The sequence below is a fragment of the Coptis chinensis genome, chromosome 2, assembly GCF_015680905.1.
Source record: "Coptis chinensis isolate HL-2020 chromosome 2, ASM1568090v1, whole genome shotgun sequence".
NCBI classification, from domain to species: domain Eukaryota; kingdom Viridiplantae; phylum Streptophyta; class Magnoliopsida; order Ranunculales; family Ranunculaceae; genus Coptis; species Coptis chinensis.
Window position 1 is genome coordinate 88,959,517 of NC_141457.1, and position 72,089 is coordinate 89,031,605.

The following is a 72,089-nucleotide window of genomic DNA, read 5'->3' on the forward strand; positions in this document are numbered from 1 at the left end:
CTCTAGCCCTTCTCCACCGCGGCGCAATAACAACAATGGTCGCAACCAAAGACGCGAGCTTCCAAAAAATTTGCAAGATACTACAGGTAATGTTGACATAAACCGTTTATTGCGAATTTTAGAAAAAACTTAGATGGGTGATATACAGTTAGATGTGCCAGAATTTGATGGACAATTGAATCCCGATGCTTTGGTGGATTGGTTGAACAAAATTGAGAATTTTTTTGATTACAAGAATATGAAAGATCCTAAGTGTGTTAAATTGGTAGCCACCAAACTCAAGGTTTATGCACTCGTTTGGTGGGATGAATTGCAACAAACCCGTGCATAATCACACTACCGCCAGATTACAACATGGGATAAAATGCGCCGAGAGTTAAAAAAAGACTTTATTCCTCATGACTATGAAAGGGATTTATTCATGCGCCTCCAAAACTTGAAACAACGGCTTCAAAGTGTGACTGGGTATACTGAGGAGTTCCTTTTGTTGTGCACACGGGCTGATTTGTCTGAATCCGTCGATCAAAAAGTTGGGCATTATTTGAATGGGTTGCGCAAACCACTTCGAGAGGCATTAGCTTTCAAAGATGTTTATGATATGTCTGATGCCATTAAATATGCTCTCAAAGCTGAAGATTTGCTTCGCTCATCCCCTTTAGCTTCTGCAAGTGCCACTTCTACCCATGTTCCTTCGTCATCCAAACCTCCTACTATAGTGGGTCCAATCACATGCTATGAGTGTAAAGAAATTGGACATGTTCGTAGTGACTGTCCTAAGCAAAAACGCATGGGTTTAACACAGGATGAAGACAATCTCACCCATCTGGAAGAAGACAGCACTGAGATTGATGGCTTTTTTACTTATGTCGATTCCGGTTGTCCCCAATTGATTGTTTGCCATTCTTTAGTTACTCCAGTTGTTAAGCATGATCCTACATCATGGCTTCGTCATAATATCTTCCGTACTCGCTGCACTTCGAATGGCATGTTGTGTAATGTTATCATTGACAGCGGTTCCAGTGATAATATTGCTTCTAAAGATATAGTGGACACGCTGAAACTCAAGGATGAGCCACATCTTGAACCTTACACTATTTCTTGGTTACAGGATGGTGCCACAGTCAAGGTTACTCGCCGTTGTCTAGTTTCTTTCTCCATTGGTCCTAAATACAAGGATGTTGTTTGGTGTTCTGTTGCACCCATAGATGCATGCCACTTGTTACTTGGTCGTCCTTGGCAGTATGATCTCATTGTTACTCATAATGGGCATGAGAACACTTATACCTACACTTTTAGTGGCGAGAAAATTGTTTTGGCACCACTGACTCCATTCCACCCACCTTCTCACTCACGTGCACCAGTGAAACCAGGTTTTCTAGCAGACGGACGTAATTGCGGTATGTTTCTTGCTCTTACTGCGTCATTTCTTGCAAGCCCTACTACTATACCACCTGTGTTACAACCAATGCTAGATTCATATTCTGATGTTTGTACTAAGCCTGTTAATGGAGGATTGCCCCCTTTACGAGATATCCAACATGCTATTGATCTTATTCTTGGAGCTCCCCTCCCTAACTTACCACATTATCGCATGGCTCCTTCTGAACATGCCGAATTACAGAGGCAAGTTACTGAGTTATTAGCTAAGGGATTTGTCAGAGAGAGTATGTCCCCTTGTGCTGTGCCAGCTTTACTTACTCCTAAGAAAGATGGGAGTTGGAGGATGTGTGTTAATAGCAGGGCTATTAACAAAATCACTGTGAAATATTGTTTTCCCATTCCACGCCTTGAGGATATGCTTGATTCATTGCATGGTGCTAAGGTGTTTTCCAAGCTTGATTTGCAATCTGGATTTCATCACATTTGTATCCACCTTGGAGATGAATGGAAAACTGCCTTTAAAACAAAGGACGGTTTATATGAGTGGTTGGTCATGCCTTTTGGTCTTTCTAATGCTCCTTCTACCTTCATGCGTCTTATGACTCAGGTTTTGAAGCCTTATTTGAATAAATTTTGTGTTGTCTACTTTGATGATATTTTGATTTACAGTTCTTCTGAGTCTGAACATATCAAGCATATTGAGATTCTTTTGGGTGTTTTGCGTACTGAAAAACTTTATTTACAACTTAAGAAATGTTCTTTTCTAGTTGACTATGTGGTATTTTTGGGTTTTGTGGTTTCTGCTGATGGTATTCGTGTTGATGATTCCAAAGTCTAGGCTATTATTGAGTGGCCTCTTCCTTCTACAGTGACTCAGGTTCGTAGTTTTCATGGATTAGCTTCTTTCTATAGACGATTCATTAATCATTTCAGCAGTATTATGGCTCCTTTAACTGCTTTGACGAGTGAGAAAACTTTCAAATGGACTCCTAATGCTAATGAGGCATTTGACTTGATTAAGAAGAAGATGACTTCTGCTCCTATTTTAGTTTTGCTAGATTTCACTCAACTCTTTGAGGTGACATGTGATGCTTGTAAGTACGGCATTGGTGCTGTTTTGAGCCAAAATGGCAAGACGGTTGCTTTCTATAGTGAGAAACTTTCTGGTGCTAAATTGAATTATTCTACAAATGACTTGGAGTACTATGCAGTTGTCTAAGCTGTACGACATTGGCATCATTATCTTATTCATCGTGAATTCCTCATAAAGTCTGACCATGAAGCTCTTCGTTATCTTAATACTCAGAAGGATGTCAGTACTCAACATATTAAGTGAACCTCTTTCTTGCAGAAATATACTTTCCACTTACAGTTTCAGGCTGGAAAGGATAATCGGGTTGCTGATGCTTTGAGTCGTCGTTCGCATCTCTTGGTTACTCTCCGTACATCTTTGTTTGGTTTTGATGAGTTACGTGACTTATATACTCAAGATGCCTATTTTGGTCCTATTCATGTCAACTGTTTAGTACATCATGATGTATCTGGTGAATTTTTCCTCCATGATGGTTTCATATTTCGGGGTTCACAGCTTTGTATTCCCGTTTCTTCCCTCCGTGATCAGATTATGATTGAAATGCATGTTGGGGGGTTGAGTGGTCACTTTGGGATCATAAAGACCATTGCCTCTATCAGGGAGAAGTACTTTTGGCCTACTATGCATAGAGATATTAACCGGTTTATTGAGCGATGTTATGTGTGCCAGACAGCGAAAGGTAAGCACACTAATGCTGGTTTGTATACTCCACTTCCGATTCCCAACAAACCTTGGGTTGATGTCTCCATGGATTTTGTGTTGGGTTTACCACGTTCTACACACGGAAAGGATTCTATTTTTGTGGTTGTGGATCGTTTCTCCAAGATGGCTCATTTCATTCCATGCATTCGTACTACAGATGCTGCACAGGTTGCTCATTTATACTTCCGTGAGATAGTTCGTTTGCATGGTTTACCTCGCACTATCACTTCTGACCGAGATGTCAAGTTTACTAGCTATTTTTGGAAAACATTAGGGAAGCTTTTTAAGAGTAAGCTCCAATTTTCTACAACTTTCCACCCACAGACTGATGGGCAAACTGAGGTTGTAAATCGTAGTTTGGGAGACCTATTAAGGTGTTTGATTGATGATAATCCCAAATCTTGGGAGTTTGTTCTAGCATAAGCAGAGTTTGCTTATAATAACTCTGTCAACCGTTCTACAGGTCTTCTTCCTTTCATGATTGTAACTGGAATGATTGCTCTTACTATTCTTGATCTTGCTCTTATTCCATCGACTGTTCCCGTTTGTGCTTCTGCAGAGGAATTTGCTTCCCGGATTCACCTTATTCATGAGGATGTCAAGAAGCGTTTGGAGAAATCTTATGCCAAGTACAAGACTAATGCAGACAAACACAAGCGGTTGGTGACTTTCGAGGTTGGTGATTTGGTGATGGTTTATTTGAGAAAAGAATGTCGGCCTTCATCTCACAAGTTAATGATGTGACGATTTGGCTCATTTTCCATTGTCGCCCGTCATGGAGAAAATGCTTATGAATTGGACCTCCCTCCCGAGATGCGTATTTCTTGCACTCATAATGTAGCGGATCTCACTCCTTTTGTTGGCGATAGTATTCCACCTATTCCCCTACCTATAGATCATAGTGTTGTTCTTGCTATTGTTACAGATCAGATTGAAACTGTCATTGATGTTTCTACTACTATGACTCACCAGGGTACTTATGATCGTTATTTGGTGAAGTGGTGTGACCGTCCATTCTAAGAAAATTCATGAATTTCTGATGCTGCATTTCAACTCATGGATCCTACTTTCTACCAGAAGTACAAGGACTTAATCTCGAGAACGAGCTCTTCTTAAGTGGGGGATTGATCTTGAGGATCTAATAGATTATCATGTGCACAACACATGCATAATGCTACAGCTAGAGTTTATCTTTTATTCTATTTCTATTTTGAATCCTTAGTTAATTAGAATTAGACTAGCTTCTATTTTAGTTTCCCAAGTTCTATTATGATTATGATTTGTTAACTAGTTCTCTATATAAGCAGATGTAAACCTTAAGATTTTCAGACTTGATTATTATTATTGAATTAAGAGAATTCGTTTTTCTATTCAAACCCTAGTTTTTGGGTATTTCCATAAACTTTCATTGGTGTTTATCATCGAAGATTGCTTCAGCCTTCGAGTATACATCAGTTTCACTCTTGGGTTGCACTTAAGTGTTTAAGTTTGAGTTTCAATGCCTAAACATTGTGGTTTGGTTTTTGAATCACGGCTATGTTTTAAATAAAATTACGACTATATTTGGTACTTAAGTGTTCACATTCAAATTATAGGTATGTGTGGTACTTGAGTGTTCACATTCAAATTACGGCTACATTTTTGCGTTCAAATTATCATCGACATATTTCATTATGATGTACGCTTTGTACTTATCTAAAAGACTCTTATTCCAATATAGCTCTACCACTTTGCCATCGCTTGCAATACTTATTAAATCCAATATAGTGATTTAATAGGAGTATGCTATAGATAATGGTTTAATAGGAGTATGCTACATCTAGTGGCTTAATTGGAGTATGCTACATCTACTGTTTTAATATAAGTTGGTCAATGCATTTGTTCCCTCCGTATGCTCCAACAGTCTAACCCGTCCCTCCTTCTTTTACCTTTCTTTTATAAACAACATCAACATATAGGGTTAGGGTTTAGGGTTTTTACCTTTTTTTTAAAATAAAATTCTCAGTTATTGCTACTGTATAAGATCCAATCAAGCATAAGAAGCACGAAGCAAGCATAAGAGCACGTTAATTTTGCAAAAATGAAGGTAATTAATTTCCCTTTAAATTCATGAGTTAAATTAAGTTTAAGTTTTAGGGATAAATAAGAGAAAATTTTGAGTTATTGAGTATCATTCTTCACTTCGAATTTTATCAAGTATAAAGAGCACGAAGAATTTGATATTTGAAATGTTAACAGAGATAAATTTTAGTTTATCAAGTATAAAGAGCATGAAAAAATTTGTTGGTTGTGTGAAGGTTTTCCTTCCTTCATGGATTACTAATTCTTGAATAATTGAACTTGGTTGAGCTATTAATCTGAACTATCCTATTAAGAAGTTTAATTTCTGCATTAGTTGTTGAGACATTTGTTCATTGTCGCTATCTTCATGAGTTTAAAATTGAGAAGTACATGTTTCGTTCACCACAGGTTGAATGTCAGGTCTGTGATCAACTTGGACACTCAATTATTGAGTGCCAATTTATGTACTCTCGCTGTAAAGAAGCTACATGTGATGGGATCCGATTGTTGGGCATATCGCAAACAACAAGCAATCCAGGAAGGAAGTACTTGAAGTGCCAACATACAAAACAAAGTTGCACTCACTAGATGCAATCTCAGGCAGTATGCCGATTTTTTAGGAAAAAATAGTCTGAGATACAAAGGTTTTTATCATATGATTAAACACAGACTTTTATCATATGATTAAACTTCTTTTAAGTGATTACTTTATTAATCTCAACACCAGTTTTGTAGCACTTAAATGTATATGAAACTCAGAGTATCATATTATTGAATATGTTATTTATAGTATCATACTATTGAAGTATATGTAACTTCGAGTATCATATTATTGAATATGTGACTAAGCGTATCATATTATTGAAGTATTATGCGATTGATAGTATCATATTCCTGAAATATATGAAACTACAAGTATCATATTATTGAATATGTGATTAATAGTATCATACTATTGAAGTATATGTAACTTAGAGTATCATATTATTGAATTTGTGACTAAGAGTATCATATTATTGAAGTATTATGTGATTTATAGTATCATATTCCTGAAATATATGAAACTAATAGTATCATATTATTGAATATGCGATTTATAGTATCATACTATTGAAATATATGTAACTCTGAGTATCATATTATTGACTATGTGAGTAAGAGTATCATATTACTGAAGTACGTAATCTTGGGTTGTATAGGACATGGTTTGAGTGCGACAAGCAAGTAACGGGGTTTTCTAATACTTTGCACAAAAAATTTGCTTCTATAGAGGAAGGACAATGAGTTATAGAAGGACAAGGAGCATGGACTCTCTACAATAATCAACACAGTGCTTCACCGCACCCTAATTTTCAAAAGGCCACATGCAACTATGTCTCGAGCGAATAGGTCACAGGTGCTTCATGAAGTTCCTATAATTGTCCCACTGAATTTTCCATCAACACTATCTCCTCTTTCAGCTGTGCCTAATCTCGTTCACTAGAGTCAATATGTCATTTATTGTTTTATACTAACGTATATGCTATATCTAGTAGTTTAACAAAAGTATGCTACAACTAGTGCTTTAATGGGTAGCTTAGTGACCCAATGAAAACTTCTTCACCCGGTTATTCCAGTTTTTCCCTTCAAAATGTATGGTTTAAATTCCTGCGCATACGAAATTTGGGTGCACCCTGCGCACCCTAGAAGCCCTCATTAAAATCAAAATATCAGAGTATTCAACTTGAGAGATGCAGAAACGAGTTGAGCATTGACAAAATGAGGATCATAAAATTATACTGCCGCTATTCTTTCAAGACGAGCGGACGCTGAAATTGCGCTCGAGAGTTTTCGAAGGTAGTCTGGAGAGTATGTTGAACGTGATGACTTGGGGAGTTTCCACCAAGACACTCCATTTCGAGGTTCTTTCATCTTTGAATTCTTCATCCTCCTTTTCACTGGCAATCGTCCCATACGTTCAACAAAATCTTTGTTTTCTAGATGGGATTTTTCCTCGTCACCCTCTTTTTCTCCTCGGCAAGTTTTTTTCTTCATCCTCTTTTTGTACAAGGTATAAAGAATGGGGTGAGTTTAAATAGATTGAATGATTGATTGCTCAACTAATTTTATTAAATACTGTGAGTTCCAATTCAGTATTCTCCATAAAGAATATTTTGGAAACATGCACAGGCACCTATATATCATAATTAATGTTACTATCAACAAGCTCCAGGTTTCAGCCCAATTCAGTAGTATATGATTAGAATGGCAGCAGGTGCTCCTAATGTCACTCACCTTATTTATGCTGATGACATACTCCTCTTTGGAAAGATGGGCCTAACACAAGTGAATCTCATCAATGAGGGGTAGGCAGCATAGGCCACCGCCTAGGGCCCCCATTTGATTGCTAATATTTAGGGCCTCCAGCTGCTACACAAGTGCACACCCACTGACCCACGTCCATATTCATTTTTTTTTTTTTAGTTTGGCTGTTTGGCCCGGCCCATTTGGTCAAAACTCAAAAGCCTAACTGCACTAAACAAAAGAAACGAAACGAAACTTACAGACTTACAGTAGCAAAACAAGAGATATGAGGATGCCAGATTTCAGACTATTTTAGCGAATTAGCAGATGCTGGATTTCTTCTCTTTTTGACTTTTTCCTACAAAAGTCAAAAGTTTTTCTAACAAATGTATGAGGTCTCAAACTCTTAATGCTAAAATTATTTGAATTGCTTATTCTATTATTTCAATTTAAAATTTCTTTTGTTTATGAATTATGAGTTTGAATATATAATATGTTAGACAAAGTTTTAAACTAAATTAGGACTTTTAGGAGTAGAAATTATTAGAATTGGATATTTGCCATTGGTTTAGGCATGCATTTAAGTGTTACATCACAATGAATTCGAAATTCGTCGGTTATTTTGTTGTGATGACTGATGAAGTCAATGAATTGTAATTGTTGACTAGTTGTTTCATTAAGTTGTTTTACTAAGTGAGTAATAACTTCTAATCTTTCCTATGCAGAACACTCTTATTTGATTGGTTATTGTCATGAAGAATGCTAGAAAGCATCCCTCTGGTAGTGAAAAGAGAAGAAAGAAGCAAAGACTAGAACAACTCACTCAATCTCAGGTTGGAAGCATTCGAAAGTTTTTCCTTGGCAATAGACAAGCATAAAGTTCTAATGAAAATTTGGTCGGTGAAGATATTGTGCCTGAAGAACCTAATGATATAATAAATATTGAACCCGAAGAGAGATTAGATGTTGAAACCGAAATAGGGGTGAATGTTGAACATGAAGAGAAGATTGATGCTGAAAATAACGATGGAGTTGATGCTGAAATTGAAGAGGAAGCTATGAATGAGAATGAAGAATGTGGACCATTTAACTTATTTGATCTAGGAAATTGGAATAATATTGATCAGAAATGCAGAGATTTTTTAGTTGAGAAAGGTCCAATAAGAGATAATGCTATTGCTATTGATTTTCCTAGAAATGGTGAAGGTAGGCGTTTTTCTGTTGTGCATTACATTCGACATATGGATAGTGGTTTGAAGTAGGATAGAGAGTGGCTTGTCTATTCACATTCACTAGATAGGGTGTTTTGTTTTTGTTGTAAGTTGTTCAAGCAAAATGGAAAGACTTCTAAACTAAATAGTGAAGGATGCTCTACATGGCACAACATTGGTTAGAAGCTTCAAGATCATGAGAAAAGTGATGACACAAAAGAATCTTGAATAACTGCTGTGAATTGAAATAAAGATTGGAAAGGAATGAAACAATTGATAAGAATGTCGGGGCAAAACGTTAACCCGACACTCCCGATGTGATGGTGCTTCCGAAGGCTCGAAAGAGATGGGGGATTGGGATTTTTGAGGAAGAAAGACTGCACCAATGTTCTGGTTGCCTACGTACCCAGTGAGGAATCCGGGATCAAGTCTCTTTTTTTTTACGTAGTTCTGGAGGATGCAGAAGCCTCCGTATATATAGCAATCCCCTGCCTTGGCGGCCAAGAAAGGGATTCTCGGAGATTGCCGTTCTTGATGAATCCTAGTATGATCCTATCTAAAATAGGATCATTCCTCAAGATTTCATTCTATCCTTGCGCAAGATCTTATCGGATTGCACTAGGATTTTTAGCTTCCGCGGATCGGATTATTGGATCAGAATCATCCGAACGGATTGGATCCATGGATCTGGGCCACTCGGATGGGCCCTGGACCTATTCTGAACTTTGATGGATTCGAAGACCGAACGATCCGGAAGTGTTTATTTAGATAGCCACTGGACTGGTCCGCTGCTGGGCCCATATCCGGTCCATGGTTCGAGTACACTTTAGACTGGAAATATGACGTAGGGTACACACATTGCCCCCTCTTCAACAGATGAGCAAACGAAGATGAAGATGATTTGTTGAATAATTAAAGTACCGAAAAAACCAAAATGAAGGAAGAAGGAACGTGTAATGGAGATAAGCTAGAAAGTTTGAAAAGCTTAAACACTTTAGTGGGTAAAATGAGTGGCCAATTTAATGATATGACCATAGAAGAGGCTAACCTGGTCGAAAAAAGACCAAAATAGGTTGGAAAACCTATTAACCTGGCAAGCACACCGCTGACCCAGCAAGAAAAAATGATGACCCGGCCTGAAAGTGTAGGAAATTCATCAGACCCAGATCGAAGTAGGCCTGAACCGGTCGGGCATCTGTTGGAACCGGCATGTAAACCGACTGAATCAGTGGGGAAGCACTGGACCCAGCAGGAAACCCGCCTGGACAAGCTGGAAAACGCCTGAACCGGCTGGAAAAAGAGTGAACCGGCTGAAACAATGTCGAACCGGTGGGAAAAATGCTTGAACTAGTGCCGGTTGCCGGTGCCAGTTGCCGGTGCCGGTGCCGGTTGCAGGCGCAGGTAGCCGGTGGTATAAACCAGCAAAAGACCAACGCATGGGCGCATGATGCACCTGGGCGTAAGACCAACACATGGGCTTAGCATGCACATGGGCTGTCCCATTTTGGTTTTGTTTTATTGTTTTTTATATGTTTTGGTGGACTCAAAAAGAAAAAGAACGGCCCTGAAGTGGTGGGCTGGAAGTAGGGGTGACTTCGGATCGGATCGGATCGGATTAACCTCCTTCGGAATTTTTCCAAATTTTTTTCGGAACCTAATATGCTAGCCAAATCCGATCCAATTTTTTTTCGGATTCAAAATATATTTCCAATTTTGGAACTTTCGGAATAACTCGAAAATTTCGGAATACTTGGTAAATTTTCAAAGATCTCTTTACTTTCAATTATTTTTGGAATATCATACTCCAATGTTCATTGTAGGGAGAGAAAACCATGTCCACAACACCAATGCACCAACAACAATATGCACTTGTTTACTGAGAAAACTCATTTTCATTCAAACAAGTGATCCAAAAAAAAAATGAGAAAAAGAACCTGCAGCCACCAATAGCAAGCATTGCATTATGTTGAGGTCTGGGTATTTGTAATGTTTCAATCTTTTTTCGTGTGTGGAAATTAAAGCGTGAAGTGTCTGCATAAATAATGGATTATGGTCTTGGACTCTAAGTAGCTTTACATAATATTCTATCTATTGGAATTTGGCTTTTGGATTGGTCTGGAAGTCATTGTATGACTCAATGACATATTTTTTCATATCATTGTTGTTATGGCAGACGGTGTAATGACAGAAGAGTGGTCCAATTCAAGTGGGTAAGTAGCGGCTAGGTTATGTTTTTGGAAGTAAAAAACTAGAAAATGAATGAACGGTCGAGATCTAATCAAGTGGATAGTGAGAGAAGTATATATTTTCGGAATAAATTGGCAATAATATCGGAAATTTTGGAATTTTCGGATCGGATCGGATTTTAGAATTATATCCAAATCCGATCCAATTTTTTTTCGGAATTTTCGGAAATCGGAAAATCGGCCCATGAAAACTACACCCAGAGCCAGACCAATTTCGGGTCGGATTTCGGAAAAATCAGAAATTTGGCAAAAAGAGACACCCCTAGCTGGAAGGAACATGCTTTTGGCCTTTTCTAATGTGGAAAAAGGCATTCATCGCATGTGCGGCAAGGGTTAGCGCTGGAGGAGTTTATTCAGGTACCCTCCCAAAACAGAGAACACGTACCCATCCCAAGAATGAGAACACATACAGGCCCATCAACACGTTCCATTTGTGATGTAAGTGAGGACCTACAGTGTTGGTGCCGGTGGTAGGGGGCCAGCATAGTTAGTAAGAGTTGTTAGTCCTGTTGGATGGACCTCGTATTTGACTGGGGACACCAGGAATCGAACCCTCTTAACATCGCAGTGGTGCCAAGGACACTGCGAGAATCAGCTGAAAGCTAGCAAGAATCTCTTCATAGAGTCTAAAAAATAAATAAAAAAAAAAAAAAAAAAAAAAACGGACAGGATATGTGTAATATCAAACCATCCTCATAAAATATTAGACGGTAGTCTACTGTTGCCGCGACGATATCAATGCAACTAAGTCACTTGACGAACAAGCGTAGTTACACTACAAAGATTCTCCAATAGACGATCCTTGTGGAGACCAACATACAACCCAGAAGTGCCTCAGTAGTTGGGTTTAAATCAGAGTGTAGCTTAGACTCCGCCACCAAGGGTATACGCTTGATGTACTCTAAACAATCGCACCCAGACCAAAAGCGATACATTATCATTCTTGGGTTTTCATTGTCGAACCATGATGCCAGGTGTAGGCACATTGCACCACGCAAACCGAAACGGAAGTGCAGGATTGCCTTCGCCACCCGGGTTTAATAAACTTAAAACTAAATGACCAATTTGAAATTAAAACACGACATAAATGGAAATGAATTTTATTGATGAAAAATGGAAGGAAAGTACAATGTATGTGAAATTTATTGGTGGAACTAATGATAAGTAATTTACTTGTGAAATAAACGCAAATGATACGCGTTCCAGGGTTTGGTGAGGACATCGCCAACCAAGTTCTTGAGAAAATAAGAACCTTTGGATGCGAGCCTGTCAATGATAAAAGGCCCCTCCCAGTTCTCACCGAGTTTCCCACTGTTGGGTTCTTCGTTGCTCCTTTGCCTTGTACGTAAGACCCAATCGCCTGGTTTGAATGCTCGTGCATGTAACTTCTTGTCATAACTGCGCTTCATAGAATCCTGGTAAGTCATGAGATTTTGCAGGGCTTCATCTCTAAGCTCCTCCACCATGGCTTTGTTACGAGCCAAGATTTCAGTATTAATCTCTGTGGAGATGGCTTGTGTGCGCACTGTTGGAGCGATTATTTCAGTTGGCAATACTGCTTCAGTTCCATATGCCAATGAAATGGGTGACATTCCTGTTGAACGACGGGGTTGTCCCCAGAAGCCAAAGCACCCCGAACCGCTTTTGGCCCGATTACCTTTAGCTGATTCAAGCCTTTTCTTCAACGTGTCCAGAATAACACGGTTCGTTGCTTCTGCCTGTCCATTTCCCTGTGGATAGTAGGGCACAGAGAAGTTATGCCGTATCTTCAGGGATTTGCAGAAGATGTGGATCTTAGTAGAATCAAACTGTCGGCCGTTGTCCAATACCATTCCAGCTGGGACGCCGAATCGGCACACAATATTGCGCCAGATGAAATGTTTGACATCTGAAGACTGAATCTGACTCAAGGATACAGCTTCAACCCACTTCGTGAAGTAATCAGTTGCGACCAAGAGAAACCTTACATTACCTGGGGCCTTAGGTAAAGGACCCACAATGTCGAGTCCCCACTTAGCAAATGGCCAAGGGCTAAGTATGGGATGAAGCTCATTTGCAGGAAGCTTAATGATCGGAGCATGTTTCTGGCATGGTACACATATCTGGACAAACCGTTTGGCATCTTTTTGCATATATAGCCACCAGTATCCTTAGGTGAGAGCTTTGTGAGCGAGACTCCTACCACCCGAATGATTTCCACAGATACCTTCATGAATTTCTTTTAAAATCTTTTGTCCCTGTTCAGGAGTAAGGCATCGGAGAAGTGGGCCTGAACCCATGGGTTTTCTGTAAAGGCGGGACCCCCCCTCCGAGGTAGGTAACAACACAAACTGCCATGCATCCTGTTTAACTTTGTCAGATAAAGCCCTGTCTATGGGGAGTTCGCCAGTTCGTAAGAATTTAACCAGAATCCGACGCCAATCAGGAAGTAGAAGTTCCATTGACTCAATGTCGGAAAACTTATCATCTGGTATTTCAGGAGCATTGTCAGCAAGATCCGTTTCGGAATCAGCTGCAGAGTCTTCCTCCTGTACAACCTCATTTTCCGCCACTGCAGAGGCAGTATCCACCGTGAGGGAGATGCTAGCATCCTCCTCAGGGCTGCGAGGAGAATCCTGAGTGGGATGCTCTTGGTGCTTGTCCCGCTTTGCTGCGCATAGTGACTGCATAAATCTGCATGAATGCCTTGCATTCGACAGCGTAGATGTCAGCCATATCAGGCAATAGGAGGTCAATGCTAGGCAGTAACTGGACCTCTACCCTGATATTACGAGGTTCAATTGAATCAACTGCTGCTGAAAGGTAGGCCAATGCATCAGCTTGCCGAACATCATTCCTTGGTCTTTGCAAAATTGAGATGCGCTCAAATTTTGCAGCGAGATCGCGTATCACATCTAAATAAGCCGCCATTCGCTCATCTCGAGCTTGATATGACCCTCCAAACTGACAAGCAACTAGCTTAGAATCCGTTACCATATTGATTTCCTTTGCCCCCATTTCGAGCGCCGCTCTCATTCCAAATATTGCTGCTTCATATTCGGCTTCATTGTTGGAAGCAGGAAATCAAAGTCGGACGGACCTCTCGATTCGGCTACCATTTGGGTTGACTATCACACAACCGATCCCTGACCCCTTCCTATTACTTGAACCATCTGTATACACAACCCACGCCTCGCCTCCGGTGAAATTCTCTTCAACGGAGTCAGGTTGGTGGTTGGGAAAATCTGGCAGTTGTTCCTCCTCGAATAACTCGGGTGAAACCATGATATCTTTTACCGGGAAATCTGCCATCAAAGAAGCTAATGCATGACCTTTTTCTGCAGTGCGAGGCTCATATAAGATGTGGTAAGCACTTTGGTAGCTAGACTAATCAGCAAGGCGGCCAGACTCTTCGGCTCGTCCGAGTGCCTTGCGAAGGGGATATTCTGTATACACCTTCACCACACGTCCCTGAAAATAAGGCTTAAGTCTGCGTGCTGCATGCACAAGGGCAAGCGCGATTTTCTCAATTTTAGAATACCTACTCTCTGATTTAGTCAAAATTTTGCTAATGAAGTAGATTGGGCGCTCCTCCGGGTTTTCCACAAACAATACTACGCTTACTGCGATCTCAGAAGCTGCCAAATAAATTCCAATGTCTTGGCCAGTTTGCGGACTAACCATGACGGGGGGTGAAACCAAGTATGCTTTAATTTCTTTAAAAGTCCTATCACAGTCCTCGTTCCAAACTAAGGCACCTTTCAACGTTTGAAAAAATGGCCTGCATCAATCCGAATACTTTGATATAAATCTATTCAGGGCTGCCAAACGACCGGCGAGCCGCTAAATTTCTTTTTTATTCGAGGGTGGGGGCATTTCGAGAATGGCCCGAATCTGTTCAGGGTTTGCCTCAATACCCCGTCGAGTCATCAGAAATCCTAAGAACTTTCCAGATGCTAAGCCAAAAGAACACTTCGAAGGGTTCAACTTCAATTTATATCTTACGAGCCTATCGAATACCTCTTGTAAATGCTGAAGGTGGTCGGGTGTTTCTTTGGATTTGACCACCATGTCATCGATGTAAACTTCCATGATACGCCCAATCAGATCGGCAAACATTGTATTCATCATCCTCTGATAGGTGGCGCTTGCATTTTTCAGACCAAATGGCATGACTCTAAAGCAATACAGGCCATGGTTCGTTATGAACGCCGTGTGCTCCTGGTCCTCCTCAAGCAGAGGTATCTGGTTATAACCAGAGGAAGCGTCCATGAACGACAGACGCTCAAAACCCGAGGTCGCATCGACTAGATCTGAGATGCGAGGTAATGGGTATGGATGCACTGGGCAAGCTTTGTTTAGGTTGGTGAAGTCAATGCAAACCCTGAGCTTCCCATTTTTCTTTGGAACCGCGACGATATTGGATACCCAAGTCGGGTATTCGACGGGCTTAATGAACCCTGCTCCAAGCAGTTTACCAATCTCATCATTGACCTTTAGTTTTCGCTCGGGAGCCATCCGCCTTGGTCTTTGTCGAACCGGTTTGAATCTCGGTCAATATCAAGCCTGTGGCAAGCGACATCTGTGTCGACTCCGGGCATTTGGTTGATATCCCAGGCAAATATTTCTTGATAATCCCATAACAGGTGAATTAGAGCTTTTTTTTCGGTTGGGGGTAAGCCGGCAGCGATGAAAGTAGTTTCGTGGCTCTCGCCCCCTATCTGAACTTCCTCCAACTGATCGATCGAGGGACCCTTTTCAGAGCATTGGGCTTCGCACTGCACGATAAGCCCAACGCGTTTACGTAATTGCTATTTGGCATGATCAACTGGAGAATCGTTTGCCCGACTTCGATTTCCTTGTATCTTCTAGTGCCAAATCATGACACTGATGTGACATCATCTGGTCACTGCGGATCTTACATACTCCTATTGGCGTGGGGAATTTCAACGCCTGGTGGAAGGTGGATACAACAGCCTGATTTGCATGGATCCAATCCCTACCGAAAATTGCATTGTAACAAGAACCACAATCTATCAGAAGGAAATTTATCCCGACAGATTGATGCCCAATCGTGACAGGGAGATGAACCTTTCCAATGGCATGGGCTGGTTCGCCGTTGAATCCAATGATTGGGTTACGGTCTTCTATGATCAGGTCCTCTGATAGTTTCATTCTGGAGTAAGCCCTGGTGAATAACACGCTAGCTGAGCTTCCTGTGTCGATAAGAATCTTCTGCACCCTAAAGATACCGATCCACACAGTGATGACAACAGCGTCATTGTGAGGGTAATAACCCCCTTTTCATCGTTCTCAGTGAACTTCAACTCGTGGCCTTCATAAGTCTCCGTATTGATACCTTAGTCAAAATTAAAACTATTGACCTGGTAATGATCTTGTATATGATGAAGTTTCAAGCGAGTTTCTATCTTGCGCTGACGTCGGGAGACGCTATTGACACGTGCGTGGCATACATCGATAACGTTGTGTTCAACCAAGTTGATATGGGCCGACCGAGGTTTGTTTTGAACAAACTCAGTAAGCTGTCCATCGTTAACGAGGCGTTGAACTTCTTTCTTTAAAGCTCTGCAGTGATCTGTTTCATGCCCAATATCATTGTGATATCTGCATTTTCGATTTTTATCTCGCCTACCTGTAGGATCTTTTGGTAGCGGAAATGGGCGAGAACATTTTCTTAGTTCTGATTTTTTTCATGCAGTGCCGCAGGGCCAAGAGTCAAAGGGGTGAATACCTTTTCATCTAGATTTGGGGCATTTGTATTGTTCTGAGTACTCCTCTTGTTACCTTGATTGGTAAGCTTATCCTTTGTGGAGTCCTTAGAAGCGGGATCTGCGCCATCCTTTCTCTGTCGAGACTTTTGATCATCTTCCACTCGAACGTACCCTTCCACTCGGGTGAATAAATCAGAGAGGGTGGTAGGCGGCTTTCGAGTAAGAGAGTTGTAAAGTCCATCTCTGTCGAAATGCAACGCTTGATAGAATGCCTGTATAGCGAAAGCATCACTCACATCCTGAACTTCGGCGTGAAGCTTCCTGAACCGTCGTACCAAACTCTTAATTGTTTCACCTTTCTCCATAGCGAGATTGAACAATGTGCTCGGACTCTTCTTTGTCTTCATATTGTACTGAAAACGTTCAACGAACATATCGCTGAGCTTGGTAAATGAATCAATTGAACGCGGAGGCAACTTGTTGAACCAGGATAGTGCGTATCCTTTCAACGTTGCTGGAAAAATACGACACATTAACGACTCATGAAATTCCCATAAGGTCATAGCCGCTTGGTAGCTCATGACGTCCTCGTTCGGACAGCCATCCACGTTATCGTAAGTCGGAAGAGGGGGCTGTTTGAATGCCTCAGGATGAACACAGTCCCGAATGTCATTTACAAAGGGTGAAAATTTCGGACCTCGTACAACCCTTTCCAAGAGTGGATCGTCTCGGATGGTTTGCCTGGTCACGGCTTGGTTAATCAATTCCTTAACCCTTTGTTCATTCATATTTTCACAGCTGTCCTCATCTTGATTCTCTTCTCTCCAGATCTGTTCATCGCGGGCTAAGATTCGATGGGGATTCGGTCGTTGCCGACGTTCGAGTCTACCCCGCCTTCTACCTGCCACTCTGTTAGTAGGTAGTGGACTCTCATTCCGATTTGTGTGTTGGGATTCATATCTTGATCCGGACACATCCACGGATGTTGGCGTTTCCGAACTGGAACTTAATGCATTTGCTGGCGTTCCAGATTGTTGTGACTGGTGTGTCTGAGGATTTGTGCCCAAACGATCCCAAACATTGTTTGACTGTGAATGAGTGGGGACAAACACGATAGGGTGGATAGTCTGGCTTTGGCTTGGATCTCTAGCTTGACCATTGTTGTGAATAAGGTTTTGGCCATTGTTATGATCTTCGTGCTGTCCCGGTTCGGCACGTTGCCTTTGCCTACGTGCAGGCAAAGGGGACTCGACCGATTGGTGCTCCGCAGGGTCTCTAGGCCGTTTGCCTAGTTGATTTCTCAAATTCTCGTTTTCCGCAACTACTCTTGTCAAAAGATAGATTAGAGCTGGATCCGATTGGTATTGCAAGTTCCAGATGGAGGCGCATGGGTTAGCATGTCGGCCTCCCCGGCCCCTTGTTGTACGTCGCGTAGTAGCATCACGGGTGGGTTCAGCAGGACCATCCCTGACGTGGATTCTGGCAGCTCTTGTGCTCCGCACATCATTGCGGCGAGGGACACGGGGATAAGATTCCCATCCCTAGTGGCTCCAGAGTGTGTGGAACTACTTCAGACAGTCTGTTTCCTCCGTTCTGAGAGCAAGATCTACGACGGCTCGACTGCCCCACCTCTGTATTGGTGCCTGGAATAGTCTCCATGTTTTGCAGAGTTGCTACATGCTGACTGGTAGCTTCTATATTACTCATCGCAATTTGTTCAGCCATGGTAACAAGGACGTATGAAAAATAAGGCCGATGATATCAAGCTCCAACGGAAGACCACGTGGTCGTGGGTCTTCTTCCCCACAGACGGCGCCAAAGAATGTCGGGGAAAAACGTTAACCCGGCACTCCCGATGTGATGGTGCTTCCGAAGGCTCGAAAGAGATGGGGGATTAGGATTTTTGAGGAAGAGAGACTGCACCAATCTTCTGGTTGCCTACGTACCCAGTGAGGAATCTGGGATCAAGTCTCTTTTTTTTTACGTAGTTCTGGAGGATGCAGAAGCCTCCGTATATATAGCAATCCCCTGCCTTGGCGACCAAGAAAGGGATTCTCGGAGATTGCCGTTCTTGATGAATCCTAGTATGATCCTATCTAAAATAGGATCATTCCCCAAGATTTCATTCTATCCTTGCGCAAGATCTTATCGGATTGCACTAGGATTTTTAGCTTCCGCGGATCGGATTATTGGATCAGAATCATCCGAACGGATTGGATCCATGGATCTGGGCCACTCGGATGGCCCCTGGACCTGTTCTGAACTTTGATGAATTCGAAGACCGAACGATCCGAAAGTGTTTATTTGGACAGCCACTGGACTGGTCCGCTGCTGGGCCCATATCCGGTCCATGGTTCGAGTACACTTTAGACTGGAAATATGACGTAGGGTACACACAAGAGTGTTCAAGACCAAATTAGTAAAGATAAAGAACATTGGAGACAACTCTTACTTGCTGTCGTGAACACTCTAGCTAAAAATAATTTGGCATTTTGTGGGGACAATGAGAAGAGTTATGAAGAAAACAATGGTATATTTTTTAGTATAATTGAAATGATTGCGGAGTTTGATCCAATATTGGTAGCGCACATGTGGCGTATTATGAAGTCTGAAGTTCATTACCATTACCTTGGTCATAACATTCAGAATGGACTAATTCAAATGTTAGCATTCGAGGTTAAAAAAGTGATTCTTCAGAAAATCCGAGAAGCAAAGTTCTTTTCAGTTACTCTTGATTGCACTCCAGATGTAAGCCATGAAGAACAGATGTCGCTTGTAATACGATGTGTAGATATTTCGGCGAATCCTGTCAAGATAGAAGAGTTCTTTCTAGAATTTATGATGGTAGGCGACATATCGGGTTTGAGACTCTTTAATGTGTTGAAAGGTGTATTGAGTACTCTTCAACTAATATGAAAGGCAAACACAAAGGTGTACAGAAAAGATTACTCGAAATAAATCCTATTGCTTTCTATACCCCATAGCCTTAATCTTGCATTGTGTGATATGGCCAATTCTTGTTCCAAAGCAGTATCATTTTTTGGAGTGGTGCAACGTGTTTATACACTGTTTTCTTCTTCTACGAAGCGTTGGCAAGTTTTCAAAGACCATGTGAAAAAAGCTCCGAATCTTACTCTAAAGACATTATCGTCAACACGTTGGGAAAGTCGCGTGAAAAGTGTTAAAGCTATTAGAAGTCAAGCTCGAGAGATAAGAGATGCTTTAATTCACTTGGCTGACACTAGTGATGATCTGAAGACAAAGAGTGAAGCCGAGTCCCTAGCTGTACATGAAATTGAGAATTTTGAGTTCTTGGTTGGCATGATTGTTTGGCACACTATATTGAGTGGCGCTAACTCTGCTAGTAAATTGATGCAAGATGAAGATATGCAGATAGATGTTGCTATTTAGTGAGTTGAAAAGGCTCATTTCTTTTTTTGAAAAGTATCGAGAAACTAGATTTGAAGAAGCCATGATAGAAGCTAAAGAAGTTGCAACTACTATGAAAATTGAACTTGTTTTCCGTGAAAAACGTATTATTCAAAGAAAGAGACAATTTGATGAGAATGTTGATAAAGAGTTCCACAATCAGCTGAAGAATCCTTTAGAGTCAACTACTTCATTTTCACTATAGACCAAGCTCTTTCTTCACTTAAGAGTAGGTTTGAACAATTTCAAGTATATGAGAAAACTTTTGGGTTTTTGTTTAATTTGGAGAAGTTAAAATCTGCGGATAGGAATAGCTTAATGGGTTCTTGTGGCAATTTTGTGGAGTTTCTGAAACATGATGGCATCTCTGATATTGATGGGATAGAGTTACTTTTGGAATTGCAAATCTTGATAGAAGTCTTACCAGAGGACACAAAGAAGGCAATTAATATGCTAACTCATTTGAACTCGAGGGCTAGTTGTTTTCCAAATGCATGGGTTGCTTACAAAATTTTGTTGACTATACCAGTTACAAATGCATAGGTAATGAACAACCAATATAGTTGCTTCTTTTCACGCATATACGGGTTAATATATGTACAAATCTGTGTTTGTTTAATATGCAATGTAATTGCAGGTCACTATGTTCCGCAAGACCGCAACTTGCTGCACTAATAGTAGAGTATAATGAAATGCCCAACATAGCACCCATCATGCTAAAGGCCATTGCTGTAATCCTCTTACCCTTACTTTATCTCATCCAAGTTCTTGTACCATTGCCTTCGTTCTTCCTACATATTTCTCATTCTTTCAATCATTTTGTGTGCTGGTTCTCTATGTAGATTGGTAATCCACTTTTAGACTTGGACATTAGCATAACCTCGGGTGATTATTTATGGTCTCATGGAGCACTATCAGATGAAACACTAGCTTTGGAGAAGACAATTTGTAACGACTCAACATACTAGAAGCAACAAATCCATGTACATTACCTTTACTTGTCAATTATTATGAAGGTATGCTCCACTTCCACTTTTCTCTTATACTTCACTTCTTGTCCCTTTAGAAGTTGAAAGGAACGTTCAAATGTTCCATAGACATGATTACGAAATGCACTGCTCCGCTCACGCCCCCACTGCAATGCAGTATACTAGTAATAATTTTAAAAAAAATACGCGCGTGTGTGTGCGTATTTTTTTTTTCCTACGACAGAGGGCCCATTTTTAGGAGCTCGCCTAGGGCCACCCAAACCTCAGAGCGGCCCTGATGAGACTCTGCAGAAATATTGTCAGATCATATGGTTGGCCAGTGCATAAACAGGAATGAATCACAGCTTATCCATCACAAGAAACTACCGGGCAGATTTGCTAATAAACTCTTGTATCGAGTCTTCAAAATTCCCACAACAACCATATTTCCTAATTATCTCGGTATTCCTTCAGTACTCGACTACTTGGTAGAGCTGAAAAGATATGTTTCAACCCCTTTTGCAGAGATTCCGAAGCAAACTGGCAACTTGGAAATCCAAGCTGTTATCAAAAGGTGGTAAACTAACACTTGTTAATTCCGTCATTTCCACACTCCCTTCCCATGTTATGTCTTGTGTTCAACTGCCTGTTAATATTATCAATGAAATGGATAGAATAAGTAGAAATTTAATATGGGTACGTGATCAAGGAGAAAGAAAACTTCACTATTTTTCTTGGGATCGGAACTGGCTTGTACACCAACTTTTGCAAGTGGATTGGGTAATAAAGATCTTCAAATTCAAAATATTGCACTCCTTGGGAAGAAAGTGTGGGAACTAGTTGAGCACAAATCACTATGGGAAAAGGTGATAAAACACAAGTATTACCCTCGAGATGATTTCATGAGTTCAAAGTGTCCGAGATTGGCATCAAAAGTTTGGAAAACAATGCACTATTTAAGGAATCTATTAACTCTTGGATTAGCATGGAAGGTTGGAGATGGGCTGACATTAGAGTTTGGCGAGACACCTGGATCCCTGATACCCCAACAGATTTACCTTTGTTGCCAAGACCAGATGACGTACTGCACACTTACTAGAGTTGCTGAATTTATTGATGTTAGGAGCAAATTTTTCTCGTTTAAATCTTATAAACCGGCCAGCCACTTAAAGACTTTATACTGAGACACTGTTATTACTTAATTATAACCTAAGTTAAACTTTGTTAATGAAGTTAAATACTGATGGTTCTTCTCTTTCAAATCCAAAATTCAGGACTGAGAGGAGGTGGAGGAGTTATTAGATATTGTCATGGTGACCTTACTGGTGCTTTTTATAAGCATTATTATGGGGGTGGTGTCTAATTCTCTAGCTGAAGCTTTAATTAGCTTTGATGGAAGGCATCCAATTTTAATTACTGTAGAGAAAAAAAAGGGTTTTTTCTGCTTTTCACGATCGATCCGCCGCCATTTCGAAAGCGCCACCGCCTCCTCCGATGTTTGGCGCGACCCGCGCTCAAAGCGCGCCAGCTCCGTCTCCGATGATTTTGGCCACCATTCAAAGGGGAGCGCCGCCAGCCTTCCGTGTCTTTTGTTTGCGGGCCTCGCTACAGTAACCGCGATTTTTTGTTTTTAGTATAAAAACAAAATCAGTTTTTTGGAAAACCTAACTTTTCCAAAACCAAGAAAAGAGAGCGATTACAAGAGAACAATTCTTTGTGAGTTGAAATGTTCATTCTTTGTGAGTGAATTGAGAGAGACTTGTAATCGCCATTACTCGGACATCTAGTAAAGCTTGGAACTCGCGAAGTGGGGGCGTAGGCAAATTGCCGAACCACCGATATATCTCGTCTTGTGGTTTGTTCTTCTTTACATTGATTGTTTTATTTCATATGCTTGTTATTTGATATTGGAAGTGTTGGGATATTGCTTGGAGGTGTTGAAGTCTTGTCTATTGAGAAAGATCAATCTTTGTGTAGGATTGATCCGTTTTGGTGTGGTAACGTTGTTTCCGCAGCTTAATTATTCACAACAATTGGTATCGAGAAATAGGTATATCGACTGGGATTTTGAGTGTAGTGCTCAAAATTTGTGTAGACAAGGTGTTCGATTAAATTCGATGTGAAACCGCTTTCTTTTGAGTTATTGTGTGTAACTTGAAAGATGGCTCCCAAGATGTCAAACGCAAGGTTTGAAGTAGAAGTTTAATGGGAAGAATAACTTTGGGATTTGGCAAGTCCAAGTAAAGGACATCCTTATCCAACAAGGTTTGCACAAGGCTTTAAAGGGGATTAAATCTAAAGGCGAAGTATGAGTAATGATGATTGGGAAGAGTTCGATCTTCAAGCTTGTTCATTAATCCGGTTATGTCTTGCAAATGAGGTTATGTATAGTGTGATGGGAGAAAATACCGCTTGCCGGTATTTGGCTCAAACTAGAGTCTATGTATATGACCAAGAGCATGACGAACAAGATGTACCTTAAGAAGCGCCTTTATCGGTACATGATGGTCAATGGTTCAACGATGCAAGAGCACGCTAGTGAGTTCACCGACGCCTAAATGGATTATTTGAATGTTGGTATGAAGATGGATGATGAGGATCAAGCGGCATGTTTAATATTCTCCTTGCCGTAAAGCTATGAGCATCTAATGACTACATTCATGAATAGAGAAGTCGCCGATCTTGACGAAGTTCAAAGTGCACTTCTTTCTTATGAGTTGATGAAGAAGACAAGACACGTGGAGAATAGCATTGATGCAGTCGTGGGCTAGTGGCAAGAGGAAATTCTTATGAACGTAATTATTCAAGTAATGAGAATTCTAGGTCCAAGTCAAAGAAGCCTTTGAAACATGTACAGTGCTACAATTGTAATGAAAAGGGACATTATGCAAGTAATTGTCCTCACCCGAAGAAAGAGAACAAGAGAGATGGTCAGAAGAAAGGTAAGGCAAAAATTGAGGCAAATTATGCTTCGTGCTCAAGAGGATGAATTCAGTCTCCGTGTGTCCACACAAGACTATATGACCGAAAAGTGGATTCTTGATTCCGGATGTTCCTATCATATGTGCCCGAATAGAAAGTGGTTTACTTCTTATGAGAGCATTGATGGTGGTTCCGTTTTAATGGGTAATGATGTTGCTTGTAAGACGGTAGGAATTGGAACTATACGGTCAAGATGTATGATGGTGTAGTGAGGACTTTAACCGATGTGAGACATGTTCCTGGAGCTAAAGAAAAGTCTTATTTCTCTTGGTACCTTGATTCCAAAGGCCACAAGTTTGTGGGCGAAGGTGGAGTCCTAAATATTGTTAATGGCTCTTTAGTTGTTATGAAGGGTCAAAAATATGGAACCTTGTATACTCGATGGGTAGTACGCGGTGATAAAGCGATGTAGCAAATGGTGCATGTAGTAATGATTCGAGTGCACTAAGATATGGCATACGCTTAGGGCATATACGAGTGAAAGGGTTTGTCCGAAATTGTGGCAAGCCGGGTTCTTGAAGAACTTGAAGAAGCCAAGTATGGGGTTCGTGGAGCATTAAGGCCTATGGGAAGCAAAGTGCAGAGTCAAGTTCAAGTCAAGCAAGCACACGACAACAGGCATCCTTGATTATGTGCATACGGATGTTTGGGGACCCTCCAGGGTGGCTTCCAAGGGAGGTAACCGCTATTATGTCTCATTCATTGATGATCATACTCGCTATGTGTGGGTGTATATGATGAAATCGAAAGATGAAGTGTTTGAGACATTTAAGAAGTGGAAGGCAAGGGTTGAGAATCGCACAGATAGGAAGGTAAAGACATTACGGTCTGACAATGGTACTGAGTATACCTATGGACCTTTCCAAGAGTTCTCAGGCGCAATGCGGAATTGCCGCATTAATCGATACCAAAAGGCACGCCACGCCAGAATGGAATGGCGAGAGAGGATGAATAGAACTTTGCTTGAAAGAGCAAGATGTTTATTGTCTAATGCCGCCTAGGCAAAAGAGTATTAGGGCGATGCGGTGTCCATGGCGTGTTACCCGCATAATAGGTCACCGCATCCAGCCATAGATTGCGGGACACCCTATGAGGTGTGGGTCGTAACCCACCGATTATAGTATTTTATGAAAGTGTTTGGATCGACACCTTTTACTACCATGTGAGGGACAGCAAGCTGCTAGATCCTGTGAGCTAAGAAGGCTATATTCTTAGGCTTCGCAAATGGGGTAAAGGGATACGATTGTGGTGTCTAGAAGACCACAAGTTCCCCGGTCGCCAGAGATGTTACCTTTGATGAGACTTCCGTGTTATCTTCAAGAAGTTTCCAGTAGTCAAGCGTAATGGTGAAGTCATAGAAGTTCAAGCTACCGAGCTTGAGTTGTCCGATGCAGCAGATGACCGTTAGATCATGATGAGGTACCAAATCATGGAACCACACAAAGAACAGAAGAAGAGCATGAGCATCCGCGAACTTGTAGTGGTCGACCCTAGCCACGAGACAAGTTAAAGAAGTGCACAAGTATGGGCATGAGAAGCCGGTGAAACACTATGGTCGTGGATTTAGTGGCATATGCACCGAATATCGAAGATGATGAGCCGATAGCTTCAAGGAAGCCGTTAGAGATGCTCATTACGTAGATTGGTTGGTAGCTATGCAAGCAGAGATGGAATCTCTTGATAAAAATCACACATGGGACCTAGTTTTATTGCCAAAGCGGCAAAAGGACTATCGGCAAAGAAATGGGTGTTCGTGAAGAAAGAGGTCCTTCCCCGAACCGACAAAGATCGGGTACAAGGCAAAGAGTGGTAGCAAAGGGTTTTTCACGTAGGAAGGAGTCGACTACAATGAGGTATTTTCCCGGTGGTCAAACATACGTCCATTCGTGTGTTATTGAGTCTAGTTGCTCACTTCAACTTGGAGTTAGAGCAACTTGATGTGAAAACCGCTTTTGCATGGGGACTTGGAAGAAGAGATCTATATGAGACAACCCGGGGTTTGTCGCTTCTTGAAAGAAGATTATGTATGCAAATTGAATCGGTCAATCGATGCGGGTTAAAGCAATCGCCTGCATAATGGTACAAGCGCTTTGACACATTCATGATGCAACATGAGTACACCCGGGCGGCAAGTATGACCGCTGTGTCTACTTTAGAAGGCTTCGTGGTAATGACTTCATCTATCTCCCCGCTTTATGTGGATGACATGCTTATTGCTTCCAAAAGCATGGTGGAGATAGACAAGTTGAAATCTCAACTTAGCTCTGAGTTTGAGATGAAAGACTTAGGTGGAGCCAAGAAGATACTGGGCATGGAGATTGACAGAGATAGGAAGAAGCGACGGATAGTTGTATCTCAGAAGAAATACATTCAGAAAGTAATTTCTCGATTTGGTATGGAGAATGCAAAGTCGGTTTCTACTCCTTTAGCTGGGCATTTTAGGCTTTCAGCTAAGTTCTCTCCTAGTTCGGTGGAGGAACAAAAGCATATGGCTAATGTTCCTTATGCAAGTGCCGTGGGTAGTTTGATGTATGCTATGGTGTGCACACGCCCGGACAACATTTCACAGGCAGTTAGTGTTGTGAGCAGGTATATGGCAAATCCTGGGAAGCAGCATTGGGAGGCAGTGAAATGGGTACTAAGGTACTTGAAGGGTACTTTGGATGTGGGATTAGCTTATGGTGGAGGCACTTGTTATGTCAGTGGGTTTGTGGATTCTGATTATGCAGGTGATCTAGATAGACGACGATCGACTACTGGTTATGTGTTTATGATGCATGGTGCACCGGTTAGTTGGAGGTCTATGCTACAGGCTACAGTTGCTCTATCTACTACTGAGGCAGAGTATATGGCAGTGGCAGAGGCAGTGAAAGAGGCACTATGGCTTCGAGGTCTTCTAGATGATTTGGGTATTGAGCAGAACAGTGTTGTTGTGTATTGTGATAGTCAGAGTGCTATTCATTTGGCGAAGAACCAAGTTCATCATGGTCGGACCAAGCATATCGATGTCCGATATCACTTTATACGGGATGTCGTTGAGGATGGTGATGTAGCACTTGAGAAAGTAGACACCCATGACAACCCTGCTGATATGCTGACGAAAGTTGTCACCGGAGTTAAGTTCCAACACTGTTTGGACTTGCTCCAAATCCTACATGTTTGAAAGCGCCTTGTGTGGGCACAGCCCTTCGGGGCAGTTGACTGCGAGTCTTCCTTGCTGGAGGTGTACTTACTGGATGTGATCTTGCTGGATGTGTTCGGCTTGGTTTTATGTGTTAAAACCTCACCGAGGTGGAGAATGTAGAGAAAAAAAAGGATTTTTTCTGCTTTTCACGATCGAGGCGCCAGCCGTATACCTCGCGCCAGTCCAAGATATGTTTGCGCGACCAGCCAGCCAGCAGCGCCGCCAGCCAGCGGTGCTCCGTTGATTTTGGCGACCAGCCAAAGCGGAGCGCCAGCGCTTCGTGTCTTTTGTTTGCGGGCCTCGCTACAGTAACCGCGATTTTTTTGTTTTAGTATAAAAACAAAATCAGTTTTTTGGAAAACCTAACTTTTCCAAAACCAAGAAAGAGAGTGATTACAAGAGAACAATTCTTTGTGAGTTGAGTGTTCATTCTTTGTGAGTGAATTGAGAGAGACTTGTAATCGCCATCTCGACATCTAGTAAAGCTTGGAACTCGCAGGTGTGGACGTAGGCAAATTGTCGAACCACCTATATATCTCGCCTTGTGGTTTGTTCTTCTTTTTACATTGATTGTTTTATTTCATATGCTTGTTATTTGATATTGAGAAGTGTTGGGATATTGCTTGGAGGGTGTTGAAGTCTTGTCTATTGAGAAAGATCAATCTTTGTGTAGGATTGATCCGTTTGGTGTGGGTAACGTTGTTTCCGCAGTTAATTATTCACAACAATTACATATGCCAAAATTTGTCCCGAGTTGAAATTGAGGTGGATTTGAGAGCTTTAGTGGATTGGATGGATTCTTGGAAAGGCAACAATTCCTTGGTTGATTTTAAACGTGGTGGAATCTATTAGAAAATTCCTAAGGAAGACTTACAGGTGCTTCCATTTGACATATATACAGGAATCGAACTCAATAGCCGGCACTCTTGTGAAATTGGCTAGCAAGAGTCAGTTGTCTGGCCAATTCACAGACATGCGTGAATTGCCAAGAGATATCAGAACCCCCATTTTACTAGATAAATGTGGTACTATGATACACATTTAAGTTGTAAAAGTTTGTTTTTAAGGTTTTTGTTTGGTTCTTGTAACAGTTCTAATCTATGCTGCTAATTACTTATGTAAAGACATAAAGTTGATAGTAGATATGTACCTTCAGTCATTGGCTCCTGCAACAATGAACAAATAGATTGGTTCTAAAAATAATTATATCAATTGCGAGATAGTTATTAAACATGAAATTTATTACTAGTTTCAACATAATTTTTGACAAGCCCCAGTATTCTTACAAGTTTAATGTCCAATCTGAAGCCTTGTGCTTGTTATTGATGATTCACTTGAGCTAAGTAGTCCCTGGATTAGATGGAAATAGTGTTGGATTGTCATTTCCTCCCCCAGTCCTTGGATTTGGAAATACTACTGTTGGAGTGCCTCCACCAGTCCCTGGATTTGGAAATACTACTGTTGGAGTGCCTCCACCAGTCCGGCCTCCACCAGTCCCTGGATTTGGAAATACTACTGTTGGATTGCCATTTCCTCCACCAGTCCCTGGATTTGGAAATACTACTGTTGGAGTGCCTCCACCAGTTTGGCGTTCACCAATCCCAACCAGTCCCTGGATTTGGAAATACTACTGTTGGAGTGCCTCCACCAGTCCGGCCTCCACCAGTCCCTGGATTTGGAAATACTACTGTTGGAGTGCCTCCACCAGTCCCTGGATTTGGAAATGCTACTGTTGGAGTGCCTCCACCAGTTTGGCGTTCACCAGTCCCTGGATTTGGAAATACTACTGTTGGAGTGCCTCCACCAGTCCCTGGACTTGGAAATACTACTGTTGGATTGCCATTTCCTCCACCAGTCACTGAGGGAATAAAGACTAACAACATGAAGAATTGTAACAAGGAAAATATGGTTTTGGTTGAAGGGGTACAAAATTTTCTTGACTTGAAGAAAGCCATGGTATTGGAAAGGAGGTCAGAGACACTGGTAGATAACCTTATGGCTCTATTGATATACATGTTTTAGGAGACTTCGTTCCATTATTATAGGACACCAATCTTGGAAAAGTTAAACCCCTGGAAGGCTCAAAGCTTGTGTTGTTTTGTTTTTCCTTCTTTTACAAATAATTGAGAATTGAGACTTCAGTCTTCTTCCTATTTCCTTATGTCACTGAGTCGGGTTTCTTTCGATAAGCTTAACCATTTAATTGAGCAGAATCATCAAAAGTCATTAAACTCTCAGCTTCCTTTCCTTCCGATCACTTTCCCTAGATTGACTATTAATGAAAAATGGATTTTAGTTTTTAAGACCATGCAAAAGTGGCTAGATACATGTATGTAATAACATAACTATGTGTAATTAAAGTAACTTTCATTTACAAATTAAATGAATTAAATGATTAAGAAATTGAGTGAAAATAACTCTCACAACCAGCGTTTTTTTTAAATCACTCTTAAGGACAATTTTCGGGTGAAAATAACTCTGAAACCAATTTTCGAGTGAAAATAACCTATAAGGACAAATAGCCCGGATTTTAAATAAATATTTTCCGATTTTTCCTTTTTGTCGTTTTGCTATGAACAATAATGAGTGTTCATACCTCATGTTGATATATATACCCAAATAGGTGAACATATATACCTCATACAATATATTAATGTGTGAACAATAATAATTGTTCATAACTCATGTCGATGTATAAACAATGATTGTTCATACTCCAATAGGTGTTCTTACTGATCATACATTATGTTGATGTATGAACAACCCAAATAGGTATGAACAATGAGTGTTCATAACTTATGTTAAGGTATAAACAACCCAAATAGGTATAAACAATGATTGTTCATACTCCAATATGTGTTCTTACTGATCATACATTATGTTGATGTATGAACAATGATTGTTCAAACGAACAGTTTGGGGTATGAACAATGATTGTTTATACGAATAGTGATTGTTCATACCTTATGTTGAGGTATGAACAGTGATTGTTCATACCTATATACACCGGGTCATTTCGGTTGGGTCGGGCCATTTATTATTTCGCGCTAGGGGTATATTTTACTTTTCATCTACCCGAGCTGTTTTTAATTTCATGTTAACAGGTATACTTGACCTTTCATCTACCCCGTTCTTGTGAGTGATTAAAAAAAAATAGTTCTAAGAGTTACTTTTTCCTCGATCTGTCCTGGAGAGTTACTCCTTGTTAAATGATATCCTGCCACATTAGTGGATCGAAAGTTCCTTGCAATTGCACATTTTCACAACAATGGAGTTTAAGTTGTACTCGAGAGCAATAATACTGCACTGATCCACTAAATTAACCTACTATTTCAACCTATTGACGCATCAAAACTCAAAAGAGGTGGCAACTGAGTGATGCCACAGCTACACTGACCCACTAACTTGACCTACTATTTCAACTTAACATGTCAAACAAGGTTTACAACAAGATTTTTGGACCCGTTCAACGAACGGGGACCGTTTTTATTATTATTTTATTATTATGTATAAAAATTCTTACTTCCAAACTATATTGAAACTCATACAATAAACTAATTTACTAAAGTTCCCAGCGCCCACTAATTTGTTAGACTAAAAGGTTTTTTTTTGTATCAATGGGCCTTATGATGTCCAATTGGGCTATCGACTAAAATATTGTTTTTTTGTTGGGTTAGTTAGTGTTACACACACCACTAGATGAGCCCAATTAGGATCCCCCCAAATGGGCAATTAGGGTCTCCTCCCTAAATACACACTAAAAAAACTACTATGTGTAATACTAGTTAGCCCTTTTTTGTTTGTAGAACTACTATGTGTATGATGTGCATTCAAAGAACGGGTGCAGTTTTTATATTATTTTTTAAAATTTGTTTAATGTATTATAATAAAATTGATTAACTGTAATTTAAATTTTTAGTCATTGCTTGGTTAATTAAATTGCAATACAAAGGGATCTTGTATGTATTCCGATTCTTTTTTGCCGATTGGGTGTATGAACCCATTTTATAACCTTTGATCTTCCAAGTCCCCACTCCCTCGTTTTCATCTCCAGGATGAGAAATACTTTCCATTTCTATTAATCAGCTGAACCAATTGGGTTGCCTACGTACCCCTTTACCGGGGGATCAAGTTATGACGTAGTTCTCCTTCCTCTTTTCTTCTTTCTCCTATTTTCCAGAGCCGCCCTCCTCCTCCACCTTTTTCTCCTCCTTTAGGTCAATCTACTTGGACCTATATGATATTGGGCCCATCTACTTGGCCTAATACCATACAAGGTCCACTTGTTTCTCTCTCACTCCTTGTTGGGTTATACTCTAGTATTTTCATTTTCTCTCAGTGTTGTACTATTGGGCCTCTTCTACATGTGATGTCAGTGGTCATAAATATGGTTACTATACTGGGGCTAAAAAATATATACAAACTCATAATTGAATTGAATTAAATTAAGATAGCAAGTTATTTATCAAACCAAAAATTTAGTGAAATATGCAATGGGCCTAGAAAATATTGCATCTGATCATTATTTTTACAAAGCCCAAACAATTTCTTAAATGAAAAGCCCGGACTTTTGTATGTTTGGATCTCATTGTTTATTATTAAAAGCCCATATATTATCCTTCAATAGCTCGCGTCAGTATGTAAAAGAGAAGTTTGATGATGTTGAGTTGTTGACACTTGTTGAATTGAGTAAAAATATTTATCTCTGTCTTCCCATTTTCTTATAATTGACTTGAGTCACCGAACAAAATTGACTTGACTATCCTGTCAAGCCCCAGTCACGGTAAAATTGGTTGTGATATCTCATTTTGGTTTTCAGAAGAATTCAATTTCAGGTATCCTTTGCTTTATATTTTGTTATTGACATGGTTTATTTGTGCTTTAATTTGTTAATGTTTTATCTTTTTGGAGAATAAATATTGCTTAAGCATTAATTGAATTATTTGTTGTGTTTTTGCTTTTACATTATAAAATAGGGTTAGTTAGACTTACCCCCATTACTAGTTGCAATAAGTGTTACCCCCCATTTGTAAGATCCAACAGTCATGTTTCTTCATCTGAAAAAAAAAAATCCATCTCATACCCACTAATTGCAACTAGTAATGGGCGGTAAGTCTAACTAACTGCAGTGGTCATATTCGTGACCTGAGAGGTTATTGGTGGCAAGTGGGCCGGATGCGGAATAGTGAAGAGAGGACATGCTGCAGTATATCAGGTCTGCGGAACCCTAACCGCTAGGGAGACCGAAGCGACACGTGGAGAGAGAGGGAACGCGGGATGAAAGGGAGATCAACAACCCAAAAGAAGGGAAGTTAGAAAGGAGAAGGGAAGTTATAAAGGAAGAGGAGTGAGAAAGAAAGAGAAAAAGAAAAAAAAGGAGAGGAGAACTACGGCACAGCTTGATCCTCCGAGAAGGGTTCGGGGGTACGTAGGCAACTCAAATAGGTTCAGCTGATCAAGTCAAATCACGATGATTTCTCATCTTCGGCAGGAAACCGAGGAATGGAGACTTGTAATATTAGTGTGTATGAAAAAGGATCATACAATGGCATCGTTTGTGGGGACAGAACAAAAGGTCTTTAGGTTGTCTACATCGTCTTCCGAGTACTAAACATTATATCATGCTGCCGAAATCTCCTAACAATCGGTTTCAACATATAAAGTCTGATGGTTTTGGGTTTGGTTCAGTTGAGAATGAGCACAAGGTTGTTCGGATATTGGGGGTTGGATCGAGATTATGGAAGACGATATTTTGTGTGTTGTTGGATGGGTGACAATTGCTCGGGTCTGTTTTGATGTTGGTTCTTCGGTTGGTTCAGGTTTTTGGTGATGAAGGAGATCAAGACGCAATGTTTTTTCATAGACCAGTGTATCAGTGGTGATGAAAACCGAGTGATTGATGATACATATATGGGAATGTTGATTTCATTAAAGGTGTAGTGTTTTCAGTGGTGATGAAAACCGAGTGAGTGGTAGTGTGTGTTGGCTAATTGGGTGGTGACCGATTGGGTGGTGGTGGAAGTTGTTGAGGAAGGACAAAGAGACTTCTATCCAGTGCTCTCAGATGTTGAGTAACCCTGTCAAGTAGTTGGGCTTGGTTTAGTTAGGGCCAATTCTTAAGTTGTTGTGGGGTGGGCCCTTATCACTTTAAGTGGATTGAATGTTAATAATCTGAAAAAGGGGCCAACCTCATTTGCACCGGTCATTGATGCAGCAATTGACATTGTGGAGAAAAGTAGCGGGAAATATCACGTTGTTGTTATTATTGCTGATAGACAGGTTACAAGGAATCCAAACACTCACCAGGAAGGGTCAGTCACCAAGAACACGCAACTATAAATTCTATAGTTGCTGCTAGCCATTATCCTCTCTCAATAATTTTGGTTGGCGTGGGGGATGGACCTTGGGATGCTATGCATCGATTTTATGATAACGTTCCACACAGAGCTTTTGATAACTTCCAGTTTGTTAACTTTACGAAGATCATGTCTGAGAACAAAGATACGTCGAAAAAGGAATCAGAATTTGCTCTTGCAGTGCTCATGGAAAGACATATTCAATACAAAGTGACACAAAGGCTCAGTATATTAGAAAGTGATAATGTATGGCCCCCGTGGAGCAGGTCTGTCCCATTTGCTTGACAAACCCCAAGGACATGGTGGGAACTGGTGGTGAAGTGTGTGGGTTGGTGGAGTAGTGTGTGGAATTATAGAGTGTGGGTTATGGCGTAGTATGGGAACTGGGGGTATAGTGTGGGCATTGGCGGACTAGTAGGGTGTGGACGGTGGTAGCAGGATAGGTGTACCACCTCGGGTTTGTGCGGGGATGTTAAAAATGGGTTGACAATCACGCTGAGTATTGCCATAATGGTGACGGGTCTAGCAAGGGGCAGCATAGTCCCCTCCTTTGTGTTATTGGTGATTTTAGTTTTTGTAAAGTATTCAATGTAACAACATCGACGGCGAGGAAGTTGGAGACAGAGGAATGATGAGATCAATAGATTGGGGCTGAGATCAACGACTTAGAGCATCTGAATACGGATGGTAAGATGATTACAAAAAACGTAGAGAGGCATACACCGCGGCAGGTAACTCATTTCTTTTACCATCATGTACATAATGGACGAACGAGTAGTGACTAGGCCGTCATCTATAGTTACACTGGGGGCAAGCAAGCCTTGCCCCCATCCTTGGCAGAGATGTATGTGGGGACAGATTGGGATTGTCCTCAGACCTCGTGGTATTCCGCGAACCTATTCGCTCTGGGAGGTCGCGGACTATGAATGAGAAATGTGGTTATACACCTTAGGGTAAGACGGATGGTACGCTGTTTGGAGCACATGATCGCCATTATATTTGTATGCAAATGCTTATGCTTAATTTATGTTCTTCGTTAAAACTCACGTGTTATTTGTGTAAAACTCAAATATGAAAGTTTCAGGTTACAAAGAAAGAGAAAGATTCGCGGTACCGTGGAACAGAGTTGAGATTGAGATGGTATTAAGAGATGGATCCATCTCACCTCATTTACTACCTTGTTTGCATACACTATATTGTCATCAAAGAGTTTACTTTCTGCATTAAATGTTTATTGCATGATATTGCATTGAGTAAGACTGGGGTCGAGCCCCGTACTAGCTATACGGGGAACCTCAGAGTCTACTGGTATCTCTATGCAGTTTTGACTTACAGTTCATATTAAGGGTATAATATCTTTGCACGGAGTTACATACATCTACACTATTATCTCTTAATGTCTTAAGAATTTGTTCGCACATATTTACTAGAGGATACTTGGTCTACTCTTGTGTGGGAAGAGATAGAGTTGAGTTGCTTCTAAGCCAGAGAGCGGGGGGATGAGCCCTTCATGGACCGCATTGTCCTAATCAAGCTTGGGGCAAAATGAGTTGCCTCTAAGCCAGAGAGTGGGGGGATGAGCCCTTCATGGACCGCAGTATCCGAATCAAGGGCAAAATGAGTTACCTCTAAGCTAAAGAGCGAAAGGGATGAGCCCTTCGTGGACCATAGTGTCCGAATCAAGCTTAAGGTAAAATGAGTTACCTCTAAGCCAGAGAGCGGGGGGTATGAGTCCTTCCTGGACTGTAGTGTCTGTATCAAGCTTGGGGCAAAATGAGCTGCCTTTAAGCCAGACTACGAGGGGGATGATCCCTTCGCAGACAAGAGGTCCGTATCAAACTTGGGAGCAAATTGAGTTGCCCCCATCAGGCTTCACAGCTGGTTGATAAGAGCCCAAAACTATAGTTGTAACCCCTTAATAATATTACATTTAGACCAATTATGTGTATAATAAATAAGAGTTAGTACTGTTTACGTGCTTTTATGTATTTAAGGTATTAGAGTTAAATATGTGAAGAAATATGTCACTTTTGCAAGAGAAAGGAGCAAAGGTTGGTTGCTAAGAAGTTCTATGAATAAAGGCCAAAATTCAAAGAGAAAAAGCATTTTTAAATCCCGGTCAAAGCTGAAAAGTCAAAGTCAACGCGGGTAGAAATAGAGCATAAAAGTCAACAAAACTTCCACTAGCAGTATCTTTGGACTCAGACCTCGGAATGGGGCCTACTATATGTCAAAACGACCGGCTCGGAAAGATCTTTCTAATGGTACATGCTTTGACCCAATCAGAGGAGAAAAAGTGGATGAAAATGTTGTTTCAATAATTTCAAGCAGAGAAACCCTTTTTGGACTTAAGTAACTATGTTTTGGGCTTGATTTAAGGGCCCAAAATATGGCTCCAAAGCCCATGCACGAAATTGTAAACCTAGCCCTCTCTTATATAAAGAGGACTAAGGCATAACTCTTAAGCAACCTAGGATTTAATTCATATAGCTCTTTCATTAGTTTTAAGTTAGTTAATTATTCAATACTTAGTCTTTAATATAGTTTTAAGTCTTAGACTCTCTTCCATTAGATTAATAAAAGCCAAGTTATTATTTTTCATTATGTCTTATTCTTATTCTTCTATTAATGGTAGTCTAATGACTTCTAGCTAAACCTCCATTAGAGTGGTTTGATGAAGCTTGATGTGTTAGTTAAGATTATTGCTTTTTAAGAGTTTCACTCTAGTAGGTTAGTTGATTCATCATGAGAATGGGTTGAACTTCCTCACATGCTAATTATTAGTTGGTAGAGATTGCCATGAATAATTAGGGATCAAATACTTAATCTTTATTGGTTAGGATTGTAATAATCTACACTAGCATATTAGAAATCAATCAAAGTGGAATCAAATCCCCCTAATTCCTTCTCCATATTCACATCTTAGTATTTAATTGTCATAGTATAAGTTAAAATATTTTAATTAGTTCAATTCCCATATTAGTATAATCACAATCCATTACTCTCATTACGTTTTGTTAGAATTGATTAAACTAGTGAAACTTACGTCTAAGAAACTAAGAGTGGAACGAATTTTCTACTCCACATATTGCATGATAAACGAGAGTAGATAACTTTGATCATATAGTAGTAAATAAGCTTTAGTTTTACTTATTCATAACATAACTAGTTAAGAGTAGGTAAAACTATTGTTTTACATTTTATCAAATGGCGCCGTTGCCATCTTAGTTAATTTTAGATTCGTTTCCCTTTGTATTTTTTATCCTTAAAACTATTGTTTTACATTTTATCAAATGGCGCCGCTGCCATCTTAGTTAATTTTAGATTCGTTTCCCTTTGTACTTTTTATCCTACCAAAACCCCATTAAACCCACCCACTCTTGTTTGGTTCTAACTGTGTTTATTTGGTTCAGAATATAATTTTTTTCGAAATTCTACCTTGAGCGCGCCCACGCCTTAGGTACTCTATTTCGTGAGCGCACACGCCCTCAAGTTATTGGAATTCGTGTCAAGCAAAAGTGCGCCCGCGCCTTTGTATGCCTGTTTCCAAGCGTGCCCGCGCCCCTTCTGACGAAAGCCCGATTTTTCACAGGTTAGTTCCAACTTTCTTTGTTCAAGTTATTAAGTGTTTCCAACTTTGTAACTACATTGAGATTGCGTATACAAGATGCTATTCAAACGCGTAGCAAGGAGGCATTCAAGTACTCCTTCTTCCACTCTTCGCCTATTCTGTCAGAGGAGTTTTTCATTCTAGCATATCAAGGTTGCTTTCACTGCTGTTAGTGGTTTATATTTATATTGGCCTTAGCCTTACATGAGATTAAGGTCTGGTACTAGTAAACCATATCTTCTGTTATTTATCGTAAGCGTCAACGCACACGCCTATCTAGAATACCACACACTACATTTGCATCAATGGCTGACGAAACAGAGACTCCTCTCTCCGATTTTTATAAGGCCCTTAACGATAGCCCTAAGTCTTGCATCGTTCTTGCAGACCCAATGGGGGATTTTCGAATCCCCCCGAATATATTTAATTTGTTACCAGTTTTTCATGGCTTAGACCACGAGAAGTCTTATCAGCATATGCGTAGGATTGAACAAGTTCTTACCACATTTCATCATCCTACCGTAGGTTCGGAACAAATTAAACTGAGGGAGTTTTCTTTCACCCTAGCTGATAAGGCGGCATCTTGTTTAACTGCCCAATCGCCTAATTCTGTGGACTCATGGGCCAACCTTGTTCAATTGTTCATGGAACAGTTTTACCCACCTCTGAAGACAGATGAAATTCTTCAAAAGATTCATTTTTTCTACCAGAATCCTCATGAATTCTTTTTAGAGGCCTGGAATCGTTTCACTGATTTTCTCATCGAGTGTCCACATCATAACCTTGCGAAAGACACGCTTGTTCGTGCCTTTTTCAAAGGGCTTTTACATCACCATAAAGAGGTTCTTGACATAATGATTGAGGGTAGTTTCCTTAGTAAAGGTGCCTCAGAGGCTTATAGGTTTTTAAAAGATCAATCTAAACGCCAAAATAATTTGGGGTAATGACATCCCCCGGTCCAGTAATTCTTCTTCCACAGTTAAGGCTGCCAGTATGTTTGAGGTTAAATCTGATCCCGAGCTTTGAACTCTAATCGAATCACTCACTAAAAAGGTAGAAGCCATTTCTATTCAACATAAGCCTACTCCTGTCATGAACGTCAACACTCTTCCATGTAATTTATGTTACAGCCTTGAGCATTCTGACTCCTATTGTCCTCTCCTCTATGAACAACCACCCACGCAGTCGGATAATGTTTGTTCCATAAATAGCGAACCTAACCCACCTTGGAGACAACACCCCAACTTCAGTTGGGAAAATAATCACCAAGTTACACCTCCGGGATTTTATAATCAAACTGTTAGGCCAACAAACACTTACAAGGTAATTATAATAATTATAATGCTAATAGAGGTATCGTTCTGGTTAATACTAACTATCACAACCCACCCGTTAATAATCAACGTGAGATAGTTTCAGTCACAATACCTGTGGCCACTACACCTTCACAACCGGATCATTTTGAAGCCTACATGCAGGCTAACCAACAGATTTTACAATCTATTAATCATTCCATACAATAGTTAACCCAAGAGAAAAACCAACCGAAATGTGTGTTTCCAGGTCAAGCCATACCTAATCCTAAAATGCCAAACACAACCTTTGAAGTAACCGGTAATATTAGTAATGAACATATAAACGTAGGTGAGTTAAATGCCATCACCACTTTCCGTTTTGGCAGGGTGGTGGATAACGCCGTAACTATGCCAGTTGTTACCCCACTAGTGGTCACTACACCTGATAATTTACTAGATACCGAAGTAGTAACTAAAGATCCTACTCTTGTAGAGGTACCAGTTAAACCTCAACCCAGGAGGAAAGCAGCCAAGGTTAAAGCTCCTATTGATCCATATGCTAAATATAGAGAGAACCCACTGTTTCCCTAGAGACTAGCCATGTTACACAAGGATACAAACTTTGATGAGATTAGGGAAGTTTTTAAAAATCTAACGATAAACCTACCTTTTCTTGACGCTATTAAAAAATTGCCACAACATGCTAAGTTTCTAAAAGAGTTGTGCACTACTAGGCGGAAAAAAAATATACCAAAAGACGCTTTTTTAACTGAACAATTTTCAACTCTATCTGAGCATAATGGAATTGTTAAGTATAAGGACCCTGGTCGTCCTACTGTACAATGCACCTTGGGGGATACCTACACGACGACTACACTATTAGACATGGGGGCGAGTGTTAATTTACTCCCTTATTATCTATATAAACAAATAGGACTACAAGAGATGCAACCAACTAAAATGATGTTGCAATTAGCTGATCGTTCTATTAAGTATCTTAAGGGTGTTGTTGAAAACGTGCTCATCAAAGTTCAAGATTTTTACTACCCAGCAGACTTCGTTATCCTAGACACAGAAGTCGCTAACGACTCTGTTCCTATCATTTTAGGGTGTCCTTTCGTGGCAACTGTCAACGCGCTCATAAATTGCCGCGATGGTTCGATGTCCATGTCCTTTGGCCATCTTTCTGTTGAGGTAAATGTTTTCAAAATGATGAAACAATTACCCGATTCATCTATAGATGGGGAAGTTAGCATGATCGAGAGCTTAGCTCAAGATTATTTCAACAATACATTTCCAGAGAATCAGATGCACCAATTCCTTTCCTTCGGTAGTTCCGACTTCGACGATGACTCCTACTTAGAGGAAGTCAACACCCTTTTCGAGTCTACCCCTATCTTAGTTCCTTCAGTCGCTCCATCTTTCGTGTTTAAAGACCTCTTACCTAAACAAGTCTTTACTACTCAAGTCGAGGACCCTCCGGAATCCTTTTTACCCATTCCTCCCACCCCCGTGCTTCAACCTTTTCCTACTGAGTTGAAATATATCCAGCTTAATCCGGATGGTAGTCATCTGGTGATCATATCTTCTCAGTTATCTGCTGATGAAAAGGCACGTTTGATTAGGGTGATTAGGGAACATCGTTCCGTAATCGGTTGGTCCCTAGACGACATTAAAGGGATTGACCCTGGTGTATGCACGCATCGCATACATTTGGAGGATAATGCGAAGACTTCACGCGAACCTTAGGGTCGCTTGAACCCTGCCATGAAAGAAGTGGTCAGGGAAGAAGTCTTACGGTTACTCAATGCGGGGATCATATATCCCGTCTCCGATGGTGAATGGGTAAGTCCTATTCACGTAGTCCCTAAGAAATTGGGGGCTACCGTTGTTCGTAATGCTGCGGGAGAATATGTTTCCATGCGAGTTCCTATGAAATGGAGGATTTGTATTGATTACAGACGCTTAAACGCCATAACACGAAAGGATCACTTTCCTTTACCCTTTATAGATCAGATGCTTGAACGTCTAGCTGGTCATGCTTATTATTGTGTTTTAGATGGCTATTCTGGCTATTTTCAGATTATTATCGATCCTGATGACCAAGACAAGACTACCTTCACATGTCCTTTTGGAACATATGCTGATAAACGAATTCCTTTCGGCCTTTGTAATGCTCTTGGTACCTTCCGGCGGTGTATGCTTCATATCTTTAGTGACATAGTGGAGCACTTCATGGAAGTTTTTATGGATGATTTTTCTATCTATGGAGAGTCTTTCAGTGACTGCCTGTTTAACCTCTCTAAGGTGTTTACACGGTGTAAGGAGAAGAATTTGATTTTGAATTGGGAAAAATGTCATTTTATGGTTCAAAAAGGAATAGTGCTAGGTCATATTGTTTCTAGTGACGGCATAGAAGTAGATAAAGCCAAATTAGATAAAATAATGTCTCTACCTATACCACGGACTATCCATGACATTAGGGCCTTTTTAGGTCATGCAGGTTTTTATAAATGTTTTATCAAGGATTTTTCAAAATTAGCTAGGCCTTTAACTAATATGCTTTTAAAAGATGCCATATTTGATTTTAATTATGACTAAAAATAGGCTTTTGAAACTTTAAAAGCCGCTTTAACATATGCACCGATTATACAACCTCTTGATTGGTCTAAACTTTTTGAGCTTATGTGAGACGTTAGTGATTATGTTGTTGGTGCTGTGTTAGGCCAGAAACTAGATGATAAGTCTACTGTTATTATTTATTATGCTAGTAAGACTTTAAATTATGCTCAACGAAATTACACTACTACTAAAAGGAATTTTTAGCTGTGGTTTATGCTTTAGATAAGTTCTGCCCTTATTTAGTTTGTTCAAAGACCTTAGTCTACACCAACCATGCAGCTCTTAAGTACCTTCTCGCCAAGAAGGATGCTAAACAGAGATTGATCCGATGGATTCTTCTCCTGCAAGAGTTTACCCTAGAAATTAAGGATAAACGAGGGGTCAAAAATGTAGTTACTGACCACTTATCTAGACTAACCAATGACAGTGATAGTGATTCTGAGTCCATACCTGATTCTTTTCCTGATGAGCATCTTTATTCTATTTTTTCTGCACCTTGGTATGCCGACATTGTGAATTATTTAGCTTCTGATATTATTCCTGATGTTTGGTCAAGAAATGAACGTAAATTTTTTTTTGCCAGAGTTAAACTATACTATTGGGATGAGCCCTACCTTTTTAAGTATTGTGCGGATCAAATTATTTGTCGTTGTATCCCTCAGTGGGAATATAATGAGGTTTTATCCTTTTGCCATGACAAAGAGTGTGGTGGCCATTTTAGTGGTATGAAAACGGCAGCTAAAGTTCTACAATGTGGTTTTTATTGGCCTACCCTTTTTAAAGGTGCCCAGGTTCACTACAAGACGTGTGTTCACTGCCAACAACTTGGGCGTATCACTAAACGTAATATGATGCCTTTAAATCCCATTATGGTGGTAGAAATTTTTTATGTCTAGGGCATTGATTTCATGGGTCCTTTTCCTAGTTCCCACGGTTTTATTTATATTCTTGTTGCCGTGGACTACGTTTCCAAATGGATAGAGGCCATGGTTTGCCGTAGCAATGACCATAAGACAGTTGTGTTTTTGTTCAAGGAATACATTTTCTGTTGTTTTGGCATCCCTAAAGCCATCATCAGTGATGGCGGAACATATTTTTGCAATCGAGTCGTTGCTTCATTAGTGAAGAAGTACGGTTATCATCCACAAACTAGTGGCTAAGTAGAAGTCTCTAATAGGGAAATTAAAAAAATATTAGAAACAACTATAAATCCTAATAGGACAGATTGGTCTAAGCGTCTAACTGATGCCTTATGGGCATATCGGACAGCTTTTAAAACTCCTATAGGAATGTCTCCCTTTAGACTTGTGTTTGGAAAACCTTGTCACTTGCCCGTTGAATTGGAGCACCGTGCTATGTAGGCTATAAAGAGCCTTAACTTCAATATGGATGTGGCAAGTGTCAAGCGCAAATTACAATTAAATGAGCTTGAAGAAATCCATAGAGATTCTTATGATCTCGCGAAAGATTATAAAGCTAACATGAAACGTGTTCATGATAAACAAATTTTGCGTAAAGAGTTTGTGGTTGGTCAAAAGGTCTTGCTTTACAGCTCCCGTTTGCATATTTTTCCAGGGAAATTAAAAACCCGTTGGTCTGGTCCTTTTCTGGTTACTGAAGTCACCCCTTACGGGGCAATCACCTTGGTAAATCCCAAGGATAATAGTACCTTTCAAGTTAATGGCCAACGTTTAAAACATTTTCACGAGTTAATGTCCTCCGATGTGGAGAATGCCCTTTTATAGGACCCTGTCTATGAAGACTGACCTTTGATGTTTGGTGTACTTCCTTTCATTTCCATATATTGGTAAGTGTATCATTAAGGTAACTGGGCCCTCCCTTTGGAGTGTGTGGCTATAAGTATCGGATCCTAAGTCCACGTTTAATATAATTCACGCTTTCCTCTCTTGCATGTTTTCTTGGTTTTTGAGTCATGTTTCTCAATAGAGTGAATTATGTTTTTATTGCTTTATTGTTTTCCTTTATATTAACCTTATTCATAAAAAAATAAAAAAAAATATTAAAACCATAAAAATAGTAATCTAGCAAGTCTCGGGAATCTGACTTTAAAAGACCCACGTGTTTAAACAAATTTTCTAAACCTTGTTTTCAAAAATTTGTTTGGGGTTGGGGTGTTTGGTCTTTCCATTCTTGATCGCTTAACTTCCTATTCTTATTGTTTATGCCGTTTAGTCGTATTTTGATTCAGGTTGACACTATCTATGAATTTTGATTTCTTTTGATCACATAACTTATGTCATTCAAGCACTTCGAGGCATTTTCCATTTTCTTATATGTCAGCCACGGTTAGATTTGAGTTTTTTTTTATAGATCATTGGATTGTACTCTCTTTGATGATCATTTTCATAGCTCATTCGAAAAAATTGGATCGTTAACGAATCGGATATTTCAGTTTTAATATATACGAGGCATGAGACAGGATGGGTATTATATGTATTGTTTTGGGCTTGGGCCCAACAAGTTAAACCCTACGCTTTTGAACCCCAACGCATTTTGTTCTTCTTCTCCACGCCCCCATCAAACCAAAACTCAAGAACGAACCAAACTAGAAAAGCTTAAACGTGCACGCCCTTGTGTTGCACCCTAACCTCCACACAACCCATACTCAAATCTCGATTGAGTGATCCTTTCACTAATCCCCTCTTTGCATTAACCCCAATTTTCAAAATCCACACAATGGCTCCAACACAACCCAAGATTCTTCTAGAATAAGTTTTTTATTTTAATCAATTCTCACCCTTTACGGTAATGAGATGATTAGTAGGAAGTGGCAAAGTTTGTTGTGTTCGACGAATGATTTTTATCACACCGACTTGGTGTTTAATTTTTATAAGAAGAAGAAGACTGAGGGTCGTCGAGTTTTTGTGAAGGTGGGTGGTAGTAGGAGGGAGTTGGGTACAATTGTGTTGTTTGAGATTCTTGGCATTGGGCAAAGGCCACTCGTTCACACACTGCTGGAATCTCAGTTTGGTGGGATTGGTCCTTTGATGATTGAGACCGTATTGGAAGGACAGTACAATGCTGGCTCGCATTGTGTTCGACAGTCATCTCTGAGAAAGAACTAGTTGGCTGTCGCTCAGTGGGGTTGTAGGAATATTACTGGCTCCACAAAAGTGAGTGACATCAATACGAATTGCCTGCACGTTCTTTGGATCCTTTAGAGGAAAAGGTATGATTTTTGTATCCTCGATTTTTTGCTAAGTGAGATTAGATCAGTTGGTGTATATACTGCCCCTTTACCTACTTTGATTACCAAGATTATGATGCTATGGGGCTGTGTTCCGAAGACTGATAGGATTAAATTGAAGGAGCATACGAATCCATGGATTTATAAGGAATGTATTCAGAGGAAGTGGAATGTGCCTGAGGTTTTGGCTACTGAGAGGGAATCTGATGAGGAGGAGGAAGACGACACATCATGTTTTGATGGTGGAGTTTGGGAAAGGGCTACTACGGTTGTAGCCCATGTCTCCTTACTACATTGTGGCCTGCGAACTATCCATAATCAGTATGAGGAGATTCAGACGAGGCAGGGTAACATTATCCATAACCAAACCGAGCTTCAGAATAATTTTCAGTTGCTATCTGATAGTCATAAAGATCTCCACGCTAACATGAAAATTCTCGTCAAGCGGGATAATGAGCGTGGGGAAACCATGAATGCATTTATAGAGCAGCAACGAAGATTTCAAGTAGAAGTTCTACGATGCTTGCCACCTCACGAGGGTTCTTCTTCTGATGAATCTGGGAGGCATGAGCGTCATCGGCGCAGAACGGATGACTCTGGCCCATCCTCGTCTCGTGGCTAGTTTTATTGTATTATTATTGTGTTAAGATTATTTTCCCTATTTTTAGTAGATTTTGATTCCAAATTGTTTAGTTAAGTAGTTAATATTGAATTCTGTATTTGTTATTTTAAATTTGAAGTTATTTTAAATTTCGGCATATGCTATGTTTTGTATTGTGAATCCCACCCTTCCAACTTGTTTGGGGGTGGACTTATTTATTTAACAATGCCTCTAATCATATCCATGTATTTTTTTTTTCGAAATATTATTGCCTGCTTGATAATGATCGGTTTATGTGAGTATGTTGCTAAATTGGTGTAGCTAGAATTAGCTAGTGTTGTTTGGTGCAACCTCAAGGAGTCGTAATTAGATGATTGCTATTTTAATTCCAGCCAAAAAGCTATTGGTTTGGTTTTGGAGTATGCATCTTGTCTGTTTTTATTTTGGATTTAGAAATTTTCTTTTTCCATCATGTTGCCTTAACTATTTGGGCAACTTGTGGAACTTAGAAAATAGTCCTCTATAAATACAGGGTTCACTCTCAACTTAACATCACACCTCTCACTTTGCACCTCTCACTTTTCCTTTCACTTTCACTTCATAGCACTTCTATTACACGGAGCGCGCACGCCCCCAAAGTATTAGAATTCTTACCAAGCCAGAGCACACACGCCTTCACCTCATCACAACTTCAGTTATGCTTTGTGGGATCTTCCGCAGTCACTTCTAGGAGTTCCGTGGTGAGTTTGTTTGCTATGAAATCACCTAGATGATAGGGTTATATACTAAAAGCATTACTTTTGTATTAACTCTAATTATTTATATTTTGAATGAGAATCATATGGGCAAATGTTATGCATATTATATATGTTATTAGTTATATGCATGTGTCTAATACTTTATGTTGTAAATGATATGGTGTGAACATACAGAAGATCATATCATTAGTACCTTATAAAGTATAAGTAATTGTTCACAACATAGATGGATTTGGACAAACCATTAGTACGGTACCGGTTATAGTATAATCTGGTATTAGTCTATCTTGACTATAGGATTACACTAGTACACTTTGTGTGTATTGAACAGGACCAAGTGAGGTTGTTTCTCCTTATACTGACTATATAAGAGAACAAACGCCTATGTTATTATGGATGCTTGTCCTCTTAATCCGGATATAATAACAAGCACTTACGTGCATTGTACATTGCTTTAAATCATCAATGAGTGAGATTCATTTGTGAATCAACAAACTCGATGGTTTGGGTAATGACATTGTATGTAAGGTGTGCTATTGATTATAGAAAGAATCCGTGTCTCGCAAGAAGTCAGGTTGATGGTGTCCCCTTGAGGAGCTCAAAAAGATTGTCATGTAAACCCTGCAGGTGGATTTATTCCGACATGACAATGAGGTTGAGTGGTACTACTCAAGGACATAAGAAGTTGATTAATGTAGTTGTCAGTAACTTGACTTAATCAATGAACATTCGATATCTTAAACACGGGGAGACCAACGAGCATATAATATGGAGCCCATAAACGCTGACACATAATTTAGGATTAGGGCGGTAGTGCAACAATGGCCTTTAGTGGAATAAGCCATTTGTTGACGGACTTGGGCCGTGTGTTCGGGGTAAACATGGAAATCCCAAGCCCGTCAGGAGGCCCAACCCTAATTTCTCCTCATTGTCCCTGTTGTAGCCTATAAATATAATACTCTTTCTCTCTGGCCGAAATTCACTATTCACTGGATTAGAAAAAGAGGCAAGAAAAGTAGATCTGAATTCGTTTATGATCTTGAGAGAAAGAACGGGGTTAGTAGATCATTGTCCACACAACGTCCAATCTATTCTAAAGGAATACAACAGAAGATCAAGAGGTTGATTTCGGATTTGATAAAGCTTGGATTCTCAGAGTTATCTAAATCGGATTCAAAGGTATGTTTTCTATTCAAAATCGTGAGAACCCCATTGATTCCGCTGCGCGTGGGTTCTCGCGGTTTGTAGAAATATTCATTCTGAAATAACGGTTCCTACACTAGAATCATTCTGGAGCAGTCCTTCAAAGATTTGTTTGCAAGTGACATGTATGGATCTTAGTTCGGCGACTTGATTATACGGGCATGATGGCAGCCTCTAATGGTAAGCTCTGATGAACTTTATTCTCCTGCACTTACATCTTATTTCTATGAGCATTGTAAGTTCTTTTATAGATTGGATGGAGAACAAGTGTTCTCTGTCACCATTGAGGATGACACAATGGACATAACCAAGTTCTTATTGGCATTTGCTATTGGACTTTCTATGCCTTCGGAAATTCAAGACTCATGGGGCTATTTGGTTGACAATTTCTATTCATACAACTATGAGTTTTTGCATGAGACCTATGGGGCAGGAATTTTCCGTGTAGAGGACCAAGGGCAATATAACATAGCCCTTAGTAGCTTGTCCCTAAACGTGGGCACTGTTATGTTTTTTTATCATGCTAAATATCTTAGGGGAATGGCGTTTTTCTTTTGCGAATGACGCCACTTGAGACGTTTTCCCTGCTCTAGCTGAGGGACGTATGCTCTATGACCTTCCCCAGACCTTAGTTTCTAGTTTAGCACGAGCCCATAGTATGAGGCATAAGTACCTTCTTATGCCTGTCTTAGTTTGTCGAATAATGCTATGTTTCTTTCCTGAGTTTTGTGCCCGTTTCACGGATTGGGTTGGGGTTGACATTGTGAGACCCACCAACTGCATTATATGCTCATTCCGTGCAATGACTTGGCCGGGGTGGAAGCTATAACCTAATTGGGTTGCCCCTTACACCCTATCCAACCAAGTGGCGCTTAATAGGTTAGCGATTGTAAATGATAAATGGCGTGAGGCCTGGCAAATTATCATGGTGTGGCAGGATGCCAAGGAGCCTCAATTCTTTATAGAAGAGGAGGACAACGTTTAAGTGCTGGATATGAGGTAAGTTTTATATTTTGTTAGTGTCTTCTTATGTCCCAAGCAATTTAATTTTTGTTATCCAAATAACGGGTGGAACTCATATACAGTTGCGTCTGTTTTTATTTATCTAATATAGTATGTTCTAAAATTTTTTTGCAGGTGTTCTTCAATTTTCACGCGTTTCCATGGTATTTCTTACCCTTCTTATTTTAATACTTTGAGGACAAAGCATGTTCTTGTTTGGGGGTGGCATAGAAACACGCGTAATTTAAGGCACCTATTAGGATAATATATATGTATAATATGTATTTGTTTTCTAGTAATATATATATATATATATATATATATATATAATAATAATAATAATAATAATAATAATAATAATAATAAGTATTTATACTATGCACTTAGGAATATTGGTATTGTTTCTTTCTCCATGATGATATTAATCTAGAAGTTTCACGTTAGCTCTTAAATTAGAATAGTTTTTAGAAATTTAGGTTAATATGTAGGTAATAATCATTGCATCTTTTCATAAATATATTGCATGAGCATCTATGTTTGTATTGGCAGTAAGTTTCTAAAATCTAGGCTAGAGTACTTATTCTACAAATCCTGTGAGAATATAGCCTAAAGCCTTATATGAGTGAAATATTTGAGAAATGACACAAGGGAGAAGTAAATTCCGAATAGAGAAATCACACGTCCACTTGCTTGATCACTATACCATATCCTAAACGAGAATTTAGGCCCTTTTTGGATTGATATAGCCAGAAATTCAAACCTATATGAAATTATTTTCCGCTAGTCGCCCCTCTAAGGCTTTCTTTAGCCTTTCATAAACCGCAAATCCTTTACCCTTTTACAAAAACAAAACAAAATAAAAATCAGCCTACCCAATTTTTGAATGAGTCTAACAATAGAGATGAAATGAAAAATAGAAAAGAGAAAGACTTATGAAACCAAGAATTTGTTAGTTGCTTCAAATAAGAAAATGAAGTTTCCATCCAAAGAAAAGAGAAAAAAAAACTTAGAACTCCAAAAACAGAATTAAATGAGTCAAAAGCCAAAAGAAGAAGAAAAAAAATGGCTAAGGATGGAAACAGAGTGTAGAAGCAAAGTAAGAACAAAGGTTTTTCTAGTTACATAATATGAAGACTCTATTATCTCAGACTTGTCCTTTTTGAATATCCATTTCCTTCATTCTTAAACCATCACCTAATCCCCGCAACACCTAATAATGACATCTAGCTCAATTAAGAATAAGTTAGTGTGATAGTAAGTGGCAGATATGTTTGATCGACTTCGGCTTCCTTGTACGACATTGAGATTGTAAGGTAAAGTGTGCCCACTGCGCATTGGAGTGAGTGAAACTTGAGTGGAAAAATCAGAGTGTTTTTGTCTTGACATATATGTGAGGACCTACTTAAGGATGTTATTCCAAAGTTTCATAAACGGACCTGTTATTGCATTTCATAGCATAGTTCATTATATATATATCTTTATCCGTAGACGATTGATTATTATGCACGTATTAGCTTAGATTTCGAATTGATTATTCTGTATTCATTGCTAGTGAGATGTATCTAAGAATAAATTAGGAAACAGTAATGTTTATTTCTTAGTCGTTGTAGTATAGATGAAGTTTGTGAGTACCTTCTCTGAAAAACTCTCACGAGGCTATAACTCGTCCACTAGGGAATTCCTAGTCGTTTAAGGCCTTATTGCATATGGTCAATGCAATCGCACTCAGTGAAACGAGATTATTTAGAACTCCATTTTTGGTCACTTAGTTTAATTTCTCATATTTGCTTGAGGACAAGCAAAATGCTGTTTGGGGGTGGTTTGATAAGAGCACAAAACTGTAGTTTTAACCCCTTAATAATATTACATTTAGACCAATTATGTGTATAATAAATAAGAGTTAGTATTGTTTACGTGGTTTTATGTATTTCAGGTATTGGAGTTAAATATGTGAATAAATATGCCACTTTTGCGAGAGAAAGGAGCAAAAGTTAGTTGCTAAGAAGTTCTATGACTAAAGGCCAAGATTGAAAGAGAAAAAGCCTTTTTAATCCCCGGTCAAAGCTGAAAAGTCAAAGTCAACGCGGGCAGAAATAGAGCATAAAAGTCAACAGAACTTCCGCAGGCCGTATCTTTGGACTTAGACCTCGGAATGGGGCCTACTATATGTCAAAACAACTGGATCGGAAAGATCTTTTTAATGCTATAGGCCTTGACCCAATCAGAGGAGAAGAAATAGATGAAAAGGCTGTTGTAGTAATTCAAACAGAGAAACCCTTTTTGGACTTAAGTAACTAGGTTTTGGGCTTGATTTAAGGGCCCAAAACATGGATCCAAAGCCCATGCACGAAATTGTAAACCTACCCCTCTCTTATATAAAGAGGACTAAGGCATAACTCTTAAGCTACCTAGGATTTAATTCATATAACTCTTTCATTAGTTTTAAGTTAGTTAATTATTCAATACTTAGTCTTTAATATAGTTTTAAGTCTTAGACTCTCTTCCATTAGATTAATAAAAGCCAAGTTATTGTTCTTCATTATGTCTTCTTCTTATTCTTCTATTAATGATAGTCTAATAAGTTCTAGCTAAACCTCCATTAGAGGGGTTTGATGAAGCTTGATGAAGACTTGATGTGTTAGTTAGGATTATTGCTTTTTAAAAGTTTCATTATAGTAGGTTAGTTGATTCGCCATGAGAATGGGTTGAACTTTCTCACATGCTAATTATTAGTTAGTAGAGATTGTCATGAATAATTAGGGATCAAATACTTAATCTTTATTGGTTAGGATTGCAATAATCTACACTAGCATATTAGGAATCAATCAAAGTGGAATCAAATCCCCCTAATTCCTTCTCCATATTCACATCTTAGTATTTAATTGCTGATAAGCACCCAAAACTGTAATATTAAACCCCGAGAGACATAGCATTTTGGTTGATTATGTGTTTAATAATCATGTAATAATTATATTTTCATACTTTTGCAGGTTTCCGCAATTAAAATGAATATAGTGATAAAACATGCATCAAAGTACAGGAATACGAGAATATTTGGAGTTTCCCACTCGACCCCGTGAAGCCGAAGTTTCCAAAAGAACAGAACCAGTGCGGAACGGGCCCACATATGAAGAAGCAGCAAATTTGCGATGCTCAAATCGGATAAATCTAGGTGCCAACGTTGGCTAGTGAAGCTGCCAAGTACAAGGATACGGGAATATTTGGAATTCCCGCTCAATCCCCGTGAAGCCCAACAAAGCCTGACTAGAGCCGAAGTTCCCAAAAGAACAGAACCAGTGCAGAACGGGCCCACATATAAAGAGGTAGGAAACTTCCGATGCTCAAATCGGATAAATCTAGGTGCCGATGTTGGCTAGTGAAGCTGCCAAGTACAAGAATACGGGAATATTGGAATTCCCGCTCAATCCCCGTAAAGCCCAATAAAGCCTGACTAGAGCCGAAGTTTCCAAAAGAACAGAACCAGTACAAGACAGGCCTACATATAAAGAGGCAGGAAACTTCCGAAGCTCAAATCGGATAAATCTAGGTGCCGACGTTGGCTAGTGAAGCTGCCATAGCGACCCGAGGCGGCGAACTTAACTGCGCGAGGACAAAAGTAGTAAAAACGCCAATTTTAGCCATAATGGACACACTCTGCGGGCCCGAAGGCATGATGAGTCAAAGAGGCGGTGGCAAATGATGGTTTCAAATTGATACCATCCGGCAAGAAAGAAGACATCGCACCAATTCAAACCAGGTGGTTTGAATTAACATAAACTAAAAAAAAAAACCTTAAAATGGCAAAAGGACAAAACTTAAAACAAATAAGACAAAGTTTGGTTTCGAACCATTCAATTAGCATAAAAACAAAACCTTAAATATTCACGGGTCACTCTTGTATCAGCTATATATATGAAGGGGTCGCCTTCATTATAAGGTCTTCACCATATTAATGCTTTAGCTACGTTTAGTTTTTCTTCAGTACTTACCTTCTGCCATTTTTATTTCAGGAGCTTAATACAGTAAGTTATTTTACCCTTAATAACAGTCATTTCTTTTCTTGTTTAATTTCTGTCCTGCATTTATTTACTTAATGTATACAACAAGTTTTATTATTCCTTCTATGATGATGAGCTAATCCCCCTCGGGGGTTTATCTTTGCTTCGTGTGAAAATCCGATTGACTTGTTAATATTCTAGAATCACTACTTAGGAATTAGGCATAGAATTAACATCCGGTCCCAAAATGATCGAGGCATTACAAAGTTGGATCTTGATGCTCCAGGGCACGGTCTTCGTGTAGCGACTAAAATGTCTCGCGACTCTCTGGTGTCGACGACTCTCCAATTCGTCCCAAATTGATGTGAACTTGTGCGGGAGAGCTGAAATAATATACCGTAGATGAGGTATTATCGAAACTCCTTATGCTAGTGAAATGCGACCTAGAGATGTGGGCATGCACTAGGGATCAATACTCGGCGTCGTCTCCGAAACGAGACGAATTAGAGATGTAGTGATTTGGTAATAAAACCTGTTGAAAAATGATTCTTGCATGAGCATGATTAACTCTCTCCCCTGTTTCTCTACTTTTGTTTACCTATATATAATCACCGTAGTAATTTATTTTATTTGCATTACCGTTATTTTAATTAAAACCAACTAAAAAGAAACCTAAAAATCCTACTCACTTAAAGTGTAACTCCAGTTGTGAACCTATCCGAGCCCTAAGGTTTGGACGATCCCTTACTCGACCTATCCTACCAATCCCACGTGAGTAAGGTAACTTGACTAAAACGTCGACTATCACGGACGTTGGACTTTAGACTTTGGACTTGGACTGTGGACCTCGGACTTTGACTCATGACCTCGGACTTAAGGAAATAAGTAATGGCGAAAACCAATAAACAAACGCGTGTGTAAAGAGCATTTTATCAAATGGCCACGACGCACGAAGGACTCGGACCTAACGTAATAACCGGAATACATCCATAAAACCCCTCCCTTACCTCATCATCTTTTTAATTTTCATTTTACATTTACAATACTAACTCTTTACCGTAATTTTTTCTACTAACAAATAACCGCGTGAGCCAAGTTTGTTTATTTTCATTAGCATCTAAGTACTCCGTAGGAATTTGAAGTACTAAAAATGACAAAAGAGTCTCGGGACGAGGACCTAATTAGTAAGCAAAAGCGAAACTAACACGGAGTATCAACACTCCGGTTTTCGTCTGAGCCACTTTCCTTTTCGGATTACTCTTTTGGGCTCTTTGGTCCTGTTTTTTTCTAGTAAGCATAAGCTTGGGAGTAGTCGACCGCTATATCTAGGAATCGCGGGGCCTTGTGGGTTTCAAACTCTTAAACTCCTCAAACTTTGTCGAGGATATTATTTGTTATAACCTGTTTTTTACCTCGTATATTTTGTATGTTGGCATGAGAACTCATGCATGTAAAGGTGGTTCGTCATCATATATTCACGTAACACAATTAATATGATTCGAATATATTTTGATATATGTGTAGCGTCAAACCACCTGCTTAGAATATTTTTGTATGTGTATGTTACATCAATTCACGTACGCGGTATTCAATTGCATGAGTTCGTTCTCGACATTTCCCTAGCTCACGTATAACTTACACATAGTTGCACGTATAGGTAATATAGATTTGCATGGGTAGACTTTCTGCGTAACTAGTATATATTAGTTAGTTTCTATTTTAGCATCTATCGTTTTTAATTGCATATTTCGTAATCACGTCTCCATAATACACTAATTACGTAAATTAAAAAAATAAAAAAATTAAAAAAAATAAAAAAATTAAAAAAAATTAAAAAATCATAGTAATTAAAAATTTCATCTAAATCATCTTAATAACACCCCGCATAATACACCATCATAAATCATCCTATTCCATCAGTGCCTAGGAAACTTGAAAAAAAAATTGAGGTTGCCTAATTAAGGAACGTGCTAGCACGAACAACCTCCCTCAATTCTCTCAGGTGACCTGGCTGCTGGAATATTCACACGTTATCCTAGCTTCCCTGCTCGAGTTAGCAACAGCTCAGGAAGACGTGTTTCAACTCCCTCTTTCCTAAATTCTAAAACCTCCAGTCATTATTCGTTCCTTATGAGCACTAAATTAAAATTCATATTTGTATGAGACTACGGTCTGGTAAACATAAGGAATTAGAACTTACATATCATCGTCGAAAATACAAGAAACAACTGTTTATGTTATCTCCTAGGCATAGTTCCTCCTCCGTAAATCAACCTCGTCAAACATCTCCGTTTCCATTATCTCCTTTAATTATGGCTGAAGAAAATCTCACAGTCGAGAAACCCCTTCGGTTTCTATCTTCGCCTTACAGGGGAAGGACACGCTTCTGCATTAAACTCGATCGCGATTGTAGGTGATTTTCAGATTCCGCCAAACATTTTCGGTTTGTTACCTGCTTTTACCATGGTTTAGACCATGAAAAACCGTCACAATCATCTTCGCCGGATGCAACAAGTAGTCACCACTTTCTGCCATCCGACCGTTACCAACGAACAAGTCTTGCTTAGGTTGTTTCCCTTCACCTTAGCCGATAAAGCTTCGGTTTGGCTCGCCGGACAAAGCCGCAATCCATTGATACATGGGCCAAACTTGTTCAAGCATTCATGATAAAGTTCTATACTCGAAAAAACTACAGAAAATGCTTCAAAAGATTCAATTCTTTCGCCAAAGCCCGGGAATCCTTTTTCGGAAGCGTGGAGAGCGATTTCTTGATCTACTACTTTCGAATGTCCCCATCATCAACTCGACACGGCTGTATTAGTCCGTTCATTCTTTAATGGTCTCTCGACCATCAAAAGGAAACATTAGATATCATGAACGGCGGTTGTTTCATGGACAAGGGCGCCATCTTGAAGCATACACTTTTCTTGAGAAACAGGCCTCCCTCACGGCACCCATTGGGGAAACACTGATTCTTCTAAATCTTCTAAAGACACTCCTACCAAAGTTACGTCTATGTTTGAGGTCAAACCCGATCCGGAATTAAAAACTTTAATCGAGTCCCTAAACAAAAAGGTTGATGCTCTTTCAGTACAAGTAAATGAACAAAAACCCAAACAGGTCATGGCTGCCAACGCTTCCCCATGCCCTCTTTGCTTAAGTCCTGAGCACGCCGATTCTTATTGTCCCTTGGTATACGAGTGTCCTCCCCAACCTTCTGAAGAGGTTTGTGCTTTATCCCTAATACACCTTGGCGACAACATCTGAATTTAGCTTGGGCACCCCCTGTCCAACAACAAGCTCCTTCAGGTGGCAACAACGTTCCTGTACGACCACCCGCGAACTACAATTCCTATCGTCAAGGAAATACTCCACAATTTCAGCAAGGGCAAAGTAATTTTCCCAATAACGCAAATATGGGATACCAGAACAACCGCAACCTTGTTCCCACTAACCAAGGATATGGCTACCAAAATCAACCCGTAAATAATAACCGTGAACTAGTTCCTGCTGCTCCCTTGGTACAATCCACAGCCGATAAAATGGTTTGAAACTTTCCGACATACATGAATCAACGAATCAAATCCTAGCTTCTATTCAATGCGGTCTCTTCACCATTAGCTCAGGATAAAAGTCAAAAGGGCGTGTTCCCTGGGCAAGCAGTTCCAAACCCTAAGCCTACAAACACTGCCTTTGAACTCAACAATGCACCAGGACCTAGTAATCCAAGCCAGGGTGAGGTAAATGCCATTACCACTCTTCGTTCTGGCAGAACCATCGACAATAATATACGTATGCCAGACGAGGAATCAACGGAAGCCACGACTAACATCCTTCCAACTCCTACCTCGCAACCTATAACGGACGAAGTTGTACCTTCAAAATCTATACCCACGTCTCTAGGAAAAGATACCACTGATCCTTATACGCGATTCCGCCCAAAAGCTCCGTTCCCTGCCCATTTGGTAAAGAACAAACATGACGAACATTTTGATGAGATCCGTGAAACCTTCAAAAATTTGACCATAAACTTACCTTTCCTAGATGCGCTAAAGCATTTGCCCAAGCATGCCAAGTTTTTGAAGGACATGTGCACCACCAAACGACGTACGAATGTACCTCAACAAGCGTTCCTCACTGAGCAGTTTCCCTCGATTACCACTACCAATGGTATAGTAAAGTACAAGGACCCAGGTCGACCAACTGTACCATGCACGTTGGGAGACAAGTATACCGCTACTGCGCTTTTAGACCTAGGTGCCAGTGTTAACCTACTTCCCTACTACTTATTTAAGCAGTTAGGTCTTCATGAATTGAAACCTACCAATATGACTCTGCAACTCGCGGATCGCTCCATCAAGTACCCAAAAGGCATAGTAGAGAACGTTATAGTAAAGGTCCAAGATTTTTACTACCCAGTTGATTTTGTCATTCTAGATACTGAAGTAGCCTGTGACTCCATCCCTATCATCTTAGGACGTCCTTTCCTTGCAACTGCCAACGCTCTTATAAATTGTCGGGACGGTTCAATGACATTGTCTTTCGGGAACCTTTCTGTCGAACTCAACGTGTTCAAATTAATGAAACAGTTTCCCGATCCTATAATGGAGGGCGAGATTAGCTTGGTCGATAGTCTGGAACATGATTATTTCGCAAACTCTTTTCCCCCAGACGAGATACACCAATTTCTTTCTTTTGATAATCCGGAGTTTGACGATGACTCGTACATAAGGGAGGTCCATGCATTATTAGAGTCAGTACCACTATTTGACCCTAATGCTTCGGTGCAAACTAATTCAGAAGAACCGGATTCGCTCTTTTCCATTGAAGAGATGATCCCTCACGAATCCTTGATCCCCAATCCTCCAACTCCGGATTTAAAACCTTTACCCCCTGATTTGAAGTACGTGCATCTCGATCCCGATGGTAGTCACCCTATAATAATTTCTGCTCACTTGACTACAGACGAAGAGGCACGTTTGATTCATGTCATTCGTGAACACCGCTCCGCTATCGGATGGTCCTTAGATGATATCAAGGGAATAGACCCTAGCATATGCACGCATCGTATACATCTTGATGACGGCACAAAGACATCACGAGAACCACAACGCCTTTAATCCCTGCCATGAAGGAAGTAGTGAGAGAGGAAGTTCTACGCTTACTTGATGCGGTATCATATACCCTATCTCAGATAGTGACTGGGTTAGTCCTGTCCACGTTGTTCCCAAAAAGTCCGGCATTCAAGTTGTGCAAAATGAAAGTGGTGAGTGCATCTCCACTCGCATTCCTTTGAAATGGAGAATTTGCATTGACTATCGCAAACTTAATGCCAGAACCCGTAAAGATCACTTCCCTCTCCCATTCATTGACCCGGATGCTAGAACGCTTAGAGCCGGTCATGCCTACTACTGTTTTCTTGATGGCTATTCGGATACTTCCAAATTGTCATCGATCCCCCGATCAAGAAAAGACAACTTTCACGTGTCCCTTTGGAACCTTTGCATACGCATCGAATGCCTTTTGGTCTTTGTAATGCCCCGATTAACTTTCCAACGCCGCATGCTTCACATTTTTAGTGATATGGTGGAACGCGTTATATGGAAGTCTTCATGGACGACTTTTCCATTTATGAAAATTCCTTTGACGATCGTTTATCCAACCTTTCTAAAGTATTAACGCTGCGTTCGCGAAGAGAAAAATCTGGTACTCAATTGGGAGAAGTGTCATTTCATGGTTACCAAAGGACTTGTTCTAGGTCATATTGTTTCAAAAGACGGGATAGGGTTGATAAAGCTAAAATTGTTAAAATTTCTTCGCTACCCTTCCCACGCATTCGGGATATCCGTGCCTTTTAGGCCACCACTGGGTTTTACAAGAGATTCATTCAGGATTTTTCTAAAGTTGCTTTCGACCCTTAACCAATCTCCTACTTAAGGATGCGATGATTCGATTTCAATTTCAATTGCAAACAAGCTTTTGATACTCTAAAACCGCCTCGACTACCGCTCCTATCATTCAACCCCCGATTGGTCTCAACCATTCGAACCGATGTGTGACGCTTAGCGACTTTGCTATTGGTGCCGTGCTAGGCCAACGACGTGATCGACAAACCCGTTGTCATTTACTACGCTTAGTAAAACTCTTAACGACGCTCAACGTAATTATACCACAACTGAGAAAGAGTTCCTAGCTGTTGTCTATGCTTTGGATAAGTTTCGCCCCTACCTAGTTGGAACATCGACCATAGTATATACTGACCATGCCGCAATTCGGTACTTACTCACGAAAAGGACGCAAAACAACGATTGTTCCACTGGATCCTTCTCTTACAAGAATTCACCCTGGAAATCAAAGACAAGAAAGGAACCGAAAATGTCGTAGCCGACCATTTATCAAGGCTGGTTGGTGACATCGATAGTGATTCTGAAGCTATCGGTGATTCCTTCCCAGACGAATACTTGTACTCTATTTTCTCATCCCCATGGTACGGGATATCGTTAACTACCTAGTTATTGGGAAGTCCCTCCTTTGGTCACGTCCTGATCATAAAAAGTTCTTATCCACTATAAAATATTATTTCTGGGATGAACCCTACCTCTTTAAGTATTGTTCCGACCAACTCATTCGTCGTTGCATTCCCGACTGGGAACACACCGACGTTTTATCCTTTTGCCATGAACAATCTTGCGAAGGTCATTTCAAAGGAAAGAAAACTGCGGCCAAGGTGTTACAATGTGGTTTTTTACTTGGCCTACCCTTTTTCGCGATGCACACCTAACATTCGCGTAGCTTGCATTCGTTGTCAACACCTAGGTCGAATTACCAAACGAAATATGATGCCCCTAAATCCTATATTGATTGTGGAAATTTTTGATGTTTGGGGCATTGATTTTATGGGACCCTTCCCTATTTCTCAAGGTTTTCTATACATTTTAGTCGTTGTAGACTATGTGTCCAAATGGATTGAGGCACTCGCATGTCGCTCGAATGACCATAAGACTGTCGTGAGATTTGTAAAAGAAAACATTTTCTCTCGTTTTGGTGTTCCCAAAGCTATCATCAGTGATGGGGGTACACATTTTTGTAACAAAATTTTTGGGTTTTTAATGAAAAAATATGGAGTTACTCACAAGGTTGCTACTCCATACCACCCACAAACGAGTGGCCAAGTGGAAGTCTCCAACAGAGATAAAGTCTATTCGAGAAAACTGTCAACCCATCAAGAAAGGACTAGTCTCTCCGCTTATCGGATGCCTTGTGGGCATACCGAACAGCATTTAAGACACCTATAGGGATGTCTCCTTACCGCATTGTTTTTGGAAAACCTTGTCATCTGCCAGTTGAACTTGAGCACCGCGTGCCTTTTGGGCCATCAAAAGCCTCAATTACAATATCATCGAGGCAAAAGCGGAAGCGAAAACTGCAATTAAATGAAATGGAGGAGATTCGAGTGATGTTTATGATCTCTCAAAATCCTACAAAGCTAATATGAAAAGAGTGCACGACAAGCACATTTTTAAGTAAGGATTTCAAAATTGGCCAAAAAGTTTTTGTACATAACTCCGTGATTACACATCTTTCCCCGGTAAATTGAAAACACGATGGTCCGGTCCTTTCATTGTGTCACCGTGAAACATTATGGGGCAATCTCTTTGCTTAATCCAAAAGATAACAGTGAATTTCAAGTCAATGGACAACGCCTAAAATATTACCACGAATTACGCTCACCAGATGTTGAACAGACTCTTCTTCAGAATCCAGTATACACTGACTAGATGTTTCGTCTGGCGTACTCGATCCTGTTTCTATAGAGGGTACGCCATTTTGGTAGCCGGGCCATCTTCTATCTTATGATCTCCAAAGTTCTTTGAGGTGTGTGGTTGCAAGCGCCGGAACCTTAGTCCACGAAAACTCTTTTACAGAACTGAGTATAAATGTCTTCTGCACCACGAGCAAACGTGCTTTTCGGTAAACGATGGGTACCCAAAATTTCACCTCCTTCCTTCTCTTCCCTTTTCTACTCTCTACCTCGCGAACTTCAGCTAATCATTTGGTGTAAGTCTCACTCATCACGAATAGGAAATGGTCGTAGTTCTTTTGCTCGTAAACGACGTGCGCGAAGGATGGGCTGGTGTATGCATTGCCAAACACCCTTCTGTCTAGGCCCGGACTTCCTATCCGATACTAGCCAGTTTAAGGTATACTTTTGTCTAACACCAGCTGCGCAGGATAATCTTCGTCGCCGCCTCCCCTCCCACGGATGGGATTCGCCTTGGGAATCGACGTTAAAAGACTTCGATTCGCCTCTTGAGGATCCGCGTTAAAAGACTCACCTTGTACATATGTTTATTTTGTTACCTTTTCCTTTGCATTAAGTTTTGCACAAGGGATTCGTGTCAAACCTCGATGTTGCATACTTGGAACACAAACGGGCAATGGATTCCACCGCACCAACCCTAGAATTGGTTACTTTGAGTCCCTTGGGGCGGTTTGAGGATAGCCGTATGTAAAAAGGGCAATATTATTAGACCGTAGCGCGCACGGTCCAGGATGGTACAATCCTGCCCCTAACCCCATAATACATAGAGGTGAAGCCACAAATCCGGCTGGATTGGGTTCGCCTCCAGAGCCGATGATAGACAGTTGTCTATGATTTAAGATGGTGACTCCGACATCATCAAAGGTGTTTTCATGTATATCTCCCTTGTATGTAAATAAAACCCTTACACTTTCCTCCTTAAAAAAAAAAAAAAAAAAAAAAAAAAAATTGTGGCTTTCAAGAATGACTCATATAATTGGATAGAATTTTTCGTGCCAATCGTTTCGATATCTCATTCGGGTCCAATTCGAGTCCAAACGAAGTCGGGTAGTGCGCATTTAGATTTTTAGGTTTAAATCAGGGCTTTAGGCTTGATTTGGGCTTCGAAAATTTTTGACGACCAGCCCAAATATCGATTTCTCGGTCCATTTAAACCCAAAATACCCGATCACACGCCCACAAATCCACGCTTTCGCTTTCCTAAAAACAGGATCTTGCTCCTCTCGAATCGGCCTCGCAGACGAGACAGCCCATTACTAAAACCGGGTCTCGCTACGAGACCCTCCGCAAATCCGATCAAGATTTCCTTCCGTCAGATCATCCCAATTCTTCCCCTCATCAATAATCAATAGCCATCCTCCCTCTTAGATCAGCAATGGCTGGAAACAGACGGATTTGTGTGGAAATTTGTTTTGGAAATTTGTTTGAAAACGAGATGTTTGCTCCATTCTTTGATCACGAAATTCACTCTAGAGGATGGGAGAGTTTGTTATATACCAATGGAGGGCTTTATTCTAAGGATTTGGTGATGAAATTCTACGACAATGGAAGCTTTAATGGCGACCATTTTTGGATCATCGTCGAAGTCACACCGGTGTTGCTCTCCGGGATCACGGGCATTCCACTGGTCGACCACGGACTGACTCAGCAACAGTCCGTGTACCCATGGACTTACGACCTAATGCTCGACACGCTTATCGAGAGAGAGTACAACATCGACGGGAAATGCGCCAGTATCGGGCTTCGGTCGCGACGGAACCAGCTAGCGGTGACTCAATGGTCGGACCAACGCCATTGGCACCTCGAAGCCTTCCGACATCAACAAGACCTTCCTCCACCTTCTCCGATCCTTCAGAGCGAAAGGGTCACATTTTTCACAGAATGGAAGCTCCAAAGATGATTCTGAACAATCTTTCCATTCCTTACTAAATTCTCCCAAGATATGGACATATTTTCGTGAGACTACATCACTCAAGTTGGATGGAACTCTCTCATTCTACACCGGAGCGGACATACTCCCCGTGTTTGGCGGCTTACTTTTATAATAACATGGAAGATCTACCACCTGTCCGGGGTTTCCGTTGAATGGGTTTACACTACGTATTGGTAACACCCTACACGCCTTTTATGAGCCAACAGCCGGGCTATGGCTCGACCTTCCTCCTCTTCAGCCGATCTCCCCATCCAATACATGATAGAGAATGACCTTAATGACTACTCTAGGGAAGATTTTGTCTGCCCGCTATGGCGATGGCCTTGCCCACGCCAAAGAACGTGCGAAGCCGGGCCGATGGCCGAATTCACTATTCCACTAGCCAAGATGACCATGAATGTGGAACCGCCATGCTATTTATTCTTCCTTCGAACATCATGGGAGATTGGCATTTTTCCACACGGCATCAAAGGAAGCGTGTAAGACATTCCATGCATTGGCCCAAAGAACGCACCACCTTCGACATTACAAAACTAGTAATTGAGAATCTTAAGAAGGCTCGGTCTTTTTTCGGCAAGATTACATCACCACCGCCATTCAAGATGCGGGATAGTGAGGACATACTTCCCTCGAAGTTTGCAGCCACCTTCAGATTTGGGTAAAGGTCGACTCTATGTGTCCAACAAACAAGATAATTCGCTTCCTTGCGATTTCGACATGGACACGCCTCGCAAGGTATCTTAAGAAAGTTCGTTCTTTCCTAATGATGAAAAATGATAGCTCATCTAGACAATGCAAAGAAAAGGAAGTGGAGTGAAGTCTGGAAAGCTATGATAGATTGGCGGGATGCGAAGGAATGGCATTTCCTACAGGGACGAGGCAAGGAAGGACTATCCCCCAGTTCAAGGTTGGGGCAATGTGAGTTGATGCATGTACATATTTGTTTTATGTTTTGATGTGAAATAAATAAGTGACCTAACAGTGTGCTACTCTAACAGTGTGCTTCTACTTTTATGATGTATAATATATAGTGTGCTACAATAAATTTCTGTGGAAGATGTCAGCTTTATTTTTGCTCAAAGCCTCTCAGGTATACTCTTTCTTCCTCTTAACACTTTGAGGACACAGTGTCCGACTGTTTGGGGGTGGTGAGAACCTTTTGCAAAAATTAGGCATGCATAGTTGTACATAGTTACTTAATGTCTAAATAAACGTATTTAGTGACAAATTCTCATTTCTCTTTATATGATGAAAAATATTTAGAAATCTCACCCTAGCATCAAAATTAGGACTTGTTCTTAGAAACTTAATTTAATACGTATGCAATAGTTTTTACATCTTTTCATGAGCATTCATGCACTGACTATCATTAAATGTACACGCGTGATGTAAGTTTAAGGACCCACGGTTAGACAACTTAGTTTCCATATCCCCGTAAGAATCTAACCAAAAGCCTCAAAATGTGTGATATATGAGTAATGACACGAGGAGTAGTTCTTCCGAATAGAGAAGTTCACACGTCTACTTACTTGATCACTACCCAAATCCTAGGCGAGAATTTAGGCCTTCTTTGGATTGATATAGCCAAAAATTCACACCTATAAAAAAAATTTACTGCTAGTCGCCCCACTGAACCTTTCATTAATCCTTTCTACTTCACCAATAAAAATCATTACCCATCTAGTAACCACAAATAAATAAGCCTACCTAGATGATGAGTATGAGAAATAGGATGAAGTCAGAAAAATGAAGAGAAAAACCTTGTCACAAATCAAAATCGCCACTGTTTGAAGAAAAGAAAAAGAAAATAGAAATATGTTTCCAAAAATCAAAAGAAATATCAAGGTTAGAATTTCCCCCAAAGATCAAATCAAAAGGGAATACAAAAGCTTGAAAAATCCAAGTATGGAAACCATGTTGGAAGCAGGAAAGAAAAAAAGGGTTTCTCTAGTATGAATATCTCGAAGACCTTATTCTCTCATACTTATCATTTTTGAATTTTCCATTCCAGTTTTTTTTACACTACCACCTAAGCCCCATAACACCTAATAAAGACCTCTAGCTCAATTAGGAATAGGGTAGTATGATAATAAGTAGTAGTTGTGACTTCTCGACCTCGGCTCCTCTGACTGTCATTGAGTATGTGAGGAAACGTGTGCCCACTGCACACTGGAGATAGCAAAGCTCGAGTGGAAAAATAAGAGAGAAATTGTGTTTCGACATACACCCTGTAAGAACCTACTTAAGGACGCTATCCAAAGGATCCGAAACGCCCCGCCAGACATTTCATTATTAGATCACCGCATGCATGCTCATACGTATGTTTCGATTATTGTATGTATATTAACTTGAATTTCGAAAAGAATAAAATCCTTATTTCCCTTGCTAGTGAGATGTCTAGATACCTGAGATAATTAAAGGAACAAGCCTTTGTTTATGAAGTCGTTGTAGTATAAATGAAGTTTGTGAGTATCTTCTCTGGAAAACTCTCACGAGGCTATAACTCGTCTACTAGGGAATTCCTAGTGGTTCAAGGCCTTGTTGCATACGGTCAATGCAACCGCGACTCGAAAATGAGACTTAGCTTAGGACAACACATTTTTGATCACTTATCGCTTTAATGTCTCTTCTTTGCTTGAGGACAAGCAAAGTGCTGTTTGGGGGTGGTGTGATAAGCACCCAAAACTATAATATTAAACCCCGAGAGACATAGCATTTTGGTCGATTATGTGTTTAATAATCATGTAATAATTATATTTTTCGTACTTTTGCAGGTTTCCACAATTAAAATGAATATAGTGATAAAACATGCATCAAAGCACAGAATACGAAATATTTGGAATTTCCCACTCGACCCGCGGAAGTTTTCCAAAAGAATAACCACCGATGGGAACGCCCACATATGAAGAAGCGAAAATTCCCGATGCTCAAATCGGATAAATTTAGGTGCCGACGCGTTAGCTAGTGAAGCCGCCAAGTACAAGGATACGAGAATATTTGGAATTCCCGCCAATCCCCGTGAAGCCCAACAAAGCCCCGACTAGAGCCGGTTCCAAAAGAACGTAACCGCAAGTAACGGCCCACATATAAAGAGGCGTGAAACTTCCGATGCTCAAATCGGATAAATCTAGGTGCCGACGTTGGCTAGTGAAGCTGCGCAATACAAGAATACGGAATATTGGAATTCCCGCTCAATCCCCGTAAAAGCCCAACAAAGCCCGACAGAGTGAAGTTTCCAAAAGAACGTAACCGCGACAAGACAGCCCACATATAAAGAGGCGAAACTTCCGGCTCAAATTGGATAAATCTAGGTGCCGACGTTGGCTAGTGAAGCTGCCATAGCGACCGGCGACGAACTCGCTAAGGACAAAAGTAGTAAAACGCCAATTTCGCCGCCAATCGACACACTCTGCGGGCCCGTAAGGCATGATGAGTCAAAGATAGGCAGGTGGCAAAAATGATGGTTTCAAATTGATACCATCCGGCAAGAAAGAAGACATCGCACCAATTCAAACCGTGGTTTGAATTAACATAAGCTAAAACAAAACCTTAAAATGGCAAAAGGACAAAACTTAAAAACAAATAAGACAAAGTTTGGTTTCAACCATTCAATTAGCATAAAAACAAAACCTTAAATATTCACGGGTCACTCTTGTATCAGCTATATATATGAAGGTCGCCTTCATTATAAGGTCTTCAAAGATATTAATGCTTTAGCTACGCTTTAGTTTTTCTTCAAGACTTACCTTCCGCCATTTTTATTTCGTGGAGCTTAATACATGAAGTTATTTTACCCTTAATAACGGTAATTTCTTTTCTTGTTTAATTTCTGTCCCCGTGCATTTATTTACTTAATGTATACAACAAGTTTTATTATTCCTTCTATGATGATGAGCTAATCCCCTCGTGGGGAGGGTTATCTTTGCTCGTGTGAAAATCGGATTGACTTGTTAATATTCTAGAATCACTACTTAGGAATTAGGCATAGAATTAACATCCGTCCCAAAATGATCGACCGGCATAAAAAGTTGAGTCGCGATGCTCCAGGGGCCGCTACAATCTAAAAATGTCTCGCCGCGCGACTCTCAGTGTCGACAAATCTCTCAATTCGTCCACCGATGTGAACTTGTGCCGGAGCTGAAATAATATACCGTAGATGAGGTATTATCGAAACTCCTTATGCTAGTGAAATGCGACCTAGAGATGTGGGCATGCACTAGGGATCATCAATCGACGCCGTCTCCAAAACGAGGCGAATTAGAGATGTAGTGATTTGGTAATAAAACCTGTTGAAAAATGATTCTTGCATGAGCATGATTAACTCTCTCCCCGTTTCTCTACTTTGTTTACCTATATATAATCACCGTAGTAATTTATTTTATTTGCATTACCGTTATTTTAATTAAAAACCAACTAAAAAAGAAACCTAAAAATCCTACTCACTTAAAGTGTAACTCCAGTTGTGAACCTATCCGAGCCCTAAGGTTTGGACGATCCCTTACTCGACCTATCCTACCAATCCCACGTGAGTAAGGTAACTTGACTAAAACGTACGACTATACGGACGTTGGACTTTAGACTTTGGACTTGGACTGTGGACCTCGGACTTTGGACTGCGGACCTCGGACTTAAGGAAATAAGTAACTGAAAACCAATAAACAAACGTGTGTAAAGAGCGTTTTATCAATTGCCATAGTATAAGTTAAAACATTTTAATTAGTTCAATTCCCATATTAGTATAATCACAATCTATTACTCTCATTACATTTTGTTAGAATCGATTAAACTAGTGAAACTTACGTCTAAGAAACTAAGAGTGGAACGAATTCTCTACTCCACATATTGCATGATAAACGAGAGTAGATAACTTTGATCATATAGTAGTAAATAAGCTTTAGTTTTACTTATTCATAGCATAACTAGTTAAGAGTAGGTAAAAATATTGTTTTACGTTTTATCATTGGTTAAAGATAGCGAAGGGGGATGAGCCCTTCGCGGATGAGAGGTCCGAATCAAACTTGGGGGCAAATTAAGCTGCCCCCATCAAGCTTCACAGCTGATTAAAGACAGTGGTGGGGATGATCCCTTCACGGACGATTTGTCCAAATCAACTTAGGGGCAAATTGAGCTGCCCCCAACTGCTAAAGACCGCGTGGGGGAGGAGCCCTTCGTGGATATACTTTGCGCTATCTGGCTAGCAATACGGGGAACCTCATAGTCTACTGGGGATTCACTGCACCTAAGGCGCATGATACCCGGAGACTAAACCACAACAAGAACACATTCTACGGAGGGGTTTAGCCCTTCGTAGACATGGTGTTGAGTTTGAAAAATGAGAATGAAGGGGATGAGACCCTTCGTGGAGATGGTAGTGAGTTCTGTCAAAGAGAGCTAATGATTGGGTTGAGACACATTGCGGACATGGTAATGGAGTTTGACGAGGGAGAGAGAAGGAGATGAGACCCTTCGCAGATATGGTAATGAGTTATGTGAATGAGAGTTGGTAGCTGGGTTGAGACCCTTCGTGGGCATGAGGATGGAGTTTGATGAGTGAGAGCGAAGGGGATGAGACCCTTTGCGGAGAGGGTAGTGAGTTCTGTGAAAGAGAGCTGATGGCTGGGTTGAGATATTTCGTGGGCATGATGATGGATTGTGAAGAGTGAGTGCCAAGGGGAACAGACCCTTTGCAGAATGGTAGTGGGATGAGCCCTCGCGGAATCAACTTGGGGGCAAACTGAGTTGCCCCCAACTGCTAGAGACCGCGGGGAGGATGAGCCCTTCATATATATGCATTGCGCTATCCGGCTAGTGTCAGAAGAATACACAAGAAACGTGAGATCAAGGTTTGGAATTCAAGTACGAATACAGGAGAGGTCAAGGTCTTCTCAGGTCCACCGTATTCATCGATGGACCCGAGAGGGGGCATCTGTAGTGGTTATATTAGTGACCTGAGAGGTTATTGGTGGCAAGTGGGCTGGATGCGGAATAGTGAAGATTGGACATGCTGTAGTATATCAGGTCTGCGGAACCCTAACCGCTAAGGAGACCGAAACGACACGTGGAGAGAGAGGCAACGCGAGATGAAAGGGAGATCAACAACCCAAAAGAAGGGAAATTAGAAAGGAGAAGGGAAGTTATAAAGGAAGAGGAGTAAGAAAGAAAGAGAAAAAAAAAAGGAGAGGAGAACTACGTCACAACTTGATCCTCTGAGAAGGGTTCGAGGGTACGTAGGCAACTCAAATTGGTTCAGCTGATCAAGTCAAATCGCGATGATTTCTCTTCTTCAGTAGGAAACCGAGGAGTGGAGACTTGTAAGATTAGTGTGTATGAAAAGGGATCATACACTAACCCTATAAAATAAAACAATCATGATGTGAGATATATTTTTGTTTGTCCTATATATAGAAGTTTTGTTTAAGAGAAATGAAGAGAGAAATGTTGTACCTAGCAGGAAGAACAAAATAAACACCGTTATATGACCCTGATTTTTGGAGCCCTACTTTTTTTTTTAAACGGTAACACATGGAATAAGAGATTGATGAGATGAGTTAATGAATTAGATCATTCTTTGCGGCACTTGCAGAACCGTGTGAGTACTAATTGTTTCTCTTAACTGTATCACAGGAAATGGAGATAATATCTTCTCTCTGCAACACGTCTTAGGCAGTATTATAAGTTCCTCATTCCAGCATATGTCCAGAGTATCTTTGTGAAAACTTGCACACATATTTTGTGGGTAAGTCCTTTACTGCAAGAATGATAAGCATAAGTAACTTTAGGATAAATAAAACTTTAATTTGCTATAAACTTATAAATGTCTATCTCATTTGAGTGTACAGTCCAATACCTTACTCAAATTGCTTGAAAAACTGCATTATACACAATGTTCTGTGTATGTCCTTTTGGCTCATCGTCTTCCCTTTTAATTTGAAATTTTAATCCATGTCTAGATGTTGTTCTTGAAACTGCCTCATATAGTTGTCCATGTGTGAAAATTGGTCGTGGTAGGTGGTCAAAAAGTAGGTTTAAAGCAAACGTATTAGTATAGTACGACTTAGGATGATGCAATTTCTAATAATTTAATTCAACAGTGAAGAAGTGATTTTTCAGTTACTATAGATATGCAAATAAAAAGTTCTTTTGGAATTTTCATCATTATTTTTGGAGAGTCAGAGAAGTATATTTTGGAGCTGTACTAAGTAAAGATTCTACAACAGTCTAAAATAATAATTCACAATAGACTACACGAAATTTTAGCATTCTCTTTATCTAAAAAAAAAGTTTGTGAGAGCCTTACATACAATATCTCGTAGATGAAGTTAAAGAAATCGTGTGTCTTACTCATGATGATTGTCATTTTTTAAGTCATAGAAAAAATACTTATAGTGACACTACCATACCCTGGAAGGCATTAATTTGAAGTAAATTAATGAATTAAACACTATTGCAGAAATGATAATGATATATTAAAAGATTAAAAAAATAAAATAAGTAATATTAGAACATTTTATAAGTTACCTAACACGCTGCTTTGAACGTAGGATAAAAGTCCCATTTACTGTTCTGATTTCTTCGAAACTTCTAGCACCTTTGACAATATTAAGCAACATCCGCCGGTGAAATCTCTCCTGATGTAGGCTGAGCATAGTAAACACGGCCAATCTTTCTTTTACTACCACCCTTTCTTGGTGTCCACTCTCTATCTTTGCTGAAACTCTATTGTGTGTATTGGTGTAAATAATAATAGGAAAATATTCTCTCTTGCATATAATAAAATTGTATATGAGTTTAAGGGAAGCTTTGGTGCATGATGAAGATTAGTCAAACCAACATAATCATAAACATATGAAAAAAAAAATCTTACTTGCCTAAGCCTAGACAGAGGGAGACTACATGTATATATTAATATAGGGCTAACCCCACCTAGATGAGCCAAGCCAATTAGGATTTCCCCTATACTAGATGGGGAAATTAGGGCCTCCCCCCTAAGTTCCCACAAAAAAAAAAGTCAACTTCGGTTGATCGTATTTTCTTTGTGTGTATTTGGGGGGGAGACCCTAATTTACCATCTAGGGGGTATTCGTTAACCCATTAATATATTATGATGAATTTCTAAATTTGTAAAATAGTAACTTCTGTGTACATGTTCTATTATGTCAATATACTCATCTTTAGATCATTAGGAACAGATAGGAAGACCCCATTGCTCCATTTTGTGGTTCAAGAAATGATTCGATTCGAGGGCATTAGAGAATCATAGATCACCATTAAAAAAACTTTCAAAGAACTAAAACTAAGACCTCACAACAAAGAAGAATAGTATATAGAAGATTGGGACTTGATCTTGTTTTAGGTCTGAGTGCAGAGCTCTGCAATGTAAATAAGACAACAACTATAGACTTGGATGTCATTGCAAGCTCAGTTTAAAATTTATCAGATGGAATGTTTAAACTGCAACATCTAAGTTAAGAATCTACGGTATCATAAGAATCACTTGATATTTGTTTCGCAGTGAAATGATTCATGTTCCACTAGGTATTCGATCTCATGGTCCATTTGCAATATAAGAAGGCTTCTACTAGTAGATAATTGCAATATAAGATGGTGTTTTTTAGTAAATAATATAGTATATGTGGTGATTGTGGTCCTTTCTAAGCTCAACTAAGTATTAGTAAATATATAGAGGTATAGACAGGGCGGATCTATAGGTTGGCTGATCGAGGCTACAAAAGTTGGTGAGAGCCTTACATATAGTATTTGGTAGATGAAGTTAAAGAAGTCATGTGTCTTACTCATGATGATTGTCTGTTTTAAGTCATAGAAAAAAATACTTATAGTAACACTGCCATGCCCTGGAAGGCATTAATTAGAAGTAAATTAATGAATTAAACACTATTGCAAAAATGATAATGATATATTAAAAGATTAAAAAATTAAAATAAGTAATATTAGAACATTTTATAAGTTACCTAACACGTTGCTTTGAATGTAGGATAAGAGTCCCATTTACTGTTCTGATTTCTTCGAAACTTCTAGCACCTTTGACAATATTAAGCAACATCCGCCGGTGAAATCTCTCTTGATGTAGGTTGAGCATAGTAAACATGGCCAATCTTTCTTTTACTACCACCTTTTCTTGGAGTCCACTCTCTATCTTTGCTGAAACTCTATTGTGTGTATTGGAGTCCACTCTTTCTGAAACTCTATTGTGTGTATTTGTGTAAATATGAATTTAAGGGAAGCTTTGGTGCATGAAGAAGATTATTCAAACCAACATAATCATAAACATATGAAAAAAATATCTTAATTGCCTAAGGCCTAAGCGTACACAGAGGGGGACTACATGTATATATTAATATAGGGTTAACTTGTATTACCCCCCCCCCCCCCGACTGGATGAGCCAATTAGGATTTCCCCTTTCTTAGATGTGGAAATTAGGGTCTCCCTCCTAAGTACACACAAAATAAAAGTCAACTTGGGTTGACCGTGTTTTTTTGTGTGTATTTGGGGAGACCCTAATTTCCCATCTAGGGGTGAAGGGGGTTAATATTCATTAACCCATTAATATATTATGATGAATTTCTAAATTTGTAAAATAGTAACTTCTGTGTACATGTTCTATTATGGCAATATACTCATCTTTAGATTATTAGGAACAAATGGGAAGACCTCGTTGCTCCCTTTTGTGGTTCAAGAAATGATTCGATTCGAGGGCATTAGAGAATCATAGATCACCATTAAAAAAAATTTCAAAGAACTAAAACTAAGACCTCATAACAAAGAAGAATAGTATATAGAAGATTGGGACTTGATCTTGTTTTAGGTCTGAGTGCAGAGCTCTGCAATGTAAATAAGATAACAACTATAGACTTGGATGTCATTGCAAGCTCGGTTTAAAATTTATCAGATGGAATGTTTAAATTGCAACATCTAAGTTAAGAATCTATGGCATCATAAGAATCACTTGATATTTGTTTCTCAATGAAATGATTCATGTTCCACTGGGTATTCGATCTCATGGTCCTTTCGCAATATAAGAATGCTTCTACTAGTAGATAATTGCAATATAAGAAGGTGTTTTTTAGTAGATAATATAGTATATGTGGTGATTGTGGTCTTTGCTAAGATCAACTAAGTATTAGTAAATATATGGAGGTATGGACAGGGCGAATCTATTGGTTGGCTGATCGGGGCTACAAAAGTTGGTGAGAATCTTACATACAATATTTGGTAGATGAAGTTAAAGAAGTCATGTGTCTTACTCATGATGATTGTTAGTTTTAAGTCATAGAAAAAAGGGTTAGTTAGACTTACCCCCCCATTACTAGTTGCAATTAGTGTTACCCCTATTTTCAAAAATATTAGTGATACCCCCCCCCCAATTGCAAGATCTAACGGCGAGGCGACGATTTTTTTTTTTTTTTTTTTCA

General features: G+C 39.9%; 3 protein-coding genes, 1 long non-coding RNA gene and 1 other non-coding gene across 6 annotated transcripts; 2 read left to right on the forward strand and 3 right to left on the reverse strand.

Moving 5' to 3' along the window:
• The first annotated feature begins 364 nt into the window (after nucleotides 1-364).
• LOC147518714 (uncharacterized) lies at nucleotides 365-2,218 on the forward strand. The gene has a single exon (XM_086593987.1). It carries the CDS (start codon nucleotides 365-367, stop codon nucleotides 2,216-2,218), a length of 1,854 nt encoding a protein of 617 aa, XP_086450113.1.
• A 10,908-nt stretch (nucleotides 2,219-13,126) lies between these two features.
• LOC147518715 (uncharacterized) lies at nucleotides 13,127-13,973 on the reverse strand. Its single transcript, XM_086593988.1, has 2 exons — nucleotides 13,737-13,973; nucleotides 13,127-13,639 (listed from the first exon to the last, which is right to left on the reverse strand). The coding sequence occupies exons 1-2, from the start codon at nucleotides 13,971-13,973 to the stop codon at nucleotides 13,127-13,129; spliced, it is 750 nt and encodes a 249-aa protein (XP_086450114.1).
• Nucleotides 13,974-19,240: 5,267 nt separating this feature from the next.
• On the forward strand, nucleotides 19,241-19,603 carry LOC147518716 (uncharacterized). Its single transcript, XM_086593989.1, has one exon. The coding sequence runs from the start codon at nucleotides 19,241-19,243 to the stop codon at nucleotides 19,601-19,603; it is 363 nt and encodes a 120-aa protein (XP_086450115.1).
• An 8,379-nt stretch (nucleotides 19,604-27,982) lies between these two features.
• LOC147518717 (uncharacterized) lies at nucleotides 27,983-29,643 on the reverse strand. Of its 2 annotated transcripts, XR_015211870.1 has the most exons (3): nucleotides 29,049-29,587; nucleotides 28,537-28,825; nucleotides 27,983-28,416 (listed from the first exon to the last, which is right to left on the reverse strand). It is a non-coding gene; the product is annotated as an uncharacterized LOC147518717 (long non-coding RNA). The 2 variants fall into 2 exon arrangements; XR_015211869.1 differs by lacking the exon at nucleotides 27,983-28,416 and having other exon boundaries at nucleotides 28,474-28,825; nucleotides 29,049-29,643.
• Nucleotides 29,644-37,894: 8,251 nt separating this feature from the next.
• LOC147518718 (small nucleolar RNA R71) lies at nucleotides 37,895-38,000 on the reverse strand. Its single transcript, XR_015214555.1, has one exon. It is a non-coding gene; the product is annotated as a small nucleolar RNA R71 (small nucleolar RNA).
• Nucleotides 38,001-72,089: the final 34,089 nt, after the last annotated feature.

Coding starts and splice junctions, on each gene's coding strand:
- LOC147518714 (XM_086593987.1), top strand. CDS start 365: ATGCGCCGAGAGTTAAAAAAAGACTTTATTCCTCATGACTATGAAAGG.
- LOC147518716 (XM_086593989.1), top strand. CDS start 19,241: ATGATTGCGGAGTTTGATCCAATATTGGTAGCGCACATGTGGCGTATT.
- LOC147518715 (XM_086593988.1), bottom strand. CDS start 13,973: ATGGGGGCAAAGGAAATCAATATGGTAACGGATTCTAAGCTAGTTGCT. Junction 13,640..13,736: donor TTGAACCTCGTAATATCAGG/GTAGAGGTCCAG, acceptor AGATTTATGCAG/TCACTATGCGCAGCAAAGCG.